General features: G+C 39.3%; 2 protein-coding genes across 2 annotated transcripts in view; both read right to left on the reverse strand.

The window, feature by feature from the left end:
• Window positions 1-1,397: 1,397 nt before the first annotated feature.
• On the reverse strand, window positions 1,398-42,988 carry PLA1A (phospholipase A1 member A). The gene is made up of 9 exons (XM_044670081.1): window positions 42,889-42,988; window positions 28,114-28,315; window positions 23,665-23,842; window positions 23,337-23,445; window positions 20,830-20,931; window positions 13,166-13,255; window positions 10,035-10,202; window positions 3,145-3,234; window positions 1,398-1,510 (listed from the first exon to the last, which is right to left on the reverse strand). The coding sequence occupies exons 1-9, from the start codon at window positions 42,953-42,955 to the stop codon at window positions 1,398-1,400; spliced, it is 1,119 nt and encodes a 372-aa protein (XP_044526016.1). The 5' UTR covers window positions 42,956-42,988.
• A 14,396-nt stretch (window positions 42,989-57,384) lies between these two features.
• The window catches only part of ADPRH (ADP-ribosylarginine hydrolase), a 19,383-nt gene continuing 4,678 nt past the window's right edge, over window positions 57,385-72,089 (reverse strand). The window contains exons 2-4 of the mRNA XM_044666756.1: window positions 65,716-66,064; window positions 60,807-61,167; window positions 57,385-58,551 (exon numbers count right to left, since the gene is read on the reverse strand). Coding sequence (XP_044522691.1) covers window positions 58,140-58,551; window positions 60,807-61,167; window positions 65,716-66,028 — 1,086 coding nt within the window. The 5' untranslated portion in view covers window positions 66,029-66,064 and the 3' untranslated portion in view covers window positions 57,385-58,139. The remainder of the gene's footprint in view (window positions 58,552-60,806; window positions 61,168-65,715; window positions 66,065-72,089) is intronic.

Raw genomic sequence — 72,089 nt, forward strand, 5'->3', positions numbered from 1 at the left:
TTTGTTAAAATTTTCCCAATTAATTACAACAGGAATATTATGGCCTATATGCTGGACACCTCTGATCTACAATATTTGAAGTTTTTCCTGATGTCCCTAATTGTTTAACATCCCCCCAATATTTTGTATATACTTCTGCATGTTCATAGTCTCTAACTAGAATGGTAACTTTTTTCTTTAATCCTTACTTTCTGTCTTAGTAACAATTCTTAAAACAGAAGAGTAAGGGGGAGAGGGGCAGCTAGGTGGCTTAGTAGATTGAGAGCCAGGCCCAGATAGGGGAGGACACTTCCTGGCTGTGTGACCCTGGGCAAGTCACTTGACCCCCATTGCCTACCCCTTACCACTCTTCTGCCTTGGAACCAATACACAGTATTGATTCCAAGATGGAAGGTAAGGGTTTAAAAACAAAGCAAAACAAAACAGAAGAGTAAGGGCTAGGCAAGTGGGGTTGACTTGGCCAGGTTCACATGGCTAGGAAGTCTCTGAGGTCAAATTTGAACCCACGTCCTCTTGATTCCAAGTCTGGCTCTCTATCCACTGAGCCATCTAGCTGCCCCTTTGGTTATTCTTTTGCATGTACCTATTAACTCCCCAGCTAGAACTGAAGGTACTCAATGGCAGAAAACTTTTTCACTTTTGTTTCTGTACCCCCAGGGGTTAACCCAGTGCCTGGGACACAGTAAGCACTTAATAAGTGTTCACTGATTGATAATAGTCCAACCCACTCATTACACTGAGGAGGAAAATAAGGCCTGAAGAAGTTAAAGATGTGCCAGAGATCTCAGGGACAGCAAGTAGGAGAGGCAGGATTGTAGGACTCTATGTATAGCACTCTAAATTGTACCCCAATGGACACTCTGTAAAGCTCTATTTATTTATTTATTTTCACTATTTTACTGTGCCCAGTTATTCAGGCACACAGATTTTGAGGGTGCAGTTCCAGTTCCTTTATTTTCTCCCCATGTGGCCTCAGGCAAAACACTTGGCCCTCTGTGACTCAGTTCTCTCATCTACAAAATGCAGAGGTTTGGCTAGATGACCTCTGGGTTCCCTTCCAGTTCTAAGTGTATGATCTGAAGTTGGGAGTTTCTTGAGAATAGAATGGCGCCATATTGTGTCAGGAAAGCTTCTACTCTTGCTACCCATCCAGGTGTTTAGTAAGAAAAGTGCACTGATGCCCCACAATCCCTATTTCTAGCCTCAGATGCCAGGAATGAATGAATGGAAAAAAATTGAAAAGCATTTAACACCTATTATATGCCAGGGACTCTTCGAGGCACTAGGGACACACTGAAAAAGGGGACACAATTCTTGACCTAATCGGGCAAGACCACAAATCCAGAAGAAAAAGGAAGGAAGTTCCCATGGGAGGAGGGGTCAGGCACACAGGTTACTTACATGGTGATCTTAATGGGAGTTGTGGCATTACTGCTATGCAATGCAACTTCAATGTTGGTGTTCTTGTTTCTCACCGTCTTTAAATGAAACTCCACGAGGGTGTAGTAGACTAGGAAAGCAAAACATAGCAGGGCACTTAGGAAAGTGAGACTGTTGGGGAAGGTTAGGGAGACTCAACTTTCTATTTGCATCACGAAAAGGTAGCAGCAATACATCTGGAGCTGGGCTAGGGGTAGAGAAGATGCAAAGCTTCTGGAAGGAACAAGACCCAGGGAGGCTACAAAAAGAGGCACTCTTGAATAAAGGCAGAGCATCCAAGATCTGGATCTGGAAGGTGCCTCAATGCTCATCTCTTCCATTCCATCGTTTTCAGCTGAGGGAAACTAGACCCAGGAAATTTAGTGACCTGCCCAAGAACACACAGGGCATTAGCACCAGAGGTAAAATTTGAACCTATATCCTGACTCCACAGTTGTGTTAATTCTACTGCCTTCCCTCGATTAATGATTTCTTATTTATCCTATGTATAGCCACTTTGCATATATTTGTTTGCATGTTATTTCCCCCATTGAGGGCAGGGACTTTCTTTTGCCTCTTTTTGTATCCCCAGCACTTAGTACAATGCTTGGTACCTAGTAGGTGCTCAATAAATGCTTACTGTTATTTTATTATGGCTTATAGACATTTATTTTGTGGTAAGTGGAGTCATGTATTAGAAAGAAGGCTTAAAGCCTCCATTGGTCAGTAAGTAACACCTAGTGAGGGCCAATTCTCAAACTTTATCTATAAAGATTTGTACCTTGTCTCATATCTGTCCATCAAGGCACAATCTAATATGAAGAGAAAAGGTCTGTCACCTGTCACAGAACTTGATTCTCCCCCAGTACAGGAGGGAAGAGAGATGTCTGGAAAGAGCATGAGCTATGGTCTTGACTTTAAACATCTACTTCCATAACTCCCTTATATTATCATACAATCATAGATTTAGATCTGAAAGAGACTTTAAAGGTCATCTAGATGAGGAAACTGAGACCAGGAGAGAGGGAATGGCTTGCCCAAATCACAGAAGTAGTCAACAGCAGAAGGGAGATGTGAATGCAAGTCCTATGACTCCCGAGTCAGTCCTCATATGGCATTGCTTAATGGACAGAGCCAAGACTTGTATTTTGACCCCAAATCCTATTTTCTTTCCTTACTGCTAGGCTACTTTCAATATTAGGATTCTGATCCTAGAAATTCAACTAAAAATTAGTTGAAATAAGTAACAACTTCAGCAAAGTTGGAGCATATAAAATAATCCTACACAAATCATCAATATTTTTTATATTACCAACAAATCCCAGCAATTCACAATTATAAAATACTTTTCAGACAAATGAAGTCAAATCTAAACAATTCAAAAAACATTAGTTGCTCATGGGATGGCTGAGCAATATAATAATATTAGGATTCTGAAAGGTACATTTTTTCTCCTTTTTATTTTATTTTAAACCCTTACCTTCCATTTTAGAATCAATACTGTGTTCAATTGGTTCAAAGGCAAAAGAACAGTAAGGGCTATGCAATGAGAGTTAAGTGACTTGCCCAGGGTCACACAGTTAGGAAGTGTCTGAGGTCAGATCTGAACCCACGATCTCCTGTCTCTAGGCCTGGATCTCAATCCACTGAGCTACCCGGCTACCTCCTCTCCTTTTGATTTTTGTTGTTTGATTTTATTTGGGAGAAGAGGACATTGCTACTCACGACAGTATGGAGCCTTGGGAGTGGTCATGAGGTAGACTTTCACTTCTTTGGGAGGTTCTTCCATATTGAGACCTCCTTTTTCTAGTAAACCTAGAAAAAAGAAAGAGAAACAGCTGAGGCTGAGAAGGCCCAGTCAAGAAGCAAAAGGTATTCTGGATTTTCTTCATCATCATCAAAAAAACCCAGACAACAGTCATATTTATTTAGAGAAAATATTGATCTCTGTGGCTGGTAGTAAAAAATATGATTTGATTTGACTTTGCAGATAAGAAGTTTTGTTTTATCTTTAAAATGTTGATAAGCTTCTGCAAAACAAATTTCTTCTCAAGGCAGGGGTCTTGGCCATTGTAGTTATATTAGGAAGTCTTAGGTGTCACCTTGACAGAGGAGTGTGTTTCTCATGGACTCCTTGGTCTGGAAATACACACATCAGAAAGGTAGTCTGGGATAGTGTGGAGGTGTTAGATACATGGCCCCATATTGACAGCAGCACTCCAGAGTGTGTCCTGAATCAAATTAAAATGTAATTGGGAAGAGGACAGTGAGTTAGCTCAATAGATTGAGAGTGAGACTTAGATATTGGAGGTCCTGGGTTCAAATCTGACTTCAGACACTTCCTAGCTTTATGACCCTTACTTAACCCCTTTGCCTAGCTCTTACTACTCTTCTTCCTTAGAACCAATACATGATTCTAAGGTGGAAGGTAAGAGTTTAAAATATTTTTTAATTGGGAAATATTTAACAAAATAAATAAAAATACTATAAAACATAGGTAATGTTCATTAAAACCCTTACCTTCTATCTTAGAATCAATACTGTGTATTGGTTCTAAGAAAGAAGAGTAGTAAGGGCTAGGCAATGAGGGTCAAGTGATTTACCCAGGGTCACACAGCTAGGTAGTGTCTGAGGATAGATTCAAACTCAGGACCTCCAGTCTTTGGGCCTGACTCTCAATCTACTGAGCCACCCAGCTGCCCCCTCAATTTGTGGTTTTCTAAATCAACATGTGGCCCACAAGGATCCTTATGTACTATTTAGCAATTTTGTTACTATTTGTAACAAATAGTATGGCTGCTTGGAGTCTAAAAATCTGGGATTCAAATCCTGTTTCTGACTTTTAATACCAGGGTAATTCTCAGGGAAGTCACTGGGAAACTCAAGCAATTTCCTAGAATTTATCGTCATAGGTGGTATGAGATTTGTATCAGTGGAGAGTTTCCAAACTAAGAAAATCTTAGACCCTTCAAGTAATTGTGTATGTTCATCCAACACTGCCAGGTCTGCACCATGTTTTCTCTTTGACCAATCTTCCAGATGTCCTAGGACCATGATGGCAAGCCTATAACACACATGCCAGAAAAGGCACACAAAGACCTCTCTGTGGGCATGTCACCTCCAGGGTTCATTACTAAAAAGGCAGAGGGACTCTGGTGGAGCTGTTCCCTTTCCCCTCTCAATAGACCTGAGGGCATTTTTTTTTTTACTTGACACGCCCCTCTGCCCAGCAGCCCAATGGGAGCACTTAATCCCTTCCCCTGTCTGGAACAATTTGAGCAGGTCACAGGCAACAGAGCTGGAGGGGAGTAGATCACTCAGTCCCCTCCCTAACCCTAATCCTAAATTCATTTCTAACCCTAACCTTAAATTCAGTTCTAACTCTTACACTAAATTCTAATCCTAGCCCTGAATTTATTTCTAACCCTAACCCTAAATTCAGTTTTAACTCTAACACTAAATTCATTTCCAACCCTAATCCTAACCCTAAAATCATTTCTAACCCTAAAGTCATTTCTAATCCTAAACCTAAATTCATTTCTAACCCTAATCCTAAACCTGAGAACATTTTATCACTTCACCTGCCCCTCTGTCCAGCAGTCCAATGGGAGCACTTACTCCCTTCCCCATCTGAGATAAGGGAGAGGAGGGGAGGGTCCAGGGGAGCATGGCACAGGGTCTCCAAAAGGTTCACTATCACTGCCCTAACATAACATGCCCTAAGATAACACTATCTCATATCTCCAGAGTCAGAAGCTATAAGGAGACTTTGAGGATTGGCCAGGCAGATCTTGAACCTACTAAGCAGTTGCCTTCATGAGCAGACCTCCTCCCAACCTCTGATGCTTGTCTTAGATGCATTTTCCATCTAGTATAATCCCTTCCAGTGTTCCCCCCCCCCCATCTCAGAGATATTATACCTCTATCTTTGGAAAAAACAAGCCTTCTTCCCCAACTAGGCTGTCCCTTCCCCTATTTGCATCCACCTCAATCCATATGGTCCTATTTTAACTCTGCCTTCCTCTTCCATGGAGGCAACTAGGTGGCACAGTGGATAGAGCACTGAATCTGGAATCATAAAGACTAGAGTTCAATACTGGACTCAGCTGTTTGATTATGAGCAAGTCTCTTATCCTCTGCCTACCTCAGTTACCTCAACTATAAAATGGGGATAGTAGCGCCTACTTCATTGGACTGTCATGAGGCTCACATGAGATAATATTTGTAAAGCGTTCAGCACAGTGCCTCTCATGTTTCTTTCCTCTTCTGGCATTCACAAAGACTGGTTCCTTCCAAATCCCTGCCTTCTGAACTACCCTCTCCATTACTGAACACATCTCCTTTCATGCTCCTCAACTCACTGGTCTCATTGAAGGAGTTGGAATACTCTACCATCTTCATGAAGCATCTCCCTTGATGTTTACATAAATTTATCACCTACTCTAGATCCAGGAAGCCTTTATCTCCTGACTCTTAGGACATTTTTCTTTTCTTTCACAGTAAGTTCAGTGCTTTGCTCACAGCCTCCATCTCTAGCCCAAGTGCTGTCCTCATACTATAGGATTTTGAGAATATATTGATGTGCCCTCAAATATACTAACTTCCCAGTTCCTCAGTCTACTCAACTCCATGACCTCCTCCTCAAGCTCTGCTATGTGCTCACAGGTCAATCACACCCTTGACCATGCTATCACCCAAAAGTTTTCCACTTCCCATGTTCAAGAACTATGAAATTTCTTTATCTAATCATAATGTAACTGGAATTGGGCTCTCTTCTCTCACTGCATCTTTATGCCTTATGACTCCCAAACTTATTCTTTATTCTCACAGTAATACCTAATTCCTCTGCCTCTCAGTATTTTCTAGGCAATTGCCCCTACTCTGGCAGCATTTGCTTCCCCCAACAATATCCATCCTGTGTGGAGTCAGAAATTAGTGTGTTATTCCCAAGGTAATATTATGAATATATCCAAAATGAATATGCCTAGTGTGTAAATGAAATTAACTCTAGCCCATTCATAGTCAAAAAATCTACTTACCCTAGGCATCTAGATTATATCATCCCCACCTCCCTCAAAGGGGAGTGGAGATAGTTAATCACACGTGACAATAAGTATCAAATCAAGAACAAGGGATTGCCCTTTGGGCAGTCCAAATCAGTGTAGAGGCTGCCATTGGTCCACTTGAATTAGAGGTGGACCCAATAATAAGTATGTGAGTTACAACCTGGTAAAAAAGGTTCCCGCTTTGGACTTGGTGCTGAAGGTTCTCCGCTGAGACCTCAGAATGCTTCCACTCTGAATTGTCACGTGGGTAAGTTAGGCTGACTTCCTTGGCCTACCTTGGCATTTCCAAACTCTGCCTTGAGTAGGCTTATAGCCTCTCTGATTTCTAAGGTCTTGTGGCTTGTAATCTAGTTTAATTAGCCTTTTAACCCTCTCTCTCCGTCCAGGCCTCTCCAGGCCTGGACTGGCCTCTCCCTCTCTCTATTTACCTACCTTTTACCTTCCTAATTGTAAATAAACTACCTTAAACTGAATCCTGATTTGGGTCTATTTTAATTATGGAATCAATCTGAATTGTTGATTCCTGGCGACCACATTTAAATACATATCTACAAATACCTAAAATCTCCCTCTTACACTAGGACCCCAGTAAAATTAGTCTCTCCTTGAATTACCTCACTGCATTCAGAATACAAAGGCCTGTTCAATACCTTTGACCTGAGTGGAACAGAAACAACATATGCCTTTACTATACTACACAAAGTATTTTTGGAATTGTGGGATGTATCTTTCAAGTTGATATTTTAAAATATTAATAAGTTTGTTTCTTTCTCCCAGTTTCTGTAAACCTTACCCCATGTACCATATATATCTATCAGCTATGCAGATTAGAACCTCTAACCAAACCCTGAACAGAGTGTTCCAACAGAATCTGTGTGGTTATATGAATTAGAACCTCTAATTGACAAGAGAGTGCTCTAACTGAATTCTGTGGGAGTTAGAGAGGGGGGCGGCCAGTGGAGTAGGTAGCAGGGCAAGGATGTGAGGGACTTTTCCCTCTTTCTCTCTCTATAAACAACTGCATTGTGATTGACAGCTTCCTGGTCTCTTGAATAGTATCAAGACCACCACTGTGCATTCATCCCTTTGCTGAACTAATTCAATTCTTCACTATGTTCTATTCTTGAATCCTTTAATATCCTCATCTTATCTGTGTGAAGCCTGGATTAGCTCCTCTATCTACCCTCTTTGTTCCTACTCATAGGCTATTAAATGGTGCTGGAGAAAGTCACAAAAATATACTGACTTGGGGCACCACAAATCTACTTTATCTTCACTTAGGGAAGACAATACCATTCCTTCCTAATTGATTCTCTTTCCAACTCACCATAGTGGCTGTTTCAAATCTTTTTTTCTCTCCTTAGGCTCCCATGGAACCCCTTCACCCATTCTTTCAGCTAAGGCTCTTTAAATGCAAGAGAAAAAACTGTGGTCATTTGGGGTAACCCCCCTCTTTTCTACTTATTTTATATCCATCTGATATCATCCCTACATTAACTTCTCCTTCACTTAATTCTTGGATGAAAAGGTAAGCCCTTCTTGCTAAGATCAACCGTTGATCCTAACCCCTCCTGCCTTCTCCAAAAGATTGCTCACTATCACACCTGCTTTCTTTCTCTCTGTCTGTCTGTCTGTCTTTCGGTCTGTCTCTGTGTCTCTCTCTTTCATTTTTAATCTCTTCCAATATTTGGATTCCTATCTTGCTGTCTACAAATACTCTGAAGTCTTCATCCTCTTTAAAAACCTTCACTTGATCTGACCTTTCCTGTTCATATCCTTTCTTCTTAACTCACCTCTACTTTCTTCTCTCCTCACTCAATTCTAAACCCTCTGCAATCTGGTTTCTGGCTTCGTCATTCAAATAAAACTTCTTCTTCCAAACCAAAGTTACCGATGATCAAATATAATGATCATTTCTCATTTCTTAGACTCTGTGTGTCTTTAACATTGTTAATCACCTGCTGGATACTCCCTCCTCTTGGGGTTTTGGAGATACTCCTCTTTGTTCCTCTTCTTACTTGTATGGCCCTTCCTTCTCAGTCTATGTTGATGTACCTTCATCCAGGTCACGTACACTAACTGTACCTATCCGTCAAAGCTCCATCTTGGGGGCTTTCTTCTCTTTTCTTTCTATACTTTTTCACCAACCCTCCTGCATTCAGTTTTTATGCCTATATAGATATTTCCCAGATCTAAATGGCCAGGTCTAGTCTCTCTCTCCAGCTCCAGGGCCACCTCACCCATTGTCTACTGAACATTTTGAAATGGATGTCAGTTAGACATCTCAAACCCAAGTCCAAAATAGAATTCGCTGTTTCCCCTCCCCAAAACCTACCCCTCTTCTGAACTTTTATGTTAAGGAAACCACCATCCTTGCAGTTACCCAGGTTCACATCCTCATTGTCATTTTCACTCTCACTTATCCCACATAAACAGCCAAATTTCATAATTTTTTTTCCTATTACGTTTCTTGAATAGAACATTTTCTCACCACTCACGTAACAACTGCTCTGGCTGGCCTTTATCACCTTTTTGCCTAGACTATTGAAACAGCTCTCTAATGTAGCTTCTTATCTCAAATCTCTCCCCACTCCAATCCATCCTACACTTAGATGCCAAAATGCATCTGATCATGTTACCCTTTTATTCTATAAACTCTAATGATTCCCGATTATTGCTAGAATCAAATATAAACTTTTTCCACTTTTAAAGTACTTCACAACCTAATTCCTTCCTGTATTCTTGTATATTATTCCCCTCCAGTTTAGTCCTACTGACTGTTTCTCACACAAAGCTCCATCTCCTACTTCCTCATCTTTGTACTGACTGTCCCCCATGCCTGAACACAATCACTCCTCATCTTCACCTCTTCCCTGCCTTCAAGACTCAGTTCAAATGCTACCATCTTCGTGGGGCCTTTTCAGGTCTTGAAATGACTAGTTTCTTCTCCTTTAAGGTGCCTTTTTATTGCATAGATGGGGTGGGACAGCTAGGTTGCTCAGTGGATAGCAAGCTAGGAGTAGAGACAGGAGGTCCTGGGTTCATATCTGGCCGCTGACACTTCTCAGCGGTGTGATGTTAGACAAATCACTTAACCTCCATTGCTTACCCCTTACCCTTCTTCTGACTTGGAGCCAACATGCAGTATTGATTCTAAGATGGAAGATAAAGGTTACTTTTTTAAAGTCACAAAATAAGTAAGTAGAAATAAGTAAGTCACAAAATAAATAAGAAGAAGCCAGGATTTGAAACTAGATTCTCTGATTTCAAATTTGGCAAAATTCGAAGTGAAAATATCATTCAGATGTTATCACATTCCAACAACTATCATGTGATAGTTGCAGAATAAATGAATAAGTAAATGAATGAATCGATAAATCAGCGGATGGCAGGGAGCTGAACGCAGAATACAACTCTACAAATTAGAATTAGTTTAGAATTTCATCAGCTGCTTCCTGTTTTCCTTTAGGGAAAAGATTTTTCTTGACCACAAAAAATCAGGACTTAAACTTAGGGCAATTCCTAGCATTGCAAAGATGAAGACTTTACCGATTCTGGGACAGGAATGCTGAAAAGGAAAAGAGCAATCCAGACATTTTCCTGCACGGAAATCCTTGAAGCTTGTGCAAGGAAAGGCCATCAGTGGACAGGAATTCTCCAAGGCACTGAGGTAGAGATGAACAGCTCTCATGTGGTCACAAATCAGATAGTTATAACCTAAACAGAAATGTAAAAGTGAGGCCCCAGATGGAAATTCCCCCCTCTCCACTGACTGCCAGTAACTCCTCTTCACCTCTAAATTGGCAGACTGTAAGTCCTCGGGACTGTCCCACTGAAAACACTACTTTGAATGTTAACTGATACATGGCTTGGAATGGATTTGATTTCCTCCTCCCTTTCCCCCTTCATACTGGAGAAGCAGCTGCTCAATTGGAGACTGATTCCCACTCCAAAACAAACAGTATTCAGAGGTAGATTCCCAGAGGGAAAGGAGGGAGGGAATATACAATTATAGAACCCTTATGTTGTGCTGGGCACGTACTAAGCACTTTACACATTATCTCACTGAATTCTCACAACAACCCCTCTGTGCAGTACGTGCTGTTATCTCCGTTTTGCAGTTGAGGAAACTGACGCAAGCAGAGGTTAAGTGACTTGCCTAGGGTCATAGAGCTAGGAAGTGTTTGAGGTTAGATTTGAATTCATATCTTCCTGAATCCAGGCCTGTACTCTATCCACTGCCTAACGTGATAGAAGTCTTTGAATTCTAATCTTCATGCTTCCATTGGAGAAGGCCATCCACTGGTTTTCTACTTTGTAGCTCATTGTGTCTTCTTTGGGAATAGGGAGGTGGACAGGGGAAGATTGGGAGTATCCTGGGAACTCAGGGTGAGGAACTTCTTCCACCCATATATGCCTTCTCAGCCATTTTTAGGTATTTTTTGTTTTGTTTTGTTTTGTTTTTCTAAAACCCTTACCTTCTGCCTTAGAACCAATACTGGTTCTAAGGCAGAAGAGTGGTAAGGGTTAGGCAATGGAGTTTAAGTGACTTGCCCAGAATCACAGAGCTGGGAGGTGTCTGAGGCCAGATTTGAACCCAGGACCTCCCATCTCTAGGCCTGACTCTCAATCCACTGAGCTACCCAGCTGCCCCCCCCCATTTATAGTTTTGAGAGGTGCCTAGAGCCCAGAGAGGTGAGGTGATCTAGCAAAAGGTAAGAATTGAACCAGATCATCCCCATTTGGAAGCCTGCTTCTTATCTCCTAGGTCAGGCTACCTCTCCTTTTACAGAGAGAGCAAATTTGATAAACCCTGAAAGAAGTTTTCATGGAAAGTGAAAATGAGACATTCACTCTCACCTCCAGGATCCTAGAGTTGAAAGGGTCCTAGGAAATCATCCCCTTCAAGCACTCTCACCAATCAGACCATGGAGCTCAGATATGAAGAGGCTGGGAGATTTGCCCCAAAATAAACTCAGGTATCCTCTTATCACTACACCATGCAAGTAGCCTAAATAACAGTTTTCTTTTCCATTCTACAGAGGGAGAAACTGAGGTCCAGGTAGCTAAGGTTAAAAGATGGAGCATGAAAAGGCAGCATTGTTTAGTTGAGTCTGAACCTTTGTGACCCCATTTTGGGTTTTCTTGACAAAGATGGAGTGGTTTGCCATTTTCTTCTCCAAATCATTTTACAGAGGAGGAAACTGAGGACAACAGGGTCAAATAACTTTCCCTGGGTCACACAGTTAGGAAGTGTCTAAGGTTAGATTTGAATTCAGGTCCTCCTCACTCCAAAGTCAGAGCTCTATCCACTCTACTATCTAGCTGCCCCAAAAAGAGATGGGACAGGCAGAGGAGCAGCATAAATGACTAAAGGGAAAGAAGTCTTGAGTCTGGAGAAATGAATTTATCCAAAGTCAAATAATCAGTTAGTATAAGAGCTGGGACAAAATCTCATTCTCCTGATCCTGAATTTATGTTCTTTCCACTACATCACTGCCTGACTATAAAGCACTGGATCTGGAGTCAAGAAGACTTAAGCTCAAATCTAGCCTCTGATAATTATTAACTGTTTGACCCTGGGCAAGTCACTTGGCCTGTTTGCCTATTTGCCCTAGTTTCCTCAATTGTAAACTCTGGAGAATAATAACACTTACATCTTAGGATCCTTTCAAAGATCGAATAGGATCTTTTTTTAAAAAAGATCTTTTAGATCTTCCTTCTGCCCTAGAATTAGTACTATTATTTCCAAGGCAAAAGAGCAGAAAGGGCTAGGCATTTGGGGTTAAGTGATTTTCCCCAGGTCCTACAGCTAGAACATGTCTGAGGTCAAATTTGAACCCAGGTCCCTCCTGACTCTAGACTGGCCACTCTATCCACTGTGATCTCGCCTTCTGAACTGTTCTACTTCTTGGAGAAAGTGCTAAGAGGCAAGTAGCCGTCTGCCCATCTTGTTGGAAATTCTATGTCACTTTCTTAAAATGACTCCATTTTGTTGCCCTCTAAAATGTCCTCGAGTCTCCCCTTAGAGTACATTTTTATGTTCACCTTAGTCATCCACATAAATATTTCTCACTTCCCCACCCCACCCTTCCCACCCTTCCCCACCAGCTGTCAGGCAACTGAGAAGTTCTACTCTGCTGTGTGGAGGTCTTGGCCAGAAGTCAAGGCCCTAGAGGAGGGAGGCAATGCTGGCTTAGGTGATTAAAGATTGGTTGGGGTTGTTAAAAATTGGCGTGGACACTCTGGATTATACAGCCCAGTCTCAAAAACATTTACCAGGGCCCTGGGGCTCACAGTCACCTGTTCAAAATCCTCTATGCTCTTTCTTGTTCAGAATATCGTCCTAAGAATGAGACAATTTCAAGGGAAATTATAGCCACAGGCTCTTGTGGTCTAAGGACTTTATTCCAAAGAGCAATACTCCTTGTCAGTTATTTCCTGAATTAAGGGAAAAATAAGGACCTCCTTTCCATAGCTGCCTGACAGTTGAAAGTACTCTCTGGAATCAGAGTATGCAGCTTCTAATCCCACTTCTAATTCTCACCACTTGTGTGATGTTGGGTCAGTTGTTTAGCTTTCCTGGATCTCAGTTTCCACATCTATAAAATAGGGGAGTTGGACTCAATAGCCTGACATTCCTTCTGTTTCTTAATCTATGATGTTAGATGCCAGTATACCTGCATGAATAAATGAAGGACACCCTGGCTGGTCTTGGCCGCCATTGACAAAATAGTCCACATGTCCTACTGGAATCCGGATACCTAAATCTGAAAGAAATAAAAATATATATTAGCCTCTTTCTCCAGGGCCCAAAGTAGCTTCAGTTTCCCCTGAGAGTTGTAGAACAAACTTTAACTGAATCTAATGTCAGATTTCAAACTATGCAGAACAGGTTATATGTGAGACATTTTGGGAGAGTAGAAAAAGCATTGGTTTTAGAGACTGAAGACTTGGATCCCAATCCTGCCTCTGACCTGTATGACCTTGGACAAGTCATCCTTCATTTCCTTATCTATAACATGGATAGACTGGCCTAAATGGCCTTTCAGATCCCTTCTAGCTCTAGATCTATGAATATATGCCAGAGTTTCATACTTGAAAGAACTTCAATTTTTTTTTTGGTAATTTTTAATAGATTTGTTAGATGTTTGAGAACTAGCTCATAAGAGCAGATTGTTAAATTTTTAGAGTGAACATTTACAAGAAATTTACATTTACAAAAATTGGCAGATGCTACAAATCAGGGCTTGATGTATTGTTTTGTTGATTATCTAGAGTCTAGACTCTAGACTTAAGGCAGTGATAGAACGGTCACATGAGGAACAAGATGGAAGATTAAATATTTTCCTTGATCCCCGTGCTCTCTCAGACATCTCCAAAACAGAAATTATGCACCAAAAATCGAGCAACTTTAGCTCTCTCCATTGTCAAGGCACTTGGAATCCAAAAGAAGGTTTTAAAAAAAACCCACTGAAGAGAAGCTTACTGACTCTTTGCTCCCTTAGAAAAGCAAAAAACAACAATATTAAAAGAAAATATGCTCACCATACAAGCAAAACACAATGACATGAAAGACAGGATGTATAGTCACAACCTAAAGAACACAGGTCTCTTCAAGGAATATGACAGAAAAACAATATGGTGGAATGACAACAACAAAAAGAACCCTTGACATCAGAATGCAGGAAATAATAAAACTACCCAGAACTTCTGAGCATAAAAAATAAAATGCCAATTTTAAAAATTCACAGATCACTTCCTGAAAAAACTCAAAGTTGCAAATTCCATGGTGGTTAAGTTTAACAATTAAATTCAGAAACCAGAAGTTCTGTACGCCATCAGGAGAAGCCTTCTAAATACAGAAGTTGAGATAGTGAAAGACCTTCAGCTACAAAGGAAAGGACATTTGAATCATACAAGACTATTTTGTACTCCCAGAAAACGTAGGATGGAATGGAATAGTGTGCTGTGAAGAGCAATGGAGCTCAAGATGAACCCCAAGGTGGCCTATGCTGCAAGTCCAGGCTTAACTATACATAAAAAAGATGATGTTTAATAATAAAGAGGTGTTTGAAACATTTGTTTTAGAAAAAAACTGAAAACCAAGAGTTTATTTGCTTGTTAAACAACCAAAGAAAATATAAGAGGAGGGAACAGCTAGGTGACACATTAGATAGAGTGCCAGGCCTGCAGTCCAGAAGACCTGGGTTCTACCTGGCCTCAGAAATTTCTTAGCTGTGTGACCTTGGGCAAGTCATTTAATCCCATTTGCCTAGCCTTTGCCTTTCTGCTTTAAAATTTTACTAAGATAGAAAGTAAGGGCTTAAAAAAAATACAAGAGGAGTGAATGCATACTGCAGCCACGGCCAGAATCAATAAAGTAGCATCAGAGAGACCAGTAAGAAACTTCTTTCTAAATGTACACAAGACGAAAGAAATGAAATAAATCTTGTGGCAATAACAATAAAGACATGGGCCTGGGGAATTATGGATATAATCTGGCAACACCATAATTACCATTGAATCAATGTTTTGTTGTTCTGTAAGAATATATTACAACATGGAAGAATAAATGGAATGGAGAGAAGGGAGCAGAGGAATAGGGAGGGTTATGTGATGTCCTCTTTTCAGATCTAGCACTAACAATGAGGAAAAGGTAGCCCTTATGTCTCAGAAAGACAGGGGCCTACAGGGGAGGAGGAGGAAGAGTGAAGATTGAAAGTTTGGGGAATGAAGGGGATCTTGCTTTGGTGGTGGGATGAATACTCTTAAGTTGAAGAGAGATGATCTGTGAAAAGAGATGGGGATCTTATGCTGGGTATGGCCAGGGGAATTTGTGCTTAAAAAAATCTACTTGTCCTACCTCTGGAAGGTGGAAGTTGGAACTCCTAGGAGCAACTAGAACCTGAGAGAGGGGAAGAGCATGGACCCATGAAGTTGAGAACTGAGGAAAATAGGGATGGGTGGGGAGAAGGTAACAAGAGGAGACTACAGGTCAGTGGTGGGATGGATAATCTGGGACATGACTGTGGAAGGGCTCTACCATTGGGAAGTATCCTCTTTGACACTTGAAGTAACTAGCATCATTCTAGGAGTGAGGTCCAATCGAAAAGGACAATATTCAAGACAAACTCTACAAGGTAATGGTGAAAATTGCCTCTAGGAGAGAACCTGGAATAGATTCCTTGGAAATTTTGACTGCATGAGGAATACAGAGAAAATTATAGGAGTAATGAGTCAGAGAATGAGGGTCTAGAATAGATAGAAGGAGAGGATAGATAATGAACAGTGAAAGAAATCCTTTTTAGAAAGGGACAGAAAAAAAAAAGAAGAGAAGAAGGAAAAATCTACTTATCTATTTGAGAAAGAAAAAAGAAAAGAATATAATTGGATAAAAGCAAGAGAGAAAAAGGAACTAATAAACAAATTCTCAAAGGGAAAGGGGAAATGAATGAGAGGAGAGGATCAAGAAGAAGGAGGAAAAAAAGCCAGTGAAAAAGGATCAACAAAAAAAAATTAAGGTAAAATAACTGAAGGATCAATATTAGTGACAAATGGAGGAAAATATAAACCCGTCATAATTTAAAATGTTTATATCAGAAGAAGGGGAGGGGAATCATAACTTAAAAAACAATATTAGTGACAAATGGAGGAAAATATAAACCCGTCATAATTTAAAATGTGGATGGATTAAATAAACCATCCAATAAAATGACAAAGAGTGATGAATTAGGGGGGAAACCCTACAATTTGTTGCTTACAAAAAAAAAAGATCCACTTTTACAAAAATATTTATAGCTGCTCTTTTTGTGTGGCAAAGAAATGGAAATTGATGGAATGTCCATCAATTGGGGCATAGCTGAACAAATTATGGTGTATGATGGTGATTGAATATTATTGTGCTATAAGGAATGATGAACAGGATGATTTCAGAAAGAGCTGGAAAGATCTTCATGGACTGATGTCCATGAGTAAAATAAGCAGAACCAGGAAAAGGTTGTACATTGTGAGAGTAATATTGTGGAATGATCAACTGTAATAGACTTAGCTTCTATCAGCAATACAAAGATCCAGGACAATTGTGAAGGACTTAGTATGAAGAATGCCATCCCATCTCCAGAGAAAGAACTGTTAGAGTCAGAATGCAGATGAAAGCATACTATTTTTCATTTGTTTTATTTGAGTTTATGATTTGGAGTTTTGTTTTTATAAGAATATTTCCTTACAAAGATGAACAATATGGAAAAATAAAATAAAATTTAAAATAAAAGTTTAAAGACTTGATTAGATGAAGGAGAACCAGAAACTACAGCACACAACAACCCAATATTTGGTAAAATGGAAAATATAAAATGCCTAGGAAAAAACTCTTTATTTGATGAAAATTGCTGGGAAAACTGAACAGCAGTCTGTCAGAAATTAGGTTTAGCTAAACATCATCTTCCACAATACATTCTAATTGTATTTATGCCCTTGATATTTAACATTCTACTATTTAAAAAAAGCTAGAAGAGAAACAGATCATATGCTTATCAAAGCAATGGGAAAGGAGATATATACTTAACCAAACAAGAAATGGTGATAATTATCAAAGATAAAATAGAGAACTGATTACTTAAAACTGAAAAGCTTTTGCACAGACAATATTAATATACATATAGGATAAGAAGGGAAGTAGTCTGCTGGGTCCATATCCCAAAAAACAATTTTTTTTAAAAAATGGGAAGGGACCTGTTTGTACAAAAATATTCATAGCTGTTATTTTTTTTTGTGGTGGCAAAGAATTGGAAACTAAAGGGATTTCCTTCAATTAGGGAATGGCTGAAAAAACTGTGGTATATGACAGTGAAGGAAAACTATTGTGTTCTAAGGAATGATGAATAGGATGATTTCAGAAAGAGCTGGAAAGACCTACATGAACTGATGCAGAATGAAATAAACAGAACTAGGAAATAAATTGTATACAGTAACAGCAATATTGTGGTATAATCAGATGTGATAGACTTTGCTAACAGCAATACAATGATCCAGGACAATTCTGAGGAACTTATGACAATGTGATCCATTTCCAGAGAAAGAACTGTTGGAGTCAGAATGCAATGGAAGCATATGATTTATCACTTGTTTATTTGGGTATGTGTTTTAGGGTTTGGACTTTATAAGATTATTCACTTACAAAAATGAATAATGTGGAAACATGTTTTGCAATATAATACAATAAAATTGAATTGTTTGCCAGCTCAAGGAGGGGAGAGGGAAAAAGGGAGGAAGACAATTTGGATCATATAACTTCAGAAAACTTATATGGAAATTTGTTATTAGAATAAAAAAGTTTTAATTTAAATTTTTTTTAATTTTTAAAAAGGGAAATGGTCTAAAAGGAAAAATCTTTCCATTAAATTTCTGTAATAAGAGTTTGGTATCCAAGATATATAAATAACTAATAAATATATAGAAAACTACTAGCTCTACTCTTGGGCTAGAAAGCCGCTGATAAGAGGAAAGTCTTTATATACACCAAAATATTTATAGCAGTACTTTTTGTAATAGCTAAGGATTGGAAACAAGTGCCCATTGACTGGGGAATGACTAAACAAATTTTGATACATGAACATAATAGAATATTACTATGCTGTAAGAAATGATGTGTGTGATAAATACAGAGAAATATGGAAGATCTTTGTGAACTGACACAATGAATTAAGCAGTCAAGAAAACAATATCCACAATGATCACAACCATGTAAATGGAGGAAAAAAACACATACACACCAAAAAGTCAAAAGTAAATGTAATAAAATTATAAAAATCAAACAGTACATGACTGAAGAGATGAGAGGACACCATTCCAACCTATCCCTTTGGGGAGGTGGGAGGTCCACAGATGTTACATATTGCACGTGTTTTCAGATATTTTAAAATGTATTCATTCATTGCACTGAATTTTTTTTACTCTCTCAAAAATATAATTTGTTATTAGGGTAGCTTTCTTGGGATAACTATGATGATAAGAAACAGAAAATATCAATAAGAACTTCTTTTTTAAATAAGTGATGGAGAAAATGTTAACAATGCAGATTAAACTTTAAAATATGTTGCACTTTTTCCCCTCAAGAGCCTGTTAAACTTTTACCAGGGGGTAGTTATGTGACTCAGTGCACTGAGAGCCAAGCCTAGAGATGGGACATCTTGGGCTCAAATCTATCCTCAAACACTTCCTAGCTTGTGTGACCCTGGGTAAATCACTTAACTTTTATTGTCTAGCCTTTACCATTCTTCTGCCTTGGAACCAATCCACAGCACTGATTCTAAGACAGAAGGTAAGGATTTAACAAAAAAAAATTAAAAAAATAAAAACTTTTACCAGCCCTCTGGCAGATATTTCCATATTGAGGAAGCAAAAGACATGCTGCTAAATGCTAGTTTCCTTGTCTATTATTTCCTATTCCTTTTCTGAATTTTAAAGAAATGTTTATGAATCAGATGCATTTATGTTGGTGATTCCCACACAGAAGGACAACTAGAATATATTTCCACATTGTCTCATTGAGTCATTTCCAGGTGAGAGGGCCCAACTTATCTCCCACTTCCAATTTTATAGATGAGGAAACTGAGGTGCCCAGAAGTTAAGTGATATGCTCCTAGCATTTGAAGTCAAGTCTCCTGTCTTTAAATCTAGCACTTTTCCCACTGTAGTATCATTTTTGTCAGCAGACCACATTTCAATGCTTCCATTGCCATTGGGACATAGATTTGGAGCTGGAGGGAATTTCATTTAGAGCTAGAAGAGATCTCCAAGATCATCTCATCCAATCTCCTCATTTTTACAGAGCAGGAAGCTTGAGGGGAACTTTCTTGGCACAAATACTAGAGTGGTTTTCCATGTCCTTTCCAAGCTCATTTGACAAATGTGGAACTGAGGTAAACAGGGTTAAATGGCTTGCCTGGGGTACACAGCTAGAATCTGAGGCCAGATTTGAATTTGGGAAGATGAGTCTTCCTGATTTCAGGTCAATCACTCCATCTACTTCATCTCCTAGCTGCCCCATTAATGCTATCCCAATCAAAATATCAAAGGTCTACTTTATAAAATTTGATAAAATAAAAAAAAATTCATTTGGAAAATTAAAAAGATGTAGAATAGCAAAGAAAATTATTAAAAGAAGAGATGAAGGATAATAGCAATTCCAGGACTCAAAGAGGGGAATGTTTCACCCAAAATTATTCAGGTTGGAAATAGCAGTATGAAGATTCTTTTCCAATGCTCTTCTGAATGCATTCAAGGCAGGTGAAAGAAGTGGAGGGAAAGAGCCCAGAATAGTGAGAGCCTTCATCTTCAGGGTAACTATCTTTGCCTCCCAGACTTTTGCTTCCTTTGCACTCTGGGATACTGTCCTGAAACTGACTTCTTTCAGGTATCCTGGGGAGAGCTATCAGCTAATATCTAGTAGAATATAAATTCCACAAGGGCAAAATCCAATTATTTTTGTCTTTGTATCCTCTAGTACCTTGTACACAGTAGGCATTTAATAAATACTTCTTGAGTTGAATTGAGCTTTGAAATATGGACCTGAGAGGTGGGAGCCCTTGGGGGTGGTGGAGAATGAGTATTTTTTAAACCTTTACCTTCTATCTTAGAATCAATACCATGTATTGATCCTAAGGCAGAAGAGTGGTAAGGACTAAGCAATGGGGGTTAAGTGACTTGCCCAAAGTCACATATTTAATGTGTCAGAAGCAGAATTCCAAGGCTAGTCCACTCTTCTCTATAGCATGCTGCCTCTCCACAATTCACTATGGAAGATAAAAATGACCCTCTCTTCACCAGAATCAAGACCTAAGCTTGTTTTTTTCAGAGTAACAACGGAGGCTATTATTGTGTTGGTGAAATCCCCCAAACCACAGAACCCACAAAGAGGAAAAAAGCAGTGATTATACAAACATGCTCTCCTTTTCCCTCCCACTTATGATTATCAGCACAGGGTTTGGGCCTGAGTCAGAAATCAAGAATTCCAAAGAAACATTTCCAGTCTATGAATGAGAATATTCCTACCCATTGAGAGCTAAAAATAAAATCACTAGCTTCAGTGATGCTCTAATCACTGAATGTTTAAGTTTTAAGAAATTTTAAAGCTGGAGGAATCCTTAGAGATTATCTATTCCAACCTTATCCCTCCCTTTCATTTGACAGATGAGGAAACTGAGACCCATAGAGTGATTTGTCCCAGACAGGCAGATTTACTTAGTGGCAAAGTCATAGCCAGAGCTCAAGTCTTCTGGGCTTCCCTCCCCTGCCCCCCACTATATCTGAGACAAAAAGAAGGAAAGAATCCAGAACTTACTGTCTGTATCTGTGTGAATGGCTTCCACAAATAGGGCATCTCCGGGATCCAGTCGTTCTTCAAGGCTGGCCTTGGTGTACTCTGGCCCTGCAGGATCCAGACCTGCCAATAAAAACACTGATTTCAGAAACACCTTCTCCTGGCACAAGAGGAAAAACCATCTAGAAATCGGGGTTAGTGTCACTTCTAGAGCTATGCATTTTGAATCCAAGAAAGGAATAGAATTTTGCTTTCTTGAGGATTATAGTCTTCTAATAAAGACTCATTAAGGCTGGCTGAGAGGATTGCTTTAACTGGGGTGGGGGAACTAGGATATTGTCTAGGGTTGAAGATTTAAAGGGTATTAATAGCACTGTCTTGGAGATGCTTCCTTCCCTTTTCACCCCACCCTGGAGAAGTGTCCCATAGGACCACACCCCAAAGAAGCCAAATGTCTCATATCCCATTCAAAAAGTTCTAATTATTTTTTGGGAGAAAGAACTAGTTTAGGATTAAATTTACAGCAGATACTTCCCCCTGCTTTTTATTAAAATTAATTTGGAGCTATTGTTGACTCCTCTTTTTTCTCTATAAAATTAGAAATGGCTTAAACTACCACTGAATAATAATAGCATTGTCCTACATTATTTAATGCTGTAAAGCTTGCAAAGTATTTCCTCACAATAGCCCTGGAACATAGAGTGCCAAGTACTACCAATCTCTCCATTTTATAAAGAAACAAACTCAGAGAGATTGTGACAAAAGTAGCTAGTGTCAGGCCTAAGGACTCAAGTCTTTCCCTTTCTACTATAATGACAAAGGATTTAGAGCAAAAAGGCTTAAGGAGGTGACTTTATCCAACCCTATTATTTTACTCATAAGTAAACTGAGGTCTAAAGAGTTTAAGGAACTTGACTACAGAATGTAAGTGCTTTGAGGGCAAGAACTTTGTCATAAAACAAACAAACAAACAAAAAAACCAGAACTTTTCATCTCTAGTGTCCAAGGGTGCCTTGAACATTATAGGCACTTCATAAATATTTGTATGATTAAATAGTCCCAGGTTTCAGAAGTCACACATTTAAGAGGCCTGATTCTAATGCAGGTTTTCTGACTCCAAATCCTGGCCTCTTTCTATCACATCCATCTCCCCAACCACAAATATTCATGAAAAGGGGTTGGGAGGAAGTTTAAGGGAGTAGGAAGAACACTGGTTATGGAGTGTTCTTTATAGGAGTTGGGTTCAAATTCCACCCTGAACACTTACTATGTGTAGGATTTTAAGCAAGTCAGTAAAACTCCCTGGGCCTCAGTTTCCCTCAGATGTAAAATGAGGGTGTTAGACTCATGGCCTCTGAAGCCTCTTCCAACTTGAGATTTGTGATACTAATAATAATTGCAGCTTTTCATATAATAACATTTACACATATATACTCTCATACATGTTATATATATTTACATTTATCATATACTTATGCATGTATATCTGTTGTTGTTATTTTGTATTTGTCTGACTCTTTGTGACTCCCATCTTGGGATTTTCTTGGCAAAGATCCTGAAGTACTGCCATTTCCTTTTCCAGCTCTTTTTCTTTTTTTTTTTAACCCTTACCTTCTTTCTTAGTATCAGTTCTAAGGCTAGGCAACTGGGATTAAGTGGCTTGCCTAGGGTCACACAGCTAGGAAGTATCTGGGTCCAGTTTTGAACCCAGGTCTTCTTAAGTTCAGGTCTAACACTCTATCCACAGTGCTATTCTCTAGCTTATTTTACAGATGAGGCAACTGAGGCATGCAAGGTTAAGTGACTTACCCAGGGTCACACAGCTAGGAAGCATCTGAAGTCCGATTTGAACTCAGGTCCTCCTGACTTCAGGCTCAGCACTTGAAATGGCAAACCATTCCAGTGTCTTCACCAAGAAAACCCCAAATGGGGTCATGAAGAGTCAGATAAGACTAATCAACTAAACGACAATAATATATGTATGTACATATATATAATATAAGTATATGGTGTACATGCTATATATGTATGTGTGTGTATTTTTTTAACCTGATCTCAGTGTAGAAAGCTCTCCATGAAAAATTCCTTTACCAATATAGATCAACATCTTCTCTGAAACTCAAAATCTTAGAAAGTTTCTTGGTACACCAAGAGATCAAATAATTTGTTCAGGGTTACATAGCTGATATGAGAACCTTGATCTTCCATACCCCAACACTGGCCCTCTAATCTATTATGCCATATTGGTTTATGTCATCATATAGTAGAATAACATTATTTTGAAAAGGAACTAGTAGGTGAAAATCAGCAGTATGATATAATCCCTTCTCCTTACCTCAGGGCTGTTAGTAGTGCTGTCAGTCAGTCAACAAGTATTTATCAGACACCTACTGTATGTCAGGTTCTTTGCTAAGTACTGAGATTACAAAGAAAGGTAAAAGACAGTCCCTGTTTTTAAGGAGCATGAAGTCTAACGAGATTATTTCAAAACACCAAGCGAGTAACCCAAAGCCAAGATAGAACATTACCTGTGATCCTTCCCAGTTGGCCTTTATAGAAATAGCCTACCATTCCCCCAACGTGTGCTCCCAGGCTGACCCCAATGATGTGGATGGAGGACTCTGACACCCCGAGCATCTGGAATGGGATAACCAGAATGAGCTGGCCAAGTTGAGTCAGGCTACAGCAACTCAACACAGACTCCAAGAAGTTCCTCAGCTAGTCCAAACCCTTGGAGATAAGACCCTTTGGTCAAACTCTAGGAAGGCTTCATCATCTGAAGTGTTAACAGTCCCAGTTCCTGCCCTCTCCACCTCCACCTCGCCCTATACACAAGCCATTCTCTTTGGGTCTTACCAGTAGATAGCTGATGAACTGGGAGATCTCCAGACCAAGTTTTATCACATTGTCAACAGCTGAGAAATAAACACCTGTGGATCCATAAACCCAGTCCACTGCAATCACGTTTGCATCTGTCACACGCAGAAGAGTCTGGATGAATTTGTCAATCCATGATGGCTTGGTTCCTAGTGCCCTACGGGAGGTGATGAAAAGAAATACAAGAAACCTTCCTTCCAAGCTTACTTCTATTACAAGGTTCATTGCATTATAAGGTTGAACAGGCCTCAGATCAAGGAAGAGAGCCCAATTTAAGCATCTAGTCCTTCAGTAACATAATAACAGCTGAATTTACTACATAGTTAACAAGGGTGATATTAATTAAAATGTGAAGCTACCAGATTAACTTCCTTCCTATATGGCCACATCCTCCGTGAGTTCCTCCTGGCTTACACCCTTAGCAGTCTCTGAAGGTACATTTCCTATCCCTTGTCCTATGTACAAAAATTGCTAGTTAAAATCCTGGAACTAGGGAGAGGGGAGTAGTTAGGTGGCTCGGTGGATAGAAAGCCAGGGCTAGAGATGGGAGGTCCTGGGTTCAAATATGACCTCAGAGACATCCAAGTTGTGTGATGCTGGGCAAGCCTAGCCCTTACATCTCTTCTGCCTTGGAATCAATACTTAATATTGATTCTAAGACAAAAGGTAAAGGTTTATAATAAATAAATTAAGTCCTGGAGGAGGCTGTTAAATTGAGGGAAGTTGAGGAAAAGCAGGAATTGCTGCAAAAGCAGAGAAAGGGAAGATTCCAGAACTCTGGAGAGTGATCTTTCTCCTGGGAGAGCAGTTGATCTTTCTCTCTGGAGGGAGTCAGTGTGTGGACTTCTCCTGTGAGCAGTTTATCTCCTCGGAAGTGGTTGAGTGTGTGTCTGAACTCTTTAGGTGGACTGACTGGGTGTGATCATTACTCCCTTTCCTTGTGGCTATCCATCTGGTTCCTGTTTGTGTTTCCTGATACTCCTGATCTGCTGAGACTCTCACCAAACTACTGAAGCCAACTGTCAGTGAGAACCTCTCCCTTTTGAGCCCTTGAACCTGCTTTCCATCTAGCCTTTTCCCTACTCTAGTTATCATCAAAGGGGTGGAAATTTTGGCTAGTGAGGTACTGCAGCATCTTTAGGTAAAGAGAGTGTACAGTTAGAGCAGTTACAACCTGGTGAAGATAGCTACTGAGTTTTGGTGGGAGGTTTAGTTATATTAAGTAGTCAGATTATCCCAATCCCCTTCCCTTCCTGCCCTTACTTTAATAAACCCTGGTTTACCGTGGAAATGTGCATTGGCTAGGGGGGTTGGGGGGCAAAGGGGGCGGTGAAGGGGAAAGTAAAAATATGAATCATGTAACCATGGAAAATTTTTCTAAAAAAAAATAAATAAAATAGTTAAATGAATAAATAAATGCACCCTGGTTTACGTTATTTGGGGTATCCTGTTAGTCTCTCTTGTTAGCCTTCCCAAACCTGTGTATTTCTGATAACTGGCCCTAGCAACTATCAGAAACCTATACCACCAAGCACCCAATTCACCTAAATTTTATTTCAAGGCATAGGTGGAAAATTTTACTTAGATCTATTGGCTATTTTTAGAAAGCACTTAGGTGACTCAGTGGATAGAGCACTGGACCTGGAGTTAGGAAGACCTGACTTCAAATCTGACCTCAGATACATACTTAGCTGTGTGATACTAGGCAAGTCATTTATCCTCTGTTTGCCTTAATTCACTGGAGAAGGAAGTGGCAAACACTCCAGTATCTCTGCCAAGAAAACCCAATGGACAGTATGGTCTATGGAGTCACAAAGAGTCAGATATGACTGAATGCCTGAACAACAACGATGGACTATTCCTAAAGGTGGACTGGAAATATACCTAGAACTTCTGGATAGCTGAGATCAAGTTTTATTCCAGTATTAAGTTTTAAGTCATATACCTTCTCTGGGCCTCATTATCTTCCTCATCTGTAAAAAGACAAGTTAGACCTGATGGCCTCTGTCATATCTTCCAGCTCCAAAATCTAGGACTCTTTATATCTCCTCCTTCTAATGCATATCTAATCGAGGGCCCCAAACATAAGGTAGGAATAGGACCTGGACCTGTGATTTCACTAGCTTAGGGCAGTGATGGCGAACCTTTTAGAGGGGTGGGTGATGTCCTCAAGAGCCCAAGGAGAGGAGATGGGGAGCAGCCCAGCCCTATGTCCCTCTGGCTTTCTAGTAATGAACTTTGGCAAATTCTGTGCTGGGACAACAATTCACATGCTGACAGAGAGGGCTCTCAGTGCCCCCTCTGGCATGTGTGCCATAAGTTTGCCACCACAGGCCTAGGGAAGGTTTATAGGGGGAAATTCTCACTACCAATACAGGCTAGCACCTGCTTTGTGATATGTAGTCTCAGAGAGTGGTCTATTTTTATTTTATTTTATTTTTAATTGATTAATTAAGAAAATGTTTTCATGGTTACATGATTCATGCTTTTTCTCTCCCCTCCTCCCACCCCCCTCCCATAGCCAACACGCAATTCCACTGGGTTTTACATGCGTCATTGATCAAGACCTATTTCCATATTATTGATATTTGCATTAGGGTGATCATTTAGAGTCTACATCCCTAATCATATCCCCATGTGATCAAGCAGTTGTTTTTCTTTTGCGTTTCTGTTCCCACAGTTCTTTCTCAGAGAGTGTGGTCTAGAAGACAAAGGTTAAGTGTTTTGCCTAAGGTCAGGTAATGAGTATGTGTCTGATGTCTGAATTGAACCTACATCTTTTTGGTTTTAAGGTTGGCTGCCAATCCACTATGGCGTGTTGCATTTAATTCTCAGTAAATCTCTATTAGTGGACTGAAAAAGGGACACTGTAAGCTTCATTAGGTCAGGAAATCTTTAAAAAAAATAATAAATCATGAGAAAGTAGGAAAAGCTAAATAAATGTATTGTTGGCTCTGTGGAGGTCAGGATGCCAACCAAGGAGAAAACTGAAGCAACTCAGTCAAGAATTGTTGTATATTTAGTGGCTCCTTTGTTCCAAAAACTTCATCAAGCATTCATCATTAATTGTCATAATGCAATTATCTAGTTTTAGTTCTTTAATTAATTAATTAATTTGTTTGTTTGTTACATGAAAGTTCCCAGATATCTCCCTTCCTCTCTTCCCTCCTGTAAACCATCAGCAAACATTATATGTGACAGGGATGAGTTAGAAGCCTTCTCTGTAAGGTCATGAGTGAAACAAGGCAGGCCTAGAGACAAGTGCAAACAAGGAGGCTAACAAAGAGGGTGTGAAATTTCCGAAAATGACTATAATATAAAAACAAAAAGCCTTAGAGGTAGCCAAATGGTTCAGTGGATCAAGAGCCAGAGCCAGCAATGGGAGGTCCTGGGTTCAAATATGGCCACAGACATTTTCTAGCTATGCGACCCTGGAAGTCACTTAACCCTCATTGCATAGCCCTTACTCTTCTTCTGCTTGGAACCAATAAATAGTTTTGATTCTAAGACAGAAAGTAAGGGCTTAAAAAAAAGTGAAAAAATGGCCATTAAAAAGCATGATGTAATTATTAAGCATCTACCATGTACCAGGCACTATGCTAATCCCTGGGGACTAGAAAGTGCTTAACATAGTGCCTGGCACATAGTAGATGCTTAATAAATACTTACTGACTGACTAGGAGAGGTACTATATATACTTTCCCTAAAGGAGATCACATGCTGGTCTGATAGAAGAGATGGCATGCAGACAATGTACATACATCACTTCTCAGTGGCTGGAAATGGGGGGTAACTCCAGAGGTACTGGTAGGGGGATGTGAGAGAAGAAGAATCAGGAAAGGTCTTCTCCAGAAGGAAGTATTTTAGTTGAGAAAGTAAGCCAGGGAAGGGAGGAGATAAAAATGAGGAGAGGGAAGAAGTAAAGTATAAGAAGACTGGGATGGTAGAAAGGGACTGGATTATGAAGGACTTTAAAAGTAAAACAGAAAGATTTTATATTTGCTCTTGGTGGTAATAGGGAGCCACTGAAGTTTACTGAGTTGGAAAGGCAAGGCAATAGTGGTGGTAGTGATATAGTCAAACCTGAAAGATCACTGGAAAATCACGTCAGTAGATAGTTAGATGACAGAAACCTTTGAAATTATCTATTCTCATATCCTCATTTTATAGCTGAGAAAACTGAGGTACAGAAAGCTTAGGTTATATGTGATTGTTCAGGAACGAGTGATATTATATACAGGTGAGTATATATAAAGCACTGTTAAAATCTTGAGGATCCGAACAGGTGGTCAGTCAATCCATCCCCTCTTCTCTCTACTCTTTTTCCATTGTACATTTGTGTTACTGTTGAACACAATAATTACTTCATATCAAATGGATCTAAGTGCAGATTTTTTGGGGAGCTCCTATTGACCTCTCTTTTCTTACCTGAACCCATGGATAATTAACTTGGTTTCCAAAGAGGTATTGAATCCAAAGGTCTGAAGGTCACTACTTTTTTTTACCAGCTTCCCACAAGTAGGATCCAAAGGAGTGAAAAAGAGGAATTGAACCTTGAGATTGGTGCCCCGTAGGAGATTAGCATTCTGAAAGTCAGAGCACTGCTGCTGTATGGGGGGGATCTTATGACCTATAGAAGAAGAAAAAGAAATTTAATAGCTTTTTATTCATGTTTTGGGGGGCAAAAGAAGGAATGTAGGGTTATATAACCCTAAGTTTATAACCTTTTTAAAAATGTTTAATTGTCATGAATTTGACAAGTGTCGAGAAAAAAGGAATATGAAGTACAGTTTTTGAAAGTATAAAACAAATTCAACATATTAATTCTAAAGTTATTCTGTTTATCTGTGTCACTCTCCAAATTTCCTTCTCTTCTCTCTGTGCATTAAAAAGAGTTGTATAGGCATTTTTCTTTCTTTTCTTTTCTTTTTTTCTTTTTTTGGCATTACTATTACTTCTCCCTTCTGACCTCAAAAAAAAAAATAGAAGCCCTCTTCTGTAACAAATAAGTGTAGTCGAGCAAAATGGTCCATATAGTGTATTTCATTCTGTTCCACTTAAGTATATCACTTCTCTATCAAGGGCAAGGAAACATACCTCATCATCAGCCATCGGGAATCATGGTTGGTCATTTCACTGAGCAGAGATCTTAAATCTTTTAAAATTATTCTACTTTACAATGATGTGGTCATTGAATAAGTTTATTCTCTTGGTTCTGCTCATTTCACTTTGCATCAGTTTACACAAGCTATTTCATGTTTCTCTGAATCCATTCTTTTCATTATTTCTTACAGAACAATAAAATTCCATAAATTCATGTCACCTTTTCATTCAAATATCCCCTAAGTAATGGGCACCCACTTTTTTCATTTGTTTTCTGCTACATATGGGTCTACTTTCTGGTTCTTTTATCTCTTTGGGTTATAGGCTTAGTAATGGTATTGCTGTGTCAAAGGGCATTATTCATGGTTTAATGATTTTAAAGTATAATTCCAAATTGCTTTCCAGAATGATTTGATCAATGCATGACTCTTCCATTAGTATTCTCTTTCTCCAATATTATTTCCAACAACTGCTACCTTCCTTTTTTTTAATCATCTTTGCCAACCTGATGAGTGTAAGGTAGAACTTTAGAGTTGTTTTAATTTGCATTTCCCTTAATATGAGTGTTTTGGAGCATCATTTTATTGATTGTTGATGCTTTCTTTTTTTTCCTTTTGAGAACTGCCTAGTTCTGCTGACTTCTTTTAATTCTTTGTCACAAGAAATAGTTTAGTCAAGAAAGGAATACACTTAAAAATAAAGGCATAGAAGATGGCGGCTGAGTAAAAAGCAGCTGCTTAACCTCTCCTAACCAAAACATATAGGACTCCTCAAGAAGACATAAAAACAAATCCAGAGGAACAAAGGGACTCCACAACAGGGCGCAGCATTGAAGGTACGTGGAATTGGGACATTTCCATGCTATAAGGGGTGAAACAGCTCTCACTAAAACGCAAGCTGAGCAACCCCCTCCCCCACCCCACACCACCTACAGTGCCAAAGCCAGCGCACAAGAGCTAGAGCAAGCTTGGGGCACCCATTAAGTCCTTGGCAGGTACCTAGGGTCACCAGGGGCTGTTCCTGAGAGCAGCAAGACTTAAGACCCAAAGAGGCTAAAGAATGCTCACGGACTTTGAACATAGATACTGAGCGCAGGCTCAAGTGCAGGCTATTGCATCCACGGATCCTGAGCGCAGGAACGGACTTGGATCCTGAGCACAGGTCCTTGAGTGAGGACCCAGTGCAGAGGGGTACACGACTATGGAAACAGTGCCCTGAAACTGTTAAAGGAGCCTCAGACAGAGGAACAAACAAGGGGGCCACCAGGAGGCTTGACCCTGAGAACAACGAGATCTGAGACTTCAGGAGCCTAGAGAGCTCAAACAGACTCTGGGTGTGAGGAAAAACCTGAGAGGGCGCAGGGCTAACAATGGCAAGCCAGAGACAAGAACCCCAAAAGAGAAAGATCATCAAGAAGAAATCTGTATCACTGTAACTTTTACACAGAGAAAGTCCAGATAGCAGAACAAACAGCAGAGGAGAACAAACAAGTAATCACATCCAAACCTTCCCAAAATAATGAAAACTGGTCACAAGCTATTGAAGAGTTCAAATCTGAGATAATGATAAAGATGGAAGAGATCTGGCGAGAAAATAACAGTTTAAAAGGCAGAATTTCAAAATTGGAAAGTGAGGCAAGTCAACTGAAGACCAGAAATGACCAGATTGAAAAGGAAAACCAAAAGATTATAACCGAAAACCAGTCCCTAAAGGCTAGAATTGAGCAATTAGAAGCTAATGATCTCTCAAGACAGCAAGAACAAATAAAACAAAGTCAAAAGACTGATAAAATAGAAGGAAACATGAAATATCTCAATGAGAAATTGACAGATCAAGAAAAGAGGACTAGAAGAGACAATTTGAGAATCATTGGTCTTCCTGAAAAAGCAGAAATTAATAGAAATTTGGACTCCATACTAAAAGAAATTATTCAGCAAAATTGCCCTGAAGTTCTACAAGAGGACAATATAGACATTGAAAGGATCCATAGATCACCCTCTACACTAGACCCCCAAAAGACAACCCCCAGGAATATAATAGCCAAATTCAAGAGCTTCCAAGTAAAAGAAAAAATCTTACAAGAAGCCAGAAAGAGACAATTCAAATATCAAGGAGCACCAATCAGAATCACACAGGATCTGGCAGCCTCCATACTAAAAGATTGCAAAGCTTGGAATATTATATTCAGAAAGGCAAGAGAAGTGGGTCTACAACCAAGGACTACCTACCCATCAAAACTAACTATATGCTTCCAGGGTAAAGTTTGGGCATTCAACAAGATAAAAGATTTCCAAGTATTTGCACAGAAAAGACTAGGACTGAATGGAAAATTCAATATCCAACCACAAAAATCAAGAGAAACATAAAAAGGTAAAAAAGAAACAGAGGGGACAGAAAGAAAACTCGTATTTTTTAAATTTGCCTCTTTAAGGGCTTCAATAAGATCTAATTATTTGTATTCCTATGTGGAGAAATGTTATGTATAATTCTCTGTAGTGAACTTTATTCACTATTATAGTAATCAGAAGAATTATACATAGGGAGAGGTTGGAATACTAAATGGTCTAAGATGATATGGGGGGTGGGAAAGAGCGGGGTGAATAGTAGAGGACACCAAGCGAAACTTGAATGAATAAGAAAAATAGGATTAATCTATCACACACAAAGAGGGCATGGGAAGGGGAAGGGATGAATACTATTATAAGAAGGAGAGGAAGAGAGCATTAAGAGGTAATATTTAAACCTTACTTTCAGTGTAATTTACCCTGAGAGGGAAGAGTAGCTATATTGTCCATTGGGATATAAAACTCTATCTAACTCTACTGAGAAAGTCAGAAGGGATAAACCAAGGGGAGCAGGGGAGTGGGGAGGTGAAAAAAGGGAGGGGAGAAGAAGGGTAAGGGAATTCATTAGGCCTTAAAAATAAAAAGAAGGGAATAATAAGGGAGGGGGTAGAAAAGGAAGTTAATCAAGGGAGGGGACAAGGGTTATTGGCTTAAAGCAAACCATTGGTTTAAAAGGAAATAGTTTAAGGAGAAGAGGTAGAACTAGGAGAGGATACCAAAATGTTGACGAATACACAACTGATAATTATAACTCTGAATGTAAATGGGATGAACTCGCTCATAAAACGGAAGCAAATGGCAGAGTGGATTAGAAACCAAAATCCTACCATATGTTGTCTACAAGAAACACATACGAGGCGGGTGGACATACACAAGTTTAAGGTCAAGGGCTTGAGCAAAATCTTTTGGGCGTCAAATGAGAAAAAAAGGCAGGAGTGGCAATTATGATTTCTGACAAAGCCAAAGTAAAAATAGATATGATTAAAAAAGACAGGGAAGGTCATTACATCCTGATTAAAGGTAGTATAGACAATGAGGAAATAACATTGCTCAATATGTATGCTCCAATTGGCATAGCATCCAAAATCATAAAGGAGAAACTGGCAGAGGTCAAGAAGGAAATAGATAGTAAAACCATACTAGTAGGAGATCTAAATATTCCTCTTTCAGATCTAGATAAATCAAACCAAAAAATAAATAAGAAAGAGGTAAGAGAGGTGAATGAAGTTCTAGAAAAATTAGATTTCATAGATATGTGGAGAAAAATAAATAGGGACAAAAAGGAATACACCTTCTTTTCAGCTGCACATGGTACATTCACAAAGATTGACCATGTAATAGGGCATAGAAACATTGCAAACAAATGCAAAAGAGCAGAAATAATAAATGTAACCCTCTCAGATCATAATGCAGTAAAAATAATAATTAGTAAGGGCACCTGGACAGGCAAATCAAAAACTAATTGGAAATTAAATAATATGATTCTCCAAAACCAGCTAGTCAAAGAAGAAATCATAGAAACAATCAACAATTTCATTGAAGAGAATGACAATGATGAGACATCCTACCAAACTCTGTGGGATACAGCCAAGGCAGTACTCAGGGGGAAATTTATATCCTTGAGTGCATATATTAACAAATTAAGGAGGACAGAGATTAATGAATTCAGCATGCAACTTAAAAAACTAGAAAGCAAGCAAATTAAAAATCCCCAGATGAAAACTAAATTAGAAATACTAAAAATCAAGGGAGAAATTAACAAAATTGAAAGTAAAAGAACTATTGATTTAATAAATAAGACTAGAAGCTGGTATTTTGAAAAAACAGATAAAAGAGACAAAGTACTGGTCAATCTAATAAAAAAAAGGAAAGAAGAAAACCAAATTGACAGTATCAAAGATGAAAAGGGAGACCTCGCCTCTAATGAAGGGGAAATTAAGGCAATCATTAAAAACTATTTTGCCCAATTATATGGCAATAAATATAGCAATCCAGGAGATATGGATGAATATTTACAAAAATACAAATTGCCTAGATTAACAGTGGAAGAAATAGAATACCTAAATAATCCCATATCAGAAAAAGAAATTTAACAAGCCGTCAAAGAACTCCCTAAGAAAAAAATCGCCAGGGCCTGATGGATTCACAAGTGAATTCTATCAGACATTCAAAGAGCAACTAATCCCAAATACTATACAAATTATTTGATATAATAAGCAAAGAAGGAGTCCTACTAAATTCCTTTTATGACACAAATATGGTACTGATTCCAAAGCCAGGCAGATCAAAAACAGAGAAAGAAAACTACAGACCAATCTCCCTAATGAATATAGATGCAAAAATCTTAAATAGAATACTAGCAAAGAGACTCCAGCAAGTAATCAAGAGGATCATCCACCATGATCAGGTGGGATTTATACCAGGAATGCAAGGATGGTTCAACATTAGGAAAACCATCTACATAATTGACCATATCAACAGTCTAACAAACAAAAATCACATGATTATTTCAATAGATGCTGAAAAAGCCTTTGACAAAATACAGCACCCATTCCTACTGAAAACCCTGGAAAGTATAGGAATAGAAGGAGCTTTCCTAAAAATAATAAACAGTATATACCTAAAACCATCAACAAGCATCATATGCAATGGGGATAAATTAGAAGCCTTCCCAATAAGATCAGGAGTGAAACAAGATGCCCATTGTCACCTCTATTATTCAACATAGTACTAGAAACACTAGCAGTAGCAATTAGAGAAGAAAAAGAAATTGGAGGTATCAAAATAGGCAATGAGGAGACTAAGCTATCACTCTTTGTAGGTGATATGATGGTCTACTTAAAAAATCCTAGAGAATCAACTAAGCAGAGCGAAAGGAGCAGAGCCAGAAGAACATTGTTCACAGAGACTAATACACTGTGGTAAAATCATATGTAATGGACTTCTGTACTAGCAGCAATGCAAGGATCCAGGACAATTTTGAGGGATTTATGGAAAAGAACACTACCCACATTCAGAGGAAGAACTGCAGGAGTGGAAACACAGAAGAAAAGCAGCTGCTTGAACACATGGGTTGAGGCAGACATGATTAGGGATTTTGTTTGTTTGTTTGTTTGTTTTTAATTTTTTAAACCCTTAACTTCTGTGTATTGACTTATAGGTGGAAGATTGGTAAGGGTAGGCAATGGGGGTCAAGTGACTTGCCCAGGGTCACACAGCTGGAAAGTGTCTGAGGCCGGATTTGAACCTAGGACCTACTGTCTCTAGGCCTGGCTCTCAATCCACTGAGCTACCCAGCTGCCCCATGATTAGGGATTTTGATTCGAAACTACCACACCAATGCAATGATCAACAATTTGGAAATAGGTCTTGATCAATGACAAATGTTAAAACCAGGGGAGATGCACATCGGCCAGGGGTGGGGGGAGGGCGAGGGGTGAAGGGGAAAGTAGGAGCATGAATCATGTAACCATGTTAACTTTACTTAAAAATGAATATTAATAAATGTTTTAAAAAATAAAGGCATAGTAGGGTAGCTAGATGGCTCAGTGGATTGAGAGCTAAGACCAGAGACAGTAGGACCTAGGTTTATGTCCAGCCTTAGATACTTCCTTTTTTGTGTGATCCTGGACAAATCATTTAACCCCCATTGTCTAGCCCTTATCACTCTTCTGCCTTGGAACCAATACAAAGTATTGATTTTATAATTGAAGGCAAGGGTTTAAAAAAGAAAGAAAGATATACATAAAAGCAAACAAAACCAATAAGAATTTTAAAAAATAAAGTGACCAGTCTTAGAATGGGGCCAGGGGAGAGGGATCCAATATAGGCAGGAAGGGACTAATGGATAATGTAAAATAGGGAAGTTAAAGTGATTTAAGATGAACAGTTGTAATGATAATTTGGGAGAAATTACATGTAGAAAGGTTATGGTCAGAGAAAAAATGCTGAGTGAGAGATCTCTGATAAGGAGCAGTGTCTTATAGTGAGGGCCATGGCATGCTGATGTGGAGGCAAGATGCCATCTTTCAAAGTCAAAAAGGGCAAGAAAAGAGTACTGGATTAGAATCAAAAGACTAGCATTTGAGTACTAGCTCTTCTACTTACTCCCAAGGAATCCTTCCGCGGGACACTTGTCTTCCCTAAGACTCAGTTTCCTCATCTAGATAATGAGGGCATTGGATTAGATGATCTTGAAGGCTCCCTCCAGCCCCAAAATCCCATTATTCTCTAGTACAAAGGTTTATCAATATAGATCACAGGAGGATAGACTTAGAGCGGGAAGAGAACTACAGAGTTACTTAGTCCAACTGTCTTATTTTAAAGATGAAAAAAATTAAGGCTCAGAGACTAAGTGACTTGCCTAAAGTCACACATATCTTTAGCAACTAAGGTTTGAACTGAGATCTTCTGATTCCTATCCCAACATTCTTTCCATCGTACCATAATGCCACAGTAAAGTAGTTTATGCCAACTTTATTAAATACCTGTTATGTGCCAGACACTGCAATAAGTGCTGGGGAAACAAAGGAACAAGTTAAATAGTCCCTGCCTAAGAGAAGCTTATTTTCAAGAGAAGAGACATGAGATGATTGAGCTAGAACTGGAAGGGAAGTTTAGAAGCCACGTAGGCTAACTGGTACAGTGGATAGAGTGCAGGGCCTGGAGTTGGGAAGACATCTTCTAGAGTTCAAATCCAGATTCAGATACTCACTAGCTGTGTAACCTTGAGCAAGTCACTTAATCTTTTTTACCTCACTTTCCACATCTGTAAAATAACTGAAGAAAATGGCTTTGCCAAGAACTACAAATAGGATCAGGAAGAGTCAGGCATGACTGAAAACAACTGAAAAATTGGACACAACTGTCTAAAGAGCATGACAATAAATAAGACATATTTGATGAGCTTTTCAAGTAGGTCAAATCCTTCATCTGATTAGTGACTGAGAACTAACTATAAATCAGAAATGTAAAGCCTGTGAACATAATTTGGTCTCCTTCTAAAGTTAGAAATGAGAAATGAGAAGGTGGCTCTGTTTTTAAAAAACCTATTGTTTGTATATTGGTGCTACATAATATTCACTTTCTGCAGCCATTAAGTAGCTGGTATAAAATAGATCCAACCTCCCTTCGAATACACACACACACACACACACACACACACACACATATTGCTTCAATTATTCTTTTGGCCCAAAGAATCTCTGTACAATCTTTGTTTTGCTGGACAACTTTTTAGTTTCTTGATATGAAACAGCATAAAGTAGTTCTTTGTTGAACCCATTTGCTCCTCTCTTTATGAATTCCATAGCATGTTTCCACGCAGAACCCTTCTACAAGATCTGATTTTGTATACTACTCACACATGCACACACCTCAGTTATTATCAATACCTACATAATGAAAAAACTTTTACAGTTGTACAGCCAATGCAACCTCTTTCGGTATCATACTAACCCAAATGCTAAATAAACCATTAACAACTAATTTTTTTTAATGAAAGAAAAACCAATAAAGGTTCTGGAGAACAGAAGATGAAATGTTTCTCCCTCTTTCTAAGATAGAATACTATTAGGTACCATCTGGGCATCTAATGTTGGTACTCAATTTTTTTCTTTGTCCCAAGGATGAATTCACCATATTGGACCTGGGGCAAAGAGTTGTTTTCTCCAGAAATCATTATGATATAAAGACAAAAGTCAATTGTAACTTTTTTTTTTAATCATTGAAAGTGTTCCTAAATTCTCATCTCAATGATCTCTGCCTATTGTCGTTTGTTTAGGGGTACAAGAACTGTAGAACAAGGGTCATTTAATATGAAAGTGTGCTAGAGTTAGCTTAACGGGCTTGCAAGCTGATTGTTAGATTTTTCAGTGTGAGTCGTTACACCTGAAGAATTGACAAATGCTACAAATCAGGGTCTGATTTATTGTTGATTTCTAAACTTAAGAAAGAAATGAAGAAATTGTTAATTATGCAGACTAAATATTAAAACTGTGTTGAGTGTACTTTTTTAATGCATTTCCCAGCATACCCCTGATGGACCTAATGTCCTGTTATAGAAAGATTCTCAAAGGCACAAAATTACTGATACCACCCCCTTGGCACTCCCAAACATTTTTTAAAGGCCCACCTCATTTCCAAAGTGATAATACTGGTCATATAATGACCTAGATTCTTCAAAACTTTGTAATTTCTATTTCTTCAGCCTTTTTTACTGGTATAACTATGTAGCACCAAAACGAATGGGGTGATTTACAAAGGAGCATTAAGTATCAGTACTAAAATACAAGAGTCCTTGAATCTGGAGACAGCCTCCATTTAGGATTCTTTTTTTTTTTAAACCCTTAGCCTCTGTTTTAAAAATAATACTCAGTATGGCTCCCAAAGCAGAAGAATTGTAAGGTCTAGGCCTGTGTTGGCAAATCTATGGCATGCATGCCCTCCTCCTCTCCACGCATGCCTTAGGATATTTCTCTCATCACCAGCCCCTCTGCCCAGCAACCCAATGGGAGTGCTTTCCTCCCTGCTCAGTTAGGGGTAAGGCAGGGGGAGCTCACATGTGGCAGGCATAAGGGTTGCAGTTTGGGTACTTGGTTTTTAAATGATTCACTATCACTGACCAGTGATGGGCAAACTACGGCCCATGGGCCAGATGTGGCCCCCTGAAATGTTCTATCTGGCGGCCTGACATTATTCTTAATTTGATGAATACAATGAGGATACAATACAATGAAACTTAGAAAGAGTTGCCTTAAAAACAGACTGACAGATGAGCATTTCCTTTCCTTTGGCCCCCTCTTTAAAAAGTTTGCCCATCACTGGTCTAGGCAATTGAGGGTAAATGACTTGCCTAGGATCACACACCTACGAAGTGTCTGAGACCAAATTTGATCCCGGGACCTCTCATCTCCAGGCCTGGCTCTCTATCCACTGAGTCACCTAGCTGCCCTACCATTTGCAATTCTTAATTAAGAATGGAAAAGAAATATTAGAAAAGGTCTTGATGGTACCTATTTTCTCATTCTGAAAACTCATGATGGAAAATATTAGTCAGAATTCAACTGGGTTAAGTTTAGAAATCCAGCTCTTGGGGGCAGCTGGGTAGCTCAGTGGATTGAGAGCCAGGCCTAGAGGCCGGAGGTCCTAGGTTCAAATCTGACCTCAGACACTTCCTAGGCAAGTCACTTGATCCCCATTGCCTAGCCCTTACTGCTCTTCTGCTTTAGAGCCAATACACAGTATTGACTCCCAGACAGAAGGTAAGGGTTTAAAAAAAAAAAAAAGAAAAGAAATCCAGCTCTCCTGCTAAGCTAACATAGAGCTTTTCCTGAACAAAGGTCTATTGGCTTTGGAGGACCATGTGAGAAAAGAGAGTTGTTTGGGCTGTTACTTTAACCACCAAGCTATCCTTTATCCTTTTTGTTCTCCAAAAGTCTAGGCTGCCATCTATACTTGGACTCTAACAATTGAGCTCTTTTTAGTCCTACAGGGAAAAAGAGGGATATGTTGCTAATCTCAAGAACCAAACTTCTAATCAATCATGTTGTACCCTGTACCTCAACTCTGTAACCAATCATTTTTTGTATTTGTGATATTTGCCTTGTTCTGTGCTCCACTCTTCCCCCTTTGTAATTTTAGCTTAAAGGTCCTTACATTAGGGGCAACTAGATAGAGCACTACACTTGAAATCAGGAAAACTCCCTTCAATCAAATCTGGTCACAGATACAAGCTGTGTGACCCTGGACAAGTAATTTCATTGTTTACCTAGGTTTTCTCATCTGTAAAATGAGCTGGAAAAGGAAAAGGCAAACCACTCTATTATCTCTGCCAAGAAGACCCCAAATGGGTTCACAAGGAATAGGACAGGACTGAACAACAAAATAAAATATTTATTAAGGGCAGGTAAGTTGATTGATTAGGCAGTTGATTTAAGACCAGGCCTAGAAATGGGAGCTCTTGGGTTCAAACTTGCTCTCAGATACTTTCTAGTTGTGAGCCCCTGGGCAAGTCACTTAACCCCCATTGCCTTGCCCTTACCACTCTTCAGCCTTAGAACCAATATACAGTATTGGTTCCAAGATGGAAGATAAGAGATTTTTTAAAAAGGAGAGAGCAATGACATCTTCAGGGGGAATGGAGAGATCAGGGAAGCCTCCACAGAGGAAATGGCATTTGAGCTAAATTTCTACAGAAGATAAATATGCAGAATCAGAAATTAATAAAGGGGTGGGTTTCTAGGAAGAAAATGGCTTATCTAAATGTACAGACCAGATGCAATGCCAGTTTAGAGAAATTTACATAGGGCAATAGCAGGAAATAAGGCTGGAAAAGGTAAATTGTGGCTAGATTATGAGAGCCTTAATGCTAATTTGCCTTCTATTCAAGTCAATAGGTAGCTCCAGAGTTTTGTTGTTGTTTTTTTAAATTAGTGAGTCAAGGGCAGATTGGTGGCAGAGTAGATAAAACAACCTGGCGTGGGGACGGTCTGGGTTCAAATTTGGCCTCAAATATTTCCTAACTTTGTGACCCTGAGCAAGTCACTTACTCCTTTTTGCCTAGCCTTTGTCCTTCTCTCTTAGAGTTGTTACTAAGACAGAAAGTTAGGACTTTAAAAATATCAATGAATGACTTGGTCAAAATTATGATTTAACAATTTGGAATTATGCCCAAAGGGTTTTAAAAGAATGCATACCTTTTGATCTAGCAACACCACACTACTAGGTCTATATCCCAAAGAGATTTTTTTTAAATGGGTATGGACCTGTTTGTGCAAAAATATTTATAGATGTACTTTTTGTGATGGCAAAAAACTGGAAACTGAGGGGCTGTCTCTTAGTTGTGGAAGGGCTGAAGAAATTGTAGTATATGATGGTGATGGAATACTATTGCACTATAAGAAATGATGAAACAATTGATTTCTATAAGAACTGGAAGGACCCACATGTACTGATGCAGAGTTAAATAAGCAGAACCAGGAGAACATTATATACAGTAACTGAAACATTGTGGCATGATCAAAGGTAACAGACTTTGTTACTAATAGCAATACAATGATCGAGGACAATTCTGAGGGATTTATGACCAAGAATGCTATCCACCTCTAGAGAAAGAACTGTGGGAGTAGAAATGCAGATGTAAACATGACTTTTCACTGGTTTATTTGGGTACATGTTTTGGGGTTTTGGTTTTAAAAGATTACTTTATTACAAAAATGAACAATATGGAAACAGGTTTTGAGTAATAATACACATAAAATCCAGTGGAATTGCTTGTCAACTCCAGGAAGGGGGGAGGGAAGAGGGGAGGAAGCCAACATGAATCATGTAACCTTAGAAAACTTATGTATAGATTTGTTACTGGAATAAAAAAAAAAAAGAAAAAATTTTAAAAAGTGAAGTATGCCTTAAGGATGATTTTTTTGGCATTTGGACTGAGGATTAATTGGCAAGGGGAGTAGCATGAATAGTCAGATGGATACATCTGTTGGGCAATTAGTATGGCAGATCTGGAGTTCTGATGAACAATTAGGGTTGATTATATAAATCTGGAGCCATCTATGCAGAGATGATAATTAAACCCATACAAAATGAAATCAGTGAGGGAAATAGTATATAGAGAGAAGTGGTCCCAGAGCATCCTCAGAAGACATCCATGCTTGGGGGAAGGGAGGTGATGGGGGGAGGGGGGCTTCAATCTTATGAGTAGGAAGAAAACCAGAAGAGCTTTATGAAGCCAAGAAAGGAGAGAATTCCCAGGAGAATTGGATGATCATCAAACAAAAACTATAGTGTTCAAGAAGGGTGAGAACTCAGAAAAGAGCATCAATTTTAGCCATGAAAAGATCACTGATAACTTTTTTTTTTTAACCTTTACCTTCCATCTTAGTTATATGCATAACTAGTGAGTAGCAGAGCTGGGACTCCAAGGCCAATGGTCTTTATACAATACTATGTATTGGTTCCAAGGCAGAAGAGCAGTAAGGACTTGGCAGTGAGGATTAAGTGACTTGCCCAGGGTCACACAGCTGGAAAGTTTCTGAGGCCAACACTGGCAACTTTTGATAAAGTGGTTTCAGTTGAGTATTAGGGATTGAAAAGAGATAAGAAATGAGTGGGTGTTAAGGAAGTTAGAGGTAACAAGTGTAGCCAGTTCTTAGAGTTTAGCATAGAAAGTTTGGAGGGACATAGAATGACAGCAAGGAATGGCAACATAAAGTGAATATTTGTGTTAAGAATAGGAAAACTATTTAAATTAGTCAATCCACAAACATTTATTGTACCTCCTGAATGCTACGCAATGGAGATATAAAGACAAAAAGTAAATAGTCTTTTCGCCCTATCATGGGACATAATATCTACATACAACATTGTATATAAAATAAATTTATAATTTATAATTATAAATAAAATTATATATTTAAAAAAATCGAGTGGTATAGGATACATTTTGAAGGAAGGGGAAGACATATATTGCCAAAGAGGAGCTAGGAAAGATTCCAGGAATAAATAATAACACATTCAAAAGCACGGAAGGGGGAACAAACAAGTGGAACAGATGTAATATCAAAAAGAGAAGAGGATCTGAAGGACCTCGACAGAGCAAGAAGTTAGTGTCCCAGAAGCTTGTGACCATGATGGAATTTAAATACCAGGTTGAAGAGTTTTAATTAACTATATTAAGGTAGCAAGAAAATGACAGAGAAAAGTGGAGAGAGACAGGTAGAGATAGAACCTGTTGTAGAGACCAGAGGTGATAATAAGACTGGATTCTGGTAGCGGCAGAATGAATGGAGTGAAAGGGATAACTGTAAGAGACAAGGTGGCAAATGTTAGATTGTGTGACACAGTGGAAAGAGTCTTGGATTTGGAGTCAGAGGAACTGGGTCACAACTATGGGCAGGTCACTTACTGCATATTCAACCTTAGGCAGATCACTTAACGTGTTGGCTTCAATTCCATCTGCCAAACAAGGGGGTTGGACTAGATGGGCTCTGAGGTCCCTTCTAGCTCTATTATTATTATTATTATTATTATTATTATTATTAGAATTCTATGTCAATATAAGTAATTGGCTTCCTTTGTAATCGCATTTATTTATTTATTTTTGCATTTAGAAACATTATTCTGGAAAGGGTTGACTGTACGTTTCACCAGATCCACCTAGGATTCTATCATCCTAAGTAGATTGAGTAAAGTTTCATGTGGAGCCAAGGGCTTAGTCTAGATGGCCTCCATAGCCCCTTCCAAAGCTAATCTGTGTGAATCTGAGTAATGTCGACTTTTAAAAAATGAGTCAGACACCCTGGGGGAAGTTGGTGTTTCTAGAATGAGAAAGTGCCATCTTTACTGTCACTCATGTGATTATCAGACTTAAAAAAAAATCAGACTGCCTAGGGGGAAAAGGCTCTTTCAGGACATCTCAGAGTTAATACAAAAATTAATATAATATCGAGAGTCAAAGTAATTACTTGATAAAACTCAACAAGATGTGCCTGGTCTCTCACTTCTATTAAAATCTTACCTGGACTTCCTTCTCTGGGGCAGTGGGGGACTATGTAGATAGAATATTTCCTAGCTTGTCACATATGGCTAATGTGTTGCTTCTGCTAAACTAATTTTTTTCTTTATTCCTTTTCAATCCTTGCTTCAAGAGATAGCTCAGTGGAGAGAAGGATAAGATATATTTGGAAATGAATGTGATATATAAACAAAAGATATAAAGAAGAATAAGATATTTTAAAAAACACCTTACCTGAACCTTTAGGAGACAATAGTAGTATCCCCAGGAAACAGAGGCATCTTATGAGACTGCTGGCCATGGTGAAATAGTTCTCCTTGGGCCTGAAGACGAAGTGAACTCCTCCTTAGTGGAAGGGCCAAATAAGCCAGCCGCTGACAGGCAGGAATATTTGCTTATGCTATCCTAATCATTAATTGACCTTATGACCCCAAAAAAAGAAAAATGTAGCAATCGACTGACTCAGCCCATGTTTGCTTAATGGATAAAGTTTGTTTTCTCCCCAATGGAAATAAATGTACTGGAATTTTTTTCCTTTCTGTTATTATAACCAGAGGATATTTAAACATATTCTCCTTCCTCTTTGAATCAAACATTTTCAGGAAACTGTTTCCTGTACCTCTCCCACTTCCCATTACAAAGTGTCTATAACAATAGAATTATAACAAAGGTGTCTTTCAACTTGGAATGTTGGAAAAATTCTTTTATAGGTAAAGTCTTGGCTTTTAGATCTTTCTGTTCTCCTTCTCATAGGGGGTTTATGAACATAATGTTTTTAAAATTTACTATTCTGAGAACTGTATTCCAATATAATTGGTTTTCTTTATAACCTCATGTATTTCATTTTATGTATTTAGAAACATTATTCTGAGAAAGAGGGACTATAGGTTTCAACAGACTGACAAAGGTGTCCATGGCATATAAAAGGATGAGAACTCCTGGTCTTGTCCAACCCCTTCATTACACAAAGGAGGAAAATGAGGTCTAGGCAGGGAAAATTGTATTATCTTAGGACTTGCCTGAGGGCATATAACTAGTTAGGAGCAGAGCTGAAAATGGAATTACTAAATAAAGAAAATGGAATTACTAAATAAAGACTGTTGTAAAAACTGTAAATGGGTGCTACTGAATGATGCCAATGACTCTTTGACTGAAAGGCAACTAGCACATCTTGAATGAGAATTGGCATTACAATTAATTACCTCTTCACACACAGTATGACTCTAGAGGTGGTGGTGGAGTGGTGGGTTCATTGCAGCTGCTCTAGCCCCTCAGGTTTCATTCCCTCCCCAGAGCAAACCTACAACCAGAGCAGGATGATGGCAGACAGTGTATTGAAAAGGAGTTAACAATGTGAAGATGCAGTGGATTGGGTTTGGCCAAAGCTTCTAGACCAGGACTTTTGCCATCAACAGGGCACACACATTTGATTTGTTTTCTGTGTGGTTGAAATGAACTACACCAGTGATTCCCAAAGTGGGCGCCACCGCCCCCTGGTGGGTGCTGCAGCGATCTAGGAGGGCGGTAATGGCCACAGGTGCATTGATCTTTCCTATTCATTGCTATTAAAATTTTAAAAAAAATTAATTTCCAGGGGGCTAAATAATATTTTTTTCTGGAAAGGGGGCAATAGGCCAAAAAAGTTTGGGAACCACTGAACTACACAAAGCCATCCACATTGTCTCTGCTGGCCCCTCTGTGACTAGCAAATACCTGAGTTGGGGCTGGCTAGGGCTGCAGTTTGCATCCATAGAACTATTTTAAACTTAGTCTGGTTAAATTTCAGTCAGTAGAAGTGAAGGCACATGGGGATTATTCTGTTTTGTTCTGGACACAAAATTCTAAGAGAGTTGTTGACAAACTACAGCTTATCCAGAAGAGAACCGCCCAATAGAATGAAGGGCAAGGAGATCAGAACCTTTTAAAGAAATTGGAAATGATTAGGCCTTTTCCAAAAAAGGGTAGATTTAAGTAGATTTAAGGGAGAATAGTAAAACTGTTTTTAAAGATTTTGAAGGAGTCTGGATTTCTTTTCACCAGCAATCTTCCCACTTTGGAGAAACTTCTGCTCTGAGGTCCTGAACTCTTGATTGGTGACTGCTTTACCCAGACTACCATTTCGGGAAGACTCCTAGCTAAACTGTCTCATTCACACTCAACTCAATCTCTTGACTTCTGCTTTTCCCCTCTAACCTTCTCCAACTTTGCCCTAAGTCTGGTAACTTCTTCCACTTTTCAGCCTTCCTTTGAATAATGTTTTTCCCCATTAGAATGTAAGCTCTTTGAGATAAGATCTGTCATATTTGATTGTATTTGTAAACTCAACCCTTAGCTTGGTGGCTGACTTGGTGTCTAGTCATTTTTCAGTAGTATCTGACCATTTAGGGCTTTTTGTTTGTTTGTTTGTTTAAGCCCTGATATTCTGTCTTAGAATAAATACTAAGTTTCCATTCCAAGGCAGAGGAACAGTAAGGGCGAGGTAATTTAGGATTTAAGTGACTTATCCAGGGTCACATAGCTAGGAAATTTCTGAGGCCAGAATTAAAATCCAGACCTCCTATCTCTAGATCTGGCTGTATATCTATCTACTGAGCAACATAGCTTATACACATATTGGGGTTTTCTTGGCAAAGATACTGGAATGGTTTGCCATTTCCTTCTCCATCTCATTTTATAGATGAGAAAAGTGAAGCAGAGTTAAGTAACTTAACCAGGATCACATAGCTATTAAGTGCCTGAGGTCAGATTTGAATTCAGGAAGATGAGTCCTCTTAGTTCTTGGTCTCCTACCTTATCCTGTGCCACCTACTTGCCCTGACTGACATATAATAAGTGCTTAATAAATGTCATCTGTCTATCTATCCATCTATCTGTCTATCTATATCTCTCTGTCCATCTGCCCATTTACACATATATAAAATCTGTATGTATCTATATCTATATGTATGTATGTATGTATGTATGTATGTATGTATGTATGTATGTATGTATGTATCCAGAGGGAAAAACTGAGAACAATGAGGGAAATTACAGTGAAGGAAATTTTGTATGACTATAAGGAAGAATTTTTTTAAAACCTACTATTAGAACTATTACAAGCCACAGCTGGGTGATTATCTGTCAGAAATGAAACAGAAATTTCCTGCTTTGGGTGAGAATTGTTTTAGATGACCTCTAAGGTCTGTCCAACTCTAAAATTCTGAGTCTATATTTTACATGGAATTGGGTCTGGCCAATAATGAATAAATTGATTTATGAGGGTTTATACCTACAACTAGTCTATTAAGATATAGCTTAGTTCAGTAGAAAGGACATTAGGCTGAAATTCAAGAAAACTGAGTCTAGTCCTTTTCTTACTACCACATGGTTGAGTGACCCTGAGTAAGTCATCTCCATAAGCTTCCATAAAATGAGCAGATTGGATTATATAATCTCTAAAATCTCTGCTGGCTCTAACATTCTATGATCCTATAATTCCACCCCCACCTCCACCCCATCCCATTACATTTACTTTTAAACAGCTAATTTTGTATGAGATCTACTTGGGTAGACCTATGTTAGGAGGCTGAGCTTTGTAGGAGAATGGAAAGGAGAAAAGCTTTTGATTCCCAAGTTGGTATCTTTAGAGAAGAAATCCCTCTCCTCTCCCCTCCTCCATCCCACCCCCAACCCTTTTTCTCTCTCACACAGTGACATTTAAAAATTACCTAAGGCAGTGACAATAACCAGCCTAGGAACAGGCTGATGGGGGGATGCCCTAGGCCATATTTTGTTAGATAATTAATATTTTTAGGGGGGAAAAAGGAGAGAACTTACCTGGAGTCTTTAATAGGCAGCAAAGAGAAGTATACACCCCAGTCAGTACAAATTGCTTATTGCTTGAGGTCCTCAGGTTCTCACTCCCTCAACCCAGAGCTGGCCTACACTGGTGGCATTTAAGACTCTTGGAAAAGCCTTAACTCATTTACAACTTTATAAGGTACTTTTCTTCCACATCTGTTATCTCCTTTAATCCTTCCTGCAGCTCCAGGAGTTAAATAGGGCAGACACTGTCCTCCCCAATTGATAGATAAGAAAAATGGGTCACAGAGGTTAAAACATTTTGCCCCTAAACACACAGTGGTGCTGGGCCTTCAGCCCACATATCTTGACTGGAAGTACAATGTTCTTTCTTCTCTATTATGTTGCTTCCCCTGTCTAAAAATATTCCTCTCCTCCTCCCTCACACTGATGCCTAAAATTCTACCAAGAGACTCATTGCTAAAGTTAATCAGGAGATCTTAACATTTTGTACATCATGGACTCCTTTCAGGGTGGCGAATCCTAGAGATTCCTTTTCAGAATACTGTCTTTTAAGTGCATAAAATGAAATATATAGGATTAAGAGAAAACTAATTATATTGAAACAGTAATATTTAAAAAAAAAGGTTCATGAATCCCGAGTTAATGCTTTGTCTTCATTTTTTTTGGCAAATTTTTCTTTTTAACCCCCTGTTCAAAGAAGTTTATCAGATCCTAAGCAACAAAGGAATCAAATTTTAATGGGGGGGAGGGGGAAAGAGAGGAAAAGGGGAAGCAAAGTTGAGGGTTGTAGAGAGAGGATTCTGGCTTACAGAGCTGACTGCATGAATGCACAAGTAAATTTGAGTGGAGAGGAGAAGAAAGGTTCTCATGATAGAAAAAAGATAGGGAAAAAAAAAGGCGAGAACAAGTTTTGTCTATTTTGTAGTTTTGTCTAAATAAGCTTTGCCTCTTTCGCCCAGCCTATTTTAACTGAGAAGACACTCCCTAATTCCTAGATGTATTTCCACTGTAGTACCATTAGGAGTATGTGGTGGACTACTAGATTTGTATCCCAGAGATTAAAAAAAAATGGGAAAGGACCTGCTTGTACCAAATTATTTACAGTTGCTCTTTTTGTGGTGGCAAAGAATTGGAAATTAAAGGGATGTACATCAGTTGGGGAATGGCCGAACAAATTATTTTAAGGAATGATTTCAGTAAGAGCTGGAAAAAGTTACCGGAACTAATGCAAAGTGAAATAAGCAAAACCAGGAAAAACTGTAGGTAGAAACAGCAATATTGTGGAATAATCAACTGTGATAGACTTAGCTACTAACAGCAATACAATGATCCAGGATAATTCTGAGAGACTTATGAAAAAGAATTCTAATCCATCTCCAGAGAAAGAACTGTTGGAGTATGAATGCAGATGAAAACATATTAGTTATCACTTGCTCATTTGGGCACATATTTGAGGGTTTTGGTTTTATAAGAATGAATTACAAAATTATTGTTCATTACAAAAATGAACAATATGGAAATGTGTTTTGCATGATAATACATGTATAACCCAGACTGAATTGCTTGTCAGCTCCAGAAGAGGGAGGGAGATGGTTTGAATCATATAACTTTGGAAAACTGGTGTGGAAATTTGTTATTACATGTAATTGGTAAAAACAAACAAATAAATAAATAAAAATTTAAAATTATATGTGGTGAGGTTGAGGAAAGTTCTCCCCTTTCCCCTCCTTAGTGGTAGGGTAAATATACTTTTTAGATATTGTAATAAGGGGGTAAAGTGGCTGATAACAGGGAGCTGGTGGTACCAGTAAGTCACCTGGGCCAGGGAGCCTACAACTACTGTAATAGATGATTTGAGACAGCCAGGGATGTGTATGGCTGAGCTGTGATGCCCAGTCAGTCTCCCTGCTGTCTGTAGGCTCCTTTAAGGTGAAGAGTGAGGAGCCCCTCCCTGCTGGAGTGAAAGCAGTAATCAACAGGAAGTGAAGCTGACACACTTCCTGAATAAAATGGATGCCTGGCCAATACTTCCTCTGGAGTCAGGTAGTTGCTATCTTCCCTTTCCTCAGCCCTTTAGCCCTGGGTGATGTTATAAATAACTATTGAAGCTCACAAGTATCAGGCTAAGGGTTTATTTAAACACAGGAGGGAAAACTGAGGAAAGAGGGTTTAGGGTCTGGAGAAGCTGTTGCTAAGGGTAACTGGACAGTGTTGGCAATGAGCCTAGAAGGTAAGATCAGGCTGAGGGAACCAGCCCCTCAGCCACAGATAATTTCTACTGCCCTGATGTTAAGTGGTCCACTAGCTAGACAGATGAAGTTGATAAATTAGTCTAGGGGTGTCCCTGTTCCTAGGCTGACCTAACCTAATTTCCTACCCACGATTCACAACCCACAGCTCCCTTCAACCTCCTGGAGTACCCAAGGGGAAGTCAAGGGATAGCTGGGTATCTGGGTAAGGTCAAGGAAATCAGAACCCCCAGGTTGGCTCTGCAGGGATATTTATAGTCCCAGCTCAAACTGTCAAGTCTTGGGACTGGCACTTGCTGGGCCAAAGTTCCATTTTCCTAACTGCCAGGATTGCCTAGGGTAATTTTGCAAATGCAAGAGATCTTGCATAAATCTTCCTGCATTACAATATCCTCTGACTTCTTCCTCTTGACCATGGAGACTTTTAATTGGCTACTGAGTTAGAACTCCAACTTTCATGATTATGAAAAAGGACAGACCTCTCTACTCCTGAGGTCTCCTTTTGATTGCTAGCTTCCAGATGCAAGGATGACTCCCTAAGGTCCATTCCCCTACCAGGCCTAACTGTGAGTACATGGTCTCCTAGGGATGCCTGTGTCTGAAATATGGCGGCCACTCCTTTTTATCTTCTTTCCTTGGGGCCTTGTGTGATCATAAAAGGCAACTGTCTGGGAAGTCCCAGGTTCAAATCTGACCTCAGACACTATCTGCCTGTGTGACCCTGGGCAAGTCACTTAACCTTTATTGCCTAGCCCTTGGAACGCTTCTCTATTGGAATCAATAAACAGCTATTTCTAAAACGGAATTTTTACATTCTAAGACAGAAAGTAAAGGTTAAAAAAAGGGCAACTGGCATCTTCCCCTCTCCCTTCCTAAATCCCCTAGTAGTGGGTTATCAGCTATTGGGGCAGTGGCACAAAAGCATTAGCAGCAGAGACCTTAGCAAAGCAGCCAAAAAGGAGAGAGTCACCCAGAGAAAAAGAAGGAAAGGAAAGGAAAAAGGAAAGGAGAAAGGAAAGGAGAAAAGAAAGGAAAGGAAAGGAAGAGAAAAGGAGGGAAAGGGAAGGAAAGGAAGGGGAGGGAAGGGCAGGGAAGGGGGGGAGGGAAGGGGAGGGGAGAGGAGGGGTAGGAAGGAGACAGGACACATTTAGGCTGTGTTCTGTGGAAGTGAAATGTTAAATAGCTGATGAGCAGCCCTGTTGTAGATGTCCCAAGGAGGTCTGTATAGTAGGCTTTCAAATAACCATAATCATCTGTAATCATCTACTATTTTGTGTTCCCTTTTCTATGTGGAAATAACACTGCCCATTCCTGAGTCAGTTGTAGAACTCTTGAATATCAGTTTCCTCCTTGCCACTCCCCAACCAGGGAAAACCCCTTAGTATAGAGCCAAGAATAGAATTGTTCTTCATGAATCTGTTCTTGACTGAGAGCCAAGATCGCCCTATCAAGAAAGGAGGTCTTAGAGCAACAAATCCAGGACAAACCTGAAAGAAGGTAATAGACAAATTGTTGGGAATCACCAGCTCCTGTGGTCTTAGTCTATCAGCATACAGCTAGGCATTGAGCTAGACCAGAAATGTGAGTTAGGTATCCCAAAAATGTGAGAAAAGAGTAGAAACTTGGAATTTGAACCAAAATTTGGAAGTGAGATGGAAGGTAAGGTGGAGCAAAAAATAAAAATTGGAGATAAGAAGTGATCATAGCAGTCCTGTGATTTAGAGAAAGTAATATAACCTCTCAGAACCTTAATTCCCAATTTACAAAATGGAGACAGTCTCTGTTTGCCTACTTGATAGGGGCTGGATGAAATTAAAATAATGAATAAATGCTTTGTAGTAATATATGTCATGGTAGGGAATTTTCCAATGAAAAGGAAACTGCCATTTATTGTTTTTATACTAATAATCATTAGGTGAATATATAATCATATATAATCCTTTAGTTAGTAAATGACAACTACAATCTATAGAAAAAGACCTAGTTATCAAACTGACTGTGTATAAGCACAAAAGTAGATAAGGAAATTATTAATCTTCATAATAGGTAAGGAAAGATAAAATTTCATAACAAGTGATAAAATTAAGAACTTCTGCAATGCTAGAAATTGTTTGTGATATTTCCTGGGCCACACACTCTAGAGAATGACACATTGACGTGAGAGACTCTGACCTTGCCACATCTTAACTTGGACATCCAAAAATGAGTTCTAACCTTATTAAGTCACCTCAGAAGGAGGACAAAAGAACAAAACCAATGCAACCAAGATTAGGAGGGAAGCAACAAAATGGTAAAAAAAAATTTTTTTATACGAAATTTCTCTGAGAAAGGTCTAATTTCTCAAATATATAAAAAACTAAATCGAATTTATAAGAAACCGAGTCATTCCCCAATAAAAAATGGTCAAGGGATATGAATAGGCAATTTTCAGAAAAAGAAATCAAAACTATCAATAATCATATGAAAAAAATGTTTTAAATCCCTCCTAATTAGAGAAATACAAATCAAAACAACTTTGAGGTACCTCCTCACACCTAGCAGATTGGTCAATATGACAGTAAAGGAAAAATAATAAATGCTGGAGATGGGGCAAAATCGGGACACTAATGCATTGCCCATGGAGTTGTGAATTGATCCAATCATTCTGGAAGGCAATTTGCAATTATGACCAAAGGGCTTTTAAAGATTGCATACCCTTTGATCCAGCAATACCACTACTAGGTTTGTATCCTAAAGAGATTTTTAAAAAACCCAATAACAACAACAACAACAGAAAACAGGGACATACCTGTTTGTACAAAAATATTTATAGCTACACTTTTTGTGGTGACAAAAAATTGGAATATGAGGGAGTGTTTCTCGATTGGGGAATGGCTGAACAGATGGTATATGATGGTGATGGAATACTATTGTGCTATAAGGAATGATGAACTGCTTGATTCCTACAAGAACTGGAAAAACGTACATGAACTGATGCAGAGTGAAATAAGCAGAACCAGGAAAACATTTTACACAGTAACTGAAACATTGTGGGATGATCAAATGTAACAGACTTTGCTACTAATAACAATGCAATGATCCAGGACAATTCAGAGCGGCTTATGAAAAAGAACACTATCTACATCTAGAGAAAGAACTGTGGAAGTAGAAAAGCAGAAGAAAAACATATGATTTATCACTTGTTTATATGGATATATGAATTGGGGTTTTGGTTTTAAAATATTACTTTATTACAAAAATAAATATGGAAATAGGATTTGAGTGATAATATATGCATAACCCAGTGGAACTGCTTGTCAACTTCAGGAAGGGGAAGGAAAGAGGGGAGGGGGATATGAATCATATAACCAAAAAAAATTAAAATTAAAAAAATTTAAAGGACAAAAGGTTTGACTTAGTTTTAATCTTCTTTTAGTGGAATTTGTTAACCATTTCATCAAAATGTTCCCAACCCTGGGGGCAACCAGATAGCTCAGTGGATTGAGAGTTAGGCCTAGAGATGGGAGATTCTAGATTCAAATCTGATCTCAGACACTTCCTAGCTGTGTGATCCTGGGCAAGTCCCTTAACCCCCATTGCCTAGTCCTTAACACTCGTCTGCCTTGGAATCAATACATAGTATTCCAAGGCAGAAGGTAAGGGTTTAAATAAAAAGTTCCCAACCCACTTAGGAACATGTTCTGTCTCTGTTCGTTACCTCTGTTAAGCAAAAGAAAAAAAGCTTATAAAAACACCCTGTCAGCATCAAGAAAAGGTCACTGCCATATTCTGGGCATAATGACAGACCTCTGACTTTTGTATTTGGTTACAAAAATAAAAGTTATGTCTTTAGCTCAGGAATCTGGCCCAAGGTTTGTTATTTCTTACAGTAGCCTCAAGCATTCTATCTTCCTCAACTTTTCTAACTCTTTGTATCTGGTCCTAAGCAATGTCATATGATCCCAAATGTCCAAGAGGATGACTTCCCCTCTTCTTGAGAAATGAAGCATCCATGACTGGTACAGTAGAAGCAACTAAACTTTAGGCACATGTCTGTATCCCCATCATCCATCTGGTGGGGAATAAAAGTAAACATGCACGAGCTACCACTATTTACCAAATTGGAAATTTCTTCTTTCGTTGGATAGCTCTTTTGTGGTTCATGAATATTTTTATTGCAGTGCATACAGACAATTTTTTTAGCTATTAGGTGTTAAACTGTTGGAATTCTGGGATATTGATCATTTATTTTAAAATATTTGAGTAATGAAGGGCCTTCACCTCCCATGAAAAAACACACTGAAGTTGCTATTCTGGATTCCAATGACCAGATGGGTGCTTTGGGACCTGATTCTACCTGTGTGGTAGAATCTAGCACTGAAAGGATTTTGTATGTTAGTATGATGTGCTTGGAATCAAGAAGGCTCATTTTTGTGAGTTCAAATCTGGCCCTTTTTTCCCTTTTTTGGTTTTAATGTTTATTCCCTGAAGACATTTTCCCCTCCTTTTCATCATCAAAGTACCAAACGTGGAGTAGGAAAGGATTTGAATGTTCAGTTTCTATTCTCTTGCAGAAGCTAAGAACCAAAGCATTTTTACCAAAAATTATGATGGCTACACAGCCACCAGGAAGGAAAGAGTCATCAGGGAAAAACCATAAATGCTCAATAATTTCTAATATAAAAATGACCAGCTCTATGACATCCAAAATTCTTGGTTCTATTGTTGGTTATACTCACACACAATTGGTTCCAAACAACCTTCCCTTCTGCCCTGGAAGGTACCATTTTCTTCAAGTCAGATGATTCTTTTTCAAGTTCAGTTACTTAGGAAACAGGAAAAAGCAAGGGAGTGCCAAGGCCCTCTAGCAACTTCCATTCCTACCTCTTCTCCCCACTTCGCATTCCTCTTCTGGGCCCAGGTAGGTAGTGACAAGTCGAGCCTGTCTCCAGCCTATGCAAAAGATGGCAGAAGTTTCTTCCTTTCTTCCTTCCTACCTAGACAAAAGAATTCTTGTCCAGGCCACTTTAAAGGATTGTTCATCATTTGCTATTTAGGGAGCAGTAATACAGTCAAGCACTTGTCTACAGTGTTCCAGTCTTGGAAATTTTTCCCCCCCCCAAAAAATTTCCCCCAATCCCTCTTCAGAAAATGACATCAGTCCATGGTGACATTTTAGGATTTGTTGAGCTTGTTAAAGGTGAAATCCAGAGTGTGGATAGATGCTAGCTTTCTATAGAGAGGGTTGGAAAGCATTTCATATTGTGCCCTGGCACATTTATTCTGGAACTTCACAAACTTTCTTCAGTCATGACAGTTTCCAGACAGCAAGGAAGGCAATGCCAACAAAGAAGAATGCTACCCATCATGGCCAACAAGATTGTCATGGCACTAGGTGCAGAACCACATTCTGGCTCCTTGAGGACCATAGACTTGGACTTACCATTGGGCAGCTCAAAGTAAGTAACTTACTAGCTATGTGATCCTGGACAAGTCACTTAACCCTACTTACCTCAGTTTCCTCATCTATAAAATGAATTGGAGAAGGAAATGTCACACCACTTCAGTATTTTTGCCAAGAAAACCCCAAAATGGGATCATGAAGAGTTTGGAAACAATTAAAATGACTAATCAACAATTGCAATAATGTTGTGACTACTGGGTGATGCCTTGGTTGTCCCCTTGCCTCATGACCGCAGGTGTGGGGAAGGGCAAGAGCTGCATTAGATTATGAGGGGATCAAGAATGGGGTTTTTCACCCCTTTTTGTATCTCTAGCAATTAGTGCAGCATCTGGTACAAGCAGGTGCTTTATAGGTGCTAGCTGGCTGAATGACCACCTGAATCAATTAAAAAATACACAACTACCAGTTCAGCCTTTTGGCTACAACCCTTCTGCGTAACAAGGAGGAGGCTCTTCACCTGGTCTCTCATATAGAGAGTGAGGGAATGTGTGCTACCCACTTTGCATGAAGTCCCCTACCACTCTTTTCTGCTTTGTGTTTTCCTTCCGGAATGGGTAAATAAATGCCATTCTTGAGGGGGATATAACCATCCAGGCTGGGAGGTGACCTTGTGAGCTGGAGAGGTCCAGGGGCCCTGAGTCCAATTGGAGGCGTGGTGGATTGCAGAAACAGCATGCATGGGCTGGAGGCATAGAAACTCTCTGCATCAGAAGACAACTACCTGTAAAAGGGAATTCTTGGTTCTCTTTGAGTTCACATTTGTGAAAAGGGAATCTTTTGTTCTCTTTGCTTAGTTAACATTTTGGTTGGCAATCTTGAACTAGGTGGAGGAGCTCACAAACCACTTAGTGAGTTCATACCTTACTTGATACTAGATGAGAACAAGCCAGAAATTTAAGAGTTCACATTCAGAAAGGTGTGGTTCCAAAGGTGAGAACTCAGACAGTTTGGAAACTGTGATTGGCCCCCATGAAAAGGAGCAGGGACAGGAAACCACCATAAAAGCCATAAAAATCCCTGAGCAGAGTAGGCTGGTGAAGGTATCTGGTGAAGGAGGCTAGTAGAGAGTGAACTCCAAGAAGAGAGTCACTCCAAGAAGGAAGTGAGCTTCAAGAAGAAGGTGGGCTCAAAGAAGAAAGTAGGCCTCAGGAGTCACCTTCGGCTCCAGTCATTGTCTTGGGTGAGTGGATAGCTGGTTTCCCTTCCTGTCTTCTAGAGATAGTTTAATTCTGATTGAAGGTTTACAAGTCCTGGCTGAGCCAAGCACTGGAACAATATTTAGTTAGACAGGTTAATGTCTTTTTCTATCCTTTTGTATTTCTCTACTTTCACCTCTTTTATAAATAAAAAATTTATAATTTTCATATATGTAGCCAAACCATTAATTTTAACCCCTATATACCAACAAAAGGATCACTCCAAGTCTCACGAATTTACCAGATAAGAGCTTGGAGTGATATGGATAGCACAATGTAAAGGGGAAGTATAAAATGTCTAAATAGCAGTACTATAAACTACATGATTATAGTTCTGATGTGGTTTAAGTATCTCACTCCCAGTTGGTTATACCAGTAGTTGCAAGGGCAGCTATGTGGAACATTGGGTAGAGCACAGGAAGACTCATGTTCATGAGGTCAAATCTGACCTTGGACACTTCCTAGCCATGTGACCCTGAGCAAGTCACTTAACCCACCATTGCCTAGCCCTGACCACCCTTTTGTCTTGGAACCAATACTTAGTATTGATTTTAAGACAGAAGACAAGGGTTTAAAAAAAGTTACTAAATCAATCCTGTTCGGTATGTAGGCATAAATTACCTGGCTTATATCTTACTCAATGTGTACATTGTATGCTTTTTATGCTCTTTCTTTTTTGGAAAAACCCTAGATATGAGATGGGATTTATCCCTGCTGGTACTAGAGTAGGAGGTTCGATGAGCCAATGTGTGTAAGAAAAGGGAGCATTCTCTTATTAAAGCTCAGGTTCCCCAGGATTGAGCCCAATCAGAATCACAGACTTGGAGAGAAATCTGGTACAAATGGTGGGTACAAAACTCTATGATCCTGTCCTTCCAGGTTTTATCTGAAATCAGAACTATAAAGAGCATCTAGAACATATGGAGGCTTGTACTCAGTGATGGCAACCCACATGCTCTTGGACTTCAAAGAAATCAAGACACATCTTTGGAAATTTAAGACACAATAAAGGTCTCCTTTCTGGGTCTCTTTTCATTCCATAGTACTCTAAGGCTTCCTCAGAGAATCTTGTGGGAGGCAGATGTTCGAGTCTGCTCACATTAGTGAGATAGAAGTTAAGTAAAGGGAAGTGAGTAAAGCTGAGGGGAAGATGACATGAAGGTGGGGCCTATGAAAATCCCACAAGTCAAAATATTTTGTTATGAATGGCTACACAGAAAATGTCATTTTATTTCCTACTCTCTAGAACACACATAGCAATCACAGACTATAATCATGGTTCTACATATGCTTTGCTTTAAAACACATGAAGCAAGGGGCAGCTAAATGGCTCCATGGATTGAGAGCCAGGTCTAGATATTAGAGGTCCTGGATTCAAATCTGGACTCAGATACTTCCTCGCTGTGGGACCCTGAGTAATTCATTTAATCCCCACTGCCCAACTCTTGCCACTTTTCTCCCTAGTACACAGTATTAAGTCTAAGATGGAAGGTAAGGGTTTATTTTTTTTTAATGCATGAAGCAGCTTGAACAAGCACCCTTAAAGAAATTCCTCCATACTGCTAGACATTAAACTTCATGAGATCAGGGAAATCTGTTTCATCTGATTTTCTATTTCCCTGAGTGCCTGCACATGTATGCAAATATAGCTACAGAAGCAAAACAGCAGTAACATATCTCCTCCGTGGGCAAAAATAACTCTTACCAATCTCCCTTTTACTTTTACTTGTGAGTTAGTCATCTAATCAGCATGACCTCCCAGGACCAGTTGGGAGGATTTCATTTTTTATTTGTTTTTTGTTATTTTCCCCTATATTGAGAGTGTATTCCCTTGAGTAATAAAACAGTGTAGACATGCACCACATTTGCACATGATTAAATCAAATATGAGTGGACTCTCTGATCTTGTGCCCTTTCTTTTAAAAGACAGTTCCTTTTCTTGTCTTGGTAGATGTAACTGGAAAGCTGGAACATGCACCCTACTGTTAGGGGGCTGATGAAGGACCTAGAGGCCCTTTGAAACAAAGAAACTTTGATGTCCTCTGCCACTGTAAACATTTTTAATTGTGGTCTGCAACCAGGTGATAATCAATTTTAAAGCACAACACAGAGATACAGATTCCACCCTCCTGCCCCTGCCATTGGTATTGTTCAGCAGCTTCACTGGCCATTAAAACAAAATGATGGCCTCATCTGCCCTGTCCCCAGCTCCAAACACTTAATAGAGCCCTAAGTGAATAAATGGCTAAGGTCCCTTGCAATTCAAAATCCTGTGGTTATATATCCATATTTGAACTTTCCCCTTCTTTTTCCTCCCCCCCTCCCTCAAGTCCCTTACTCCTCTGTATCTTTCATTTAAGCTTGCAGTTGATAAAAGGTAAGACTTGCAAACAAGAGAAAACTAAGACCCTACCTACTGTCTCCACCTTCTCTCTTGAAACACTAGATCAGATTTCTTTTAGAATTCTTGCTATGTCACTCTTGAAGTTCAAGAGAATAATAGCTATATGGGTCCTGGTGTGGGTCTGCATATGGGCCAGAAAGTAAGATGGCCATGAAACAATCTTTCAAAGGTAACACAACTTAATGTTTTAAATTCTCTTGGCTACTTAGTTAAATCTCTTGGCTGTGGAAAAGGTGAAGTATGATTGTCAATCTGTCATTCAGTAAGTATTTAAGGGTCTCTGTGTGAAAGATACTGTACTGAGTGCTAAATTAGACAAAAAGGGGCTTATAATCAATCTCTCTCTCAACCAAGAGGTATAACCAATGAGGAAAAAACTGCCTTTCTTCCTAAAGGGTAATAACTGAACTTTCCTTTGACTGGAGAACATACAGAGCCCTGGCTGCTTTCTCCAATCTGTCTTTATATTCTAATCTTTCATAGTTGGAGGGACTAACCCCTTTAAATCCATGCATGACCCCCCACCAGCAGCTAGCAATGGCAGCTGTAGAGTCACTGTCCCCACCATGGAAAAAAGCCCAGTGGGCAAGTTCCTTCCAAGAGTCTCCTGCAGCAAGGATGGCATCATAGGCAATCATGGGGGCATCATGTCCACTAGAGCCTCCCCAGCCAGAATAACTCACTGACTTATAGAATTCATCTCTCTCTTTCACACCAAAGGACTCTGGAAAAGTAGGAGGTCCACCACTTGAAATCCCTCGAAGTATCAAGTACTTTTCCCATTGATCTTTGAAGTAGTCCCTGTAGCCAACAAATAAGGAAAAAAATCTGTAGTAAACTCTGAATCCCATAGTCAATGACCAATAATAAGAAGTCAGGGCAGATGCCTTACTAAAGAAATTTGCAAACTGATAGCATGCAGGAAAAAAAAATTATTCACATTTCTATGAGGCTTAAGTGGGATTTAGGAAGTACTTTCCTCACAACAATCCTGAGAGGTAGGTACTATAGAGCACATGACATTCCCCACTTTACAAAAGTGGAAAATAAGGTGAAGAGAAGATCAATGAATTGCCCATTGTCACAAGCAATATCAGAGTTGTGATCTAAACCCAAGAATCTGGGCTCCAAACAAAACACTCCAGATATATAGGTAGATAAATAGCTAGATAAGGATGGATAGATAGACATGATTAGACAGGCATATGACAGACAGATGTAGATAAGTAGATTGATGAATAGATAAGGATGGATAGAGATAGATAGAAAGATAGACAGAGATGGATAGACAGATCATAAATAGACAGAGAGACAGATAGAAATATAGATAGATAGATTTCGATAGATGACAGACAGGTGAGAGAAAGGTAGACAAAGAAGGATACAGATAAGAGAGATGTCTAGATGGATAATAGATAGCAATGATTAGATGGATAGATTAGATAGACACTATGATAGAGGAATGGAAAGACAGAGATGGATAGGCAGAGATGATAAATGATAGAATGATGGATATGGATAGACAAATGATAGAGAGACATAGATGGTTAGTTAGATGACAGAAAGATTATAAAAAATAGATGGATACAGATAAGAGACAGATGATAGACAGAAGATAGAGATGGATGGATGAGCGGATGATAGAGATAGACAAAGCTAGCTAGTTAGATAGATTACAGACAAGATAGAAGAAAACGGGCAAATAGGTATATATGACAGATAAATAAAGATGGGGAGAGAGAGAGAATTAGTGAGTGAGAGAAAGAGCGAGAGAAAGTGAGAGAGAGAGGTAGATAGATAATTAGCAAGAGACAGGTAGGTAGGTAGGTAGGTGTAAAGTATAAGAGAAAAATATTGGCTCTAGAGTAAGAGAATCTGGGTTCAAATTCCACCTCTGATCCTTACTCTCTGTGTGACTTTAACAAGCCACTTAATTTTTCTGGGAGTAAGTTTTCCCAAAGGTAAGATGAGGGGGTTGATCTAGAAGGCTCCATAAGTTTCTTCCAGCTCAAGATTTATGAGATATGTCTATACCTACAGACACAAATATCTATCCACTCAAAATCGGTTTTCTCTCAACTAAAGAAATTCAATTCGGCAAGCCCTGATTGAGTGCTTCCTGTAGGCCAAGCATTGAGCTATGATAACCTGTACATAAAGAAAAAAATTAAATATTCCCTGATCTCAAGGATCTTACAATCTCTTGAGGTGAATATGGGACAACATATAGAGATATAAATACAAATGAAATAGATACAAAGTAGATGACTATGAATAGCAAGATAGGAAATGAAACTCAGATCTTCATGGGAGATGTTGGGAGGGGAGGGGTGTTATATTAAGTTTCACCTTTTAAGGGGGAACACTAGACTCTCACATAACCACAACCAATGAGTGACTTCAGGAGAAATCTGCAGTGCCTTTCTTATTTTAAGAACAGCAATGTGGAGTGAACTCCAGAATACGAGGGAGAAAAGGAAGTTATATAGCTGCTTTCCAACTGGTTTCCTACATTGCAAAATTAGCAAGTGGAAAAAAGTCAGCTCTCAAGGACCGTCATGAAGTGTTGCAATTACATCAGCATCATGAATCAAGAGATGGAAAAAAGGATATCTTTGCATTTACGTGAACAAATACGTCATGAAAATCACCACAATGTGTGGATGCCACTCGTTAGCACATGGAAACTGGAAAACACAATGTTAGTTAACTAGGCAAATAATATGGGGGTTGGGGGGAGAAGGGGTAGGTAGGCTTAGACTGATCATTTGTATGTTCGCTTGAATCACCTTGGTTATCATTGGCTTACATAGACTTTGAAAGCAGGAACATTAAGGGTGAGATTCAAACCGAGATCCTCCCTCTAGAGCCAACTTTTCAGTAGCTTTTGCTGCAAGTAAACCTGAAAACCTGAGTGGGCTAAGAGGGGCCTGGCTCAGAGAGAAGATAAAGGTACCTACTCTGAGTCACTGGTTGGAAAACACTTTGCTAATTCCACCATATGACCAAGACATCCTGGAAACCATCAAATAGTACACATGTGCATACTGACTTACCAGTATTTGAGATTCTCCTCCACAAAATAGCCAGCTTGGACAATGTACTTTTTGGCTTTTGGTAGCACCTCCATCAATTCCTTTCCCCATTCCTGAGGTGGTTTGCCATTCACTGCATAAGCAGTAAAGAGAGCAGAGGCGACAGCCCCAAGGTAGCCAGTGGGATGGTGATGGGTCATGCGGCCGCTCTCGATGCTCACTTGGATCAGAGTGTCCTGTTGTCCAGAGTGCGGGAACCTTAGTCCAATGCACATGGCACGCATGGCAGCTCCACAGCCCCCTTCATGTTTGTTGAATGGAATCCTCCAACCGTTGGGCTTATCTGGCTCCAATATCAATGCATTGGACATACTGGCACCACCTGTAAAGGATTAGGGTAGGGAGCATATCAACACCAGCTGTGGGCTGAGGAAACCCAATTGGACTAATTTGTCTCTAGCCTCATGGGTGCCTATATAGTCAGGCTTAATTAACCTGGATGTGTTGTCTCCCTCTTTCCTGAGCCTGTTTCATGAGGACTGAAGGGGAAGAAAGTAGAAAAGTATGTGTTAAGTACTCTCTCCACTTACCCCCTAGCTGCCCATACCTCAGAGGTAGGTGTTATTACTATCCCCATTTTACAGTTGAGGAAATTGAGGAAGATGGTAATTGAGCAATTTGCCCAGTGTCACACAACTAATGTCTGAGGCTGGATTTGAGCTCAGGTCACTACCATGTCACCAGCTGCCTCTGCACAGTTGGAGTTAAGTTTCCTGGGGTCTCTTGGGTTCCTGCTCCTTATTTCTCATTTTTCATTTCCTATTAGACAATTCAGGGAATATCCTTATTTTGATGATCCTCACTACTCCATTTCCTCCCCTTACTTGTGATGGGGAAGCCTCCTATTACTGCCACACCAGCTCTTTGTCTAAAAGTTCTCTAGCTAGTTGAGGCTTGTGAGACTCTGGGCTTCTGATCAGAATCAGCATCCTTCAGCTGTATGCTACCTGTGGAACTACTGACAATGGAGGCTGAATACCTATGCTCTTCCCCATTGCCATTCTTTCAGAACTAATGTCCCCAAGTATCAGTGTCACTCTTCAAGAATAGCTCCCTTAGGGGCAGCTAGGTGGCTCAATAGATTGAGAGTCAGGTCTAGAGACAGGAGATCCTGGGTTCAAATTTGGCCTCATATACTTCCTAGCTGTGTGACCCTGGGCAAGTCACTTAACCTTCATTACCTAACCTTTACTGCTCTTCTGCCTTGGAAACATTTCCAAGGTAGAAGGAAAGAGTTTTTTGGGTTTTTTTTAAGCTCCCTTTTCTTTTTACATCACTTATAACATTGGAGACAAAAACAGCCTTCAAAGAAGTGGGATGAGGAAGAAGAAAGTGGAGGACTGAGGCTTATGAAACACCTTCAAGGAAAAGACAAAGCACACAGCAAAGTTTAAAGTTACCCAGTCCAACATATCATTCAACATCATTAGACAACAGATGAATTAATTTTCTAACAGAAGTTTTAGCAATTGTAGTTTCTAAGAGTCACAGAAAGACAACTAGGTCTAAGGAGCAGCAGACATTAAATAGAATGGACTCTAGTCCCAGAGAGGCAGCATCAATTAAAGGATGGGGCACTGGACTTGGGGTCAGGAAGCTTTGATTTCAAATCTCACCCATGACACTTACTACATGACCCTTGGAAAGTCATTTGCCCTCTTTGAGACTCAGCCTCCCTCTTGGTAAACCAAAGAGTTTTAACTTGATAGCAACAAAGTGGTGCAGCAGATAAATCATTGGGTCACTTAACCTCTGTATGCCTCAGTTTCTTCACCTTTGAAATGGGGATCATAATAGCACCTACTTCTCAGGATTGTTGTGAGGATCAAACCAGAGGATATTTGTAAAGTGCTTAGCACTATGTACCTGGCACATGTCATTACTGTTATTGTTTCAGTTGTGTCTGACTCTTCATGACTCCGTTTGGGATTTTCTTGGCAGAGATACTGGAATGGTTTGCCATTTCCTTCTTCGGGTCATTTTACATATATGGAAACTGAGGCAAACAGGGTGAAATGACTTACCCATAGTCATACAGCTAGAAAGTTTTTGAGGTCAAATTTGAACTCAGGTCTTTCTGACTCTATCCATGGTGCCACATTGTAGGCACCGTATAAATGCTATCTATGAAAATGGCTTCTAAAACTCTTTCTCTCTATGTATGATCCTATAATCTACCATGTAGTAATGCAAGCTATCATTACTATTTTTAATTTCATGGTAGTTTTTTATGTCAAAGTATTATTGATTTTATGTTCAAATGTGACATAAAAAGTAATCTTTTTCCCAAAGTCCCAGGACCAGTCAGTGTCAGATTTTGGATGTCAACTCAAGTCTTCCAACTCTAAAACCAATTTTTTCCTACTTTGGTCATGTTTTTCTCCTAGGGTCTATGCCCAAGATTGAAACCAGAACGTTTTGCATAATAATATGTGTATAATGTTATAATTATGGGAGGTCTCTTTATCTATTTGAGATAGTAGAATGATGTACAGAGAGAAATAAGATGACCCTTCTCCCTTATAACAGTTGCCCAGGCAGGATCCTTCAGGTCTAAGAAGTATATCCCTTCAGGACCCACCTGGGGTTAATTGATATGTTGATTTGGGCTCTTTAGCTAGGATAACGCCTTGTATTCTGACTTCGATTTCTCCCTTCCCAAAACAAGCTTTGAAACTGCTTTAGGAAGGTACTTTAAACTTTATATTAAACAAGAAGGATATGGGTAAAGGACTGTGGTATAGGAGACCCTATTCTAATGGTTACTAATGAAATCTCAACTGCTGGCAGATGAAGAATCAATGTAGCTTCCCTCTGGTTCAGCCTGGCCAGGACTAAACCAGAGTAGGTAAACTGCTGGGATATCTTTGACTTCTTCTTCAATAGATCTTCAGCCTTACAGTTGAGTTATGTCCACCCTTTCCACCCTCTTCTTCGTCTCCTGCCCACTTCCCGGATCCCTCCCGGGCCCTGGGAAACCTAGATATCTAGATGATGAAACTCCTAATATCTAGGGGCAGTAGACACCAAGGTGGTGGTCAGGTACAGGTTGGCATAGTATCTCAAGTACAGGAAGAGTTTGCAGAGAGATGTTTGCACCCTCTCACTCGAAGACCAGGATCCCCCGATCTCCAGCCTCAGCACAGGTCAAAGACCCAGAACTTCTGCTCAGAGTTCTCAACTGCCCCTCCTGCCTCTCGCATGACCTCCCTGGGAACATTCCATCCAACTGACTTATTTGTCAATCAAAGGTGAACTTCAAGCTCCCAGAGATTCAATATAACAATAATCCAGACCAAATTGCTTACTATCTCTGAGAGGGAGGAGGGAAGGACAGAGAGAGACAATTTGGATCTTGTAATTTCAGAAAGTATATGTTGAAAATTGTTATTACATGTAATTGGGAAAATAAAATATCTTTTAAAAAATGAAATAGAAAAAAAGAAGCTATTAAAAAAAAGATTGAAACCAGATACAGTTAATTTAGTGTAGACTTCAGAAATCTGAACATTGTCTTGTGGGGGTTCTTTCTTAATAGAGTCATGAGTTGTTTTTTTTTTAACTTAAAACTTTTTTTCAAACACATGTAGAAACAATTTTTGACAACTGTTTTCTGACATTTTGTGATTCAGATTCTCTCCCCCTCTCCCTGAAGCAGTAAATAGTCTGATATAAGTTACTTGTGGTGGTTTTTTCGTTTGTTTGTTTTGTTTTAACAAAGACTTGTACCAGTGCAGGTTGAAATAGGAAAGTTTATGTTTTCTCAAAGGAGTTATTTCAATTCAATAATAATCACCATAATAATAACAGCTAGGATTTATAGCTTTTAAGTGTGTGAAGCTTTTTGGGTATGTATCTCATCTAATCATTGACAAGTAGCACTATGCTAGGTATTAGGGATCGAAAGGTGAAAATATGTCTATAATCTAAGCAGGTAGGTGGGGATGGGTTGTCTATATAGGGAAGGCCTGTATATACAACTAGCTAAGATTTGTGAGATTGTACTAAAGGACAACGAAGAGGTTTAGGCAAAGTGCTGTGAGAAATGTTCATGAGAAAGATGCCTTTCACTCATGGAGATTGAAGGAAGGTTTCCTAGGAGAGGTGTAGCCTGAGCTGGGCCTTGAAGGAAAAGAGGGACTTTGACAAATAGAGATAAGGATGGGATGGGAGAAGTCCATTTTAGGCATAAGGAATACTCTAAATAAAGCTTCAAATGCCAAGTGGCCTACAGAAAATAAGAGGCAAAAAGAGACAAAATTTGTAAGAGGAGAGTCAACCAGTATCAGATTGTGAAGGGTCATAAATACAAGGACCAAAAGCCTATTCTTTGGTAGGCAGTAATTTCCCAATTACATGTAATAACAATTTTCAACATGCACTTTCCTGAAAGTTTCTGTAAAAAGGAAGGACAGATCAGAGTGGAAGGTGATTTGGGTGATGCATCAGAGAGGGAAGAGCTTGGAGGTAGGAAGATGAGTTATAAGACTATTATAAAAGGTGATACAAAAAAAAAAAAAAAACGGAAGGCCTGAACTATAGGTGCAGTGGGGCCAGAAAGGATCAATCTTAAATTTAGTGAGAAGGGCCCTTAGGGATGGATGATCAAGTCCATCCCCTTATTTTACAGAAGAAACTGATAGCACACAGAGATGAAAAACTTGCCCAGGGTCACACACAGCTAGTAAGTATCTGAAGTGAAATTTTACTCAGGAGCCTTCCTGACTCCCAAGTCCACATACTGTTACTGCTATTGGACTGGTAATAGTTGAAGGACCAGAAGAATTGCTTCATATCCCAATCTAATTCAACCAACATCTCTCTTCTACCTAAATATATTTAACTTCCCAGTCCCCAAAACAATGATTACCTGGAGCTCTGCCAGCCATGTCATCCATGCATGCTTTATAGTGTCTTGCTATCAGGGAATACACCCGAGTCAAGTCCACTTCTTTCCCAGCAGCTATGAGGGCTTCTGCCGTCGCCAGGTGCATCACTGTGTCATCACTGACTCTCCAGCCTTCAATGTTGATGGCATCCAATCCTCCCAGCTCAGCAAGCTGCTGGTGAATTTGCTCACCATTCAAAAGGAACTCCCATTTCCCATTAAAATATCCCAAGGAGTCACCTACTGCACTTAATACCATGGCAGCCACATATCTCTCTAGTAGTACTGTGGGCATGATGTATCCCAAAAGGTGTATCTTCTTTGGGAAAATCTGTACAATATATAAAGGAAAGGAATAGGCCATCTATGAGTCCAATTTAATCCTGTAAGAGGTCTAGTCTAGTTAAATAATATTCTCCTTTTACTATGTTGCACTTAGACCTTTGAAATATCCAATAGATCATAGTACCTATAAATAGCATATACTCAGAATTTCTGTATTCCTCAGATCTCATAAAGCATTTTGCTTCATTCCTCTCTAATTGACTTATACTTTGCATGTAATATTGCGTGTTACAGATATTGATGTTGTCTTATCCTAAACTTCTTTGAGGACAGATTCTGTTTCCTATCCCAAACTTATATTTTGATAGTTTCTCATGCAATATTCTGCATACAACATATGCAGAATGTATGTTTAGCTAAGACTGTGTCCACCTTTGGTTACTGAATCCCATCAAATAACCACACTGATTGTTCCAAACCCTTTTTTTCACTCCTCAAGCCTCTGATGCCATTACCCTCTTCACTAGGGGCATCAGGGTGGTGCAATGGCTGGAGTGCCAGACCTGGAGTCAGGAAGGCTTATCTTCCTGAGTTCAAATCTGGCCTCAGACATCTTGTAGCAGTGTAACTTTGGACAAGTCACTTGATCCTGTTTGTCTCAGTTGTTCATCTATAAAATGGTCTAGAGAAGGAAATGGCATACCGATCCAATATCTTTGCCAAGAAAACTCCAAAAGGGGATCACAAAGAGTCAGACACCACTGAGCAACAACAATCCCCCAAGGCTCTGTCATGGTTTCACTTCTCTTTTTTTTTTCTATATACTAATTCACTCAATGATTTCATCAGCTCCTGTGGATTCAATTTTCTTTTCTTATGCAAATGATTTCCAGGTACACACACACACACACACACACACACACACACACACACACACACACTCCTTCCTTCCTCTGCTCTACCTACAGACCTCCCTAGCTTCCTTTAAGTTCCAACTGAAATCACATCTTTTATAGGAAGCCTTTCCCAAACTGCCTCCCTGCCTGTCTTTAAAAAATACCAACAACCATACCTTCTGACTAAGAATCAATATTATGGGGGGGCAGCTGGGTAGCTCAGTGGATTGAGAGCCAGGCCTAGAGATGGGAGGTCCTAGGTTCAAATCTGGCGTCAGGCACTTCCCAGCTGTGTGACCCTGGGCAAGTCACTTGACCCCTATTGCCTAGCCCTTACCACTCTTCCACCTTGGAGCCAATACACAGTATTGACTCCAAGACGGAAGGTAAGGGTTTAAAAAAAAAGAATCAATATTATGTATTGATTCCAAAGCAGAAGAGCAGTAAGGGTTAGGCAGGGGTGGTTAAGTGAATTGTCCAAGGTCATCAGCTAGGAAGTCAGTCTGAGGTCATATTTGAACCCAGAACCTCCTGCCTCTATGTCTGGTTCTTGTTGTAGGGAAATTGAAGGATTTAGCTTAGTTAATAGCAGATTTTTTTCCAGGCAAAGCTGGCAGGAGCTAAAGATTCCAAGCCTGGAATGCTGTCAGAGGGAACTTTCACAGTGACTCTGTAATGGCAGTTGGCTTTTGGGGGATTTAACTGACTTAAGAGCCTGTAGAATTGGGGTATCTCTGTGCCTTGGGAAGTATCTACAAGATCATCTAGCAAGTCCAAGAAGTTCAGGTTGAGATTGGAGTATTATCTTGTATGGTGGACATACAGATATATCCTTCTCCCTGACTTTTCCCAGTGGATTTTACCTTGCTGTTTACCTGTGTTCCTGGGACAAGCTGATACATCTGAGAAGCAGCCAAAGGACATCTTAGTGAGAAACCCTTTTCCCTTTAACCAGGCTGTCTGCTGTAGGTTTAGAGATAGAATAGCTATTTCCAACCTTCCTGTCCCTGTTTTGCCAACAGTCTTTAGTGGCAGAAATTTCCTCTTATCTCCACTTCCTGTCCCTGTTCCTTTATTAAACCCAGTTTACAACACCTCCTTGGTCTTTATTCCTTTCCCAGATATTTGGCTGATACACTGTACCCACTGAGTTCTTTTCCCTGGCGATTCTTAGTTGTATTCTGTTATATATTATCCGCAGCTAGAAGGTTTCTTTTGAGGTTATTCGGTTACTCTGTCTGATCCCTATAGTAAGTTAAAACATCTAACTGACTACCCTCTTTCCCCATTGTTGTGAGGGACTCTTTTAACCCCTTCCCCAAAATTGAATAACCACCCATAAACATCCTTATTATCATTTTACTTATTTCACTCTCTAAGCCACCTAGCTGCCCTCCCCCAAACCCTTTTAATTCTAGCATATTCCTCCTGTTAATTATTTTCTATTTATACTATATATAGCTTGCTTTATATATATTTGTTTGTATGTTGTCTCTCTCATTAGATTATAAGCTCCTTGAGGGCAGGGACTGTCTTTTGCCTCTTTTTGTATTCCCATTGCTTGGCACAGTGCCTGATAAATAGTAGACACAATAAATTTATTTAAATATAATTTATTTAAATATGTATGAATGTACATACACACACACACACACAAATATCACCTGAGTTCCAGACAAATCACCAAATACCTGTTAGACATTTTGAACTAGATGTCAACTAGATATCTCAAATTCATTATTTTCAAAACAGAACTAATCTTTCCTACTAGAGCCAGCTGGCTTCTGAATTTCCCTATTACAGTTGAGAATATCCCATCCTTCCAGTCACCTGGTTTATAACCTCAATGTCATTCTTGATTCCTCTCTGTCTCCCTCTCCCTCCATCTCTCTGTTTCTGTCTCTCTCTCTCTCTCAACACTACATATTTAACTTCCAAATCATAGAATTTCTTTCTCTGCAATATCTCTTGCATACTTCCTTTTTTCTCCACTTACACAGCTATCAGCTTAGTTCAATTCAATAAACTTTTATTAAGCACCTACTATTTGCCAGCCATTGTGTTCACTGAATTTAGTCCTTTGTTCTTTCTCATGCAAACTACTACAATGGAAATCTTAGTTTCTGTTTTTACTCTCTCCTGGGACTTTGTCCCTCTCATCTCTATTGCTTAGAATCCCTTTCCAGTCTTACTTCACAAGCCACCTTATTCATGTAGGAAACCTTTCCCAGTCCTCAAAATATATAGTGCCTTCCCCTCTGATGTTATCTTACATTGACTTTATATATTATGTACTTGCCTTTTGATGTCCATGTTATCTACCCTCATTAATTACATTTATTAATTACATTACATGAATGATCCCTGTTAATTAGCATTTTCTATGTGCCAGGCATTGTGCTAATTACTTTACAACTGTTGTCCTATAAAAGTGGAATTATAAGGGGTCAACATCAGAACTCCAAGAAGCAGTCAAAAGACATTTGCCTTCACATGAGAAGAGACCCCAGATATCATGGTGGCGTATCCTGCAGGGATTCTCAGAATCTGCTTCCATTTTTTGCCAGATTCTAAAGCGAGACCTTGAATCCATCCAGTTTAAAGAGAGCCAGCTAGTGCACTACATGGATGACATTTTGCTAATGTCACCAAACAGGAGAGTGTGTCAGAGAGATAGTAAAATCCTTTTGCAAGAACTGTGCAAAAGCTGGCACAAGGTATCAAAAGCAAAACTACAGTGAGTCATGCCAAGAGATGGAGAAGATTCACAGGCACAGCTGTAGTGACACAGACAACGACACTTTGGTATGCAGACCTACCAAAGACAATGAGTGCACAAGGGGCAAAAATCTTGAGCCTCACCAGAGCTCTCCAGATAGGCAAAGACAAGAGAATAAATGTATACATAGATTACAAGTATGTATTCAATGTGATACATGCTACAGGTCAAATCTGGAAATACAGGGGCTTCATAACATCTCGTGGAAAACAAATTGCTTATGGAGACATCATTATGCAATTGCTGGAAGCAGTCCATTTGCCCAGAGAAGTTTCAGTAATGCATTGCAGGAGTCACAGGCAAGGAGTAGATAGTATAGGGAACCACAGAGCCGACATTACAGCCAAATATGGAACTAGATTTGGACCCATCCATGTCTTAAACTTCTTGGTGGATGAAGCAGATTTAAAACAAGCCTATACCCCAAGGGAAGTGGAGGACTAGAAAAAAACATCTAGGGTCCAAACTAGTGAGAGGAATATGTTTCTCAGCTTTAGGCAAACCCATCTTGCCAGAAGTACTATACTATCCACTGTGCAATGCCATTCATGAGAAAGGAAACTATGGAACTCAAGCCATAATTGACAGTGTACAACATTTCTGGACAATGAAAGGCATCTCAACCAATGCCATTAGAGTGCATCAAAAATGTAGACCTCCTTGCAGTTTAATCAGGGTATGACCAGGGTTAAAGGTCTCAGAGGCAGGTCATTGGCTCATACCCCATTTGAATGTTTGCAGATCGATTACATATCCATACTGAACAACAGAGTATTCAAATATGCACTTGACATCATTGATCGTCTGATGAGGTGGCAGGAGGCATTTCTGGCTAAGAAAAATAATGATGCCTTTGTGATAAAAACCCTTTTAAAAGAGATCATCCCAAGATTTTCCATCCCATCCAAAACTGACTAGGACAGAGGATCTCACATCACAAATGCCTTATTATAAGAAGTCTATAAAACTTTGAGAATGAAAGGGATTTATCACAGTGTATATAACCCAGAAAGTTTGGGACAGGTAGAGAGATTTAACAGACAGATAAAGACACTCAATGGAAAAGTCTATTCAGAAAGTCATCTAAAATGGAGAGATGCTTTACCAATAGTGTTATTTTATTTGAGAAGCCAACCTAGTGGGGACACACATCTATTCCCCACTTGAACTTCTGTATGGACATCCACTATGGCATGGGATACCTCAAAAAACAGCTTACCTATCCATGCTAGGAGCTGAATGCAAACTGTATGAACATATAAAGACTCTACAAGAAAGACTCAAAGAACTACATGAACTAGGCTTGATACACCAAAGAATTCCACTAGATTTTGACCTGCACAACTTAAAACAGGAGATATGGTGTATATAAGAAATTTTACCAGGAACTCCCTAGTAGACCCCAAATGGTTAGGGCCTTATAAAATTTTATTGACAACTCCTACAAGTGTGAAGGTGCAAAAAAGAGATTCTTGGTTACAGTAAAGGGAAATACAAATGAAGAACACCCTATAACACAAACAGAATTACATCAACATATTGCTGAAACAGAAGATGCTGAAGATTAAAATACAAAAATCATTTGCAAAATTCAAAATCAGTAAAATACACAAAATAATTATGCAACACAATTATAATAACACAACCACAACAGATCCAGTACTAGAAGATGAAATTTGGCTGGCAACGAGTAAGACAACTGGCAAGTATGATGAAGGTCCAAAGAAAAGAAAATTAACAAGCTGCAAGGACCATCAGCAGAAGCATTACAAGGAAAAGGACAATGAAAAGAACTGTGAACTTTATAATGAACATTGCAGGAAGAGGACAAAGGAAATGAGTTATGTAAGACTATTGCATTGGTAACATTCAACCCTACACAATGTACAAGAAAAGAAGAGAGACACTACAGACCACATGGTAGACAAAGGACACCTATCAACAGAGGTAAGTATTAAGCATGCATAAGTACACAAAAGGCACAACACAATACACAAAACTGATATGGACCTCATGTAAATAAATGAGTGTCTGAAGAACATGTAAATACATCATGTATATACTTGCGCATATTGTACATAGTTAGAGTCCCATCTGATCTTAACCATATCCGGAGATCACATGATTTCCTGATTTGGCTAACATCACTATGGAAGACTTCATGCTAGTAAAAATGTATCATAATGTAAATATTGTACAGAATGTAAATGATGTAACATAGGAATGTATATAATCATTACTAACTTGTACAAGATAGGCTAAGAATACTAACAAATTAGAACACAGGGACAATCAGAGTAGGGAAGTTAGGAAATGTTCTAGATCCAGAATAGGGAAAGCGGTAAGAATAAATAACATAAGCAAAATAAAGATAAGTAGAAAACTAACACACTAAT

The sequence above is a fragment of the Gracilinanus agilis genome, chromosome 3, assembly GCF_016433145.1.
Source record: "Gracilinanus agilis isolate LMUSP501 chromosome 3, AgileGrace, whole genome shotgun sequence".
NCBI lineage: Eukaryota > Metazoa > Chordata > Mammalia > Didelphimorphia > Didelphidae > Gracilinanus > Gracilinanus agilis.

Excerpts from the sequence above, each read along its gene's own strand:
- PLA1A (XM_044670081.1), bottom strand. The coding sequence starts at position 42,955 with ATGGCCAGCAGTCTCATAAGATGCCTCTGTTTCCTGGGGATACTACTA. Across the intron at positions 28,316-42,888 it reads ATTGTCTCCTAAAGGTTCAG|GTCATAAGATCCCCCCCATA; the intron begins GTAAGGTGTTTT and ends CTTCTTCTATAG. Across the intron at positions 13,256-20,829 it reads CATTCACACAGATACAGACA|ATTTAGGTATCCGGATTCCA; the intron begins GTAAGTTCTGGA and ends TATTTCTTTCAG.